The 61,290-nt window shown below is 41.2% G+C and overlaps 1 protein-coding gene across 2 annotated transcripts; it reads left to right on the top strand.

The window, feature by feature from the left end:
• The first annotated feature begins 575 nt into the window (after positions 1-575).
• Positions 576-46,222, top strand: NPR3 (natriuretic peptide receptor 3). Of its 2 annotated transcripts, none has more exons than XM_066181042.1 (8): positions 576-1,487; positions 6,088-6,210; positions 10,124-10,290; positions 27,052-27,187; positions 30,975-31,069; positions 34,763-34,898; positions 36,371-36,455; positions 39,291-46,222. In XM_066181042.1, the coding sequence occupies exons 1-8, from the start codon at positions 788-790 to the stop codon at positions 39,400-39,402; spliced, it is 1,554 nt and encodes a 517-aa protein (XP_066037139.1). In that variant the 5' UTR covers positions 576-787; the 3' UTR covers positions 39,403-46,222. The 2 variants fall into 2 exon arrangements, with proteins under 2 accessions (XP_066037139.1, XP_066037138.1); XM_066181041.1 differs by having other exon boundaries at positions 36,368-36,455.
• The last annotated feature ends 15,068 nt before the right edge of the window (positions 46,223-61,290 follow it).

Here is a 61,290-nt window from a genome sequence, read left to right as displayed (position 1 = left end):
GGAGCAGGGCTGCCCTGCTTGTGCCCTGTCCCAGTGCCCTTCAGGCTGCCGCCTGCATCCCCTGGTGCTGATGCTGCAACCCCTCCTTCCCCAAATCCCACAGCCCTTCCCCAAACCCCTGAGCCCTCGGGGCGCCTCAAAAGCCTTCCTTATGCAGTAAAGGACAGCTTAAGCGGGCCGGAGCAGCCCCCAAAAAACATTAGAGAAAAAAAATGAAAGTGCCATGGGATCCTTTACTCGCCAGGTCCGATTGCGGGGACTCGATTGGCAAGAGAGGGCAGCAGCCCAGCGGGAAGGTACGGGCAACACACACATCAATGTTAGATGTACGCGATAAGGACACCCCCCGCCTGCCTGGCCGCGGAGGTGTGCGGGACGGGGGGGGGCCGCAGGGAGGGGGCGGGCGGGAGGGAGCGCCCGAGCCGGCTCCTCCCTGCGCACAAACCCGGCCGCGTCGCGCCGGGCGTGCGGAGACACCACCGCCGCCGCTCCCGCGCTACTTAAGCGGGCAGGGCGCAGTCCGGCAGCCCTGCGGGGAAATCCGGCGTGGGGGGGGGGGGGGGGGGGGGGGAAGTGATCATAGTAATAGTCATCCATCTATAAGAGAACGAGAAAAACAGAGCCGAGATGCTCCGTCCGTGACCCGCAGGCGGGGTGGGGAAGGGCAGGTTGTGAATCCGCCAAACACCTGAGAAATAAAGCACGAGCGAACAATTTCGAGGCGGGCGGGGAAGGGGGGGCCGAAAAGTTTGCCGGAGCTCGGGCGTCTCCAGGGGGGGCGGGCGCGATGCCGCCCTGGCTGCTCGGCAGCCTCTGCTGCGTGCTGGCGGCGCGGGCGGCGCTGGGCGGCGGCCCCGCGGGCGCGGAGGAGGAGGATAAGCTGATCCGGGTGCTGGTGCTGCTGCCGCAGGATGACGCCTACCTCTTCTCGCTGGGGCGGGTGCGGCCGGCCATCGAGTACGCGGTGCGGAGCCTGCGGGAGAGCGGCGCGGGTCTGCCAGCCGGCTACGCCTTCCAGCTCACCTACGAGGACTCGGCGTGCGGCAACCGCGCCCTGTTCAGCCTGGTGGACATGGTGGCCCTGCAGCGCCTCCGCCCCGACCTGCTACTGGGGCCGGTGTGCGAGTACGCGGCGGCGCCGGTGGCGCGGCTGGCCGCGCACTGGGATGTGCCGATGTTGTCGGCGGGCGCGCTGGCCGCCGGCTTCGGCGCCAAGGGCGGCGAGTACTCGCACCTTACCCGCGTCGCGCCCGCCTACGCCAAGATGGGAGAGATGCTGCTGGCCCTCTTCCGCCACCACCAGTGGAACCGGGCTACACTGCTCTACAGCGATAGCAACCCCGAGCGCAGCTGCTACTTCGCCATGGAGGGCGTCCATGTGGTCTTCCAGGAGGAGGCCTTCCATATGGCCGTGCACAGCTTCGACGAGACCAGCCGGCACCTCGACATCGACGACGTCGTCCGCGCCCTCCAGACGGGCGAGAGGGGTGAGTGGCGGCGGAGTGCACGGCCGGGCTCCTCCATGGCGTTCGGTGTGGGCTGGGGCGGTGGGAATCCCGCGGAGGAAAGGACCTGCGGGAGGGGAAGAGTCATGGTTCGTCCCCGCCCGTGGGGAAACCCATTGCGGTACTGCGACGGCGGCCCTAGGCCAGGCATCCCCCGACGGATGGGAACAGCAGCCCGGAGTGAAAGCTCTGCTCACAGAGTTTTGCCTCCCGACGGCGTAGAGAGCAGTTTGCCTTCGGGGACTACCCGAGGAGGGCTTTGTGGCATGGTAAGAAATCAGCTTTCTGCTGACGGTCTGGTTTACCCAAAATTATCCACGTCTGCAGGGTAGCAAATCCGTTGCTAACTCTCTTAGATTTTTGCAGTGATTAAGTTCAGGGACTAAGCAAAGGTGTTTTCCTCTCACTCTGCTGTGCCTTACAGCGGGAGACCTTTTCTCTACTTCTGCCATTGGGAATCCCGTCTAGTACCTTGTAAATAACAAATGCATTTAAGGGAAATGGCAATTTTAGGGGATGTATGCATGCGAAGCTCCTGAGTGCATGCCGTGATATTGTCACCAACAGTTAGCAAGACACTGTGGAGGTAAATGGCTTGTAAAACACCTGTGACAGTCATGTCTGGGCTGGACGAGCTCACTTTGCATCATGAAGCAACAAAACAAAGTGCTTTGGAACGTGCAGTTTTATGGTTAGATGTGCTTTAAAGTGAAATCTTGCCTAGCAATGTGTGGATGGATATACGGGCTTATCAGAAACACGTTTTCTGTGAGAGGGTTTTACCAGCCACAGGCTTCCCCAGTAAGTAATGCAAAAAGAAAATATGTATTCCAGGAGTGAACTGCAGGGTGAAGTTAAAATCCTTAGATGTTTTCCAAGAAAGCCATGGATGTACAATGCCCTTCATGTAATTCTTACGTACCACGTTGTAGAGTGTTAAAACAGCATCAGAACTGGACAGATAAAGATTATACTGTGTATGGCAGGCAGAACTGGTATTATGGTGCTGTAGACTGTGAATGGAACAGCCTTGCACTGCTGATGTTATGCTGCTGTGAAATCATTGACATGCCTGAGAGTGTGAGATAACTGAGGTCTAACAGTGTAGGACTCTTTAATTCCGTATCCACTGAAGCAGGTGCTTAAAATAGAGCTTTCCTTTTAAGTACCATTTGGGGAAATATAATGAATGGCGAGAAATAAATGTGTCAGTGCTGGAGGAAACCACAGTGTGGGGAAAGATGCTTGTCAAGCGTATGTGTGTGTGTGTGGCTTTCCTGATGCTGAGAGCGTTTCAGCATGCTTTCAGCAGGAAAAGACAAGTGTTCACCCCAGCCCCACTCTTCACACCATGCTGACAGCAAAAAGAGCTTGCTTTCAGCCTGGTCTGAAATGCTTTGCTGAGCTGAGACATTTGATCTTTCACAATTATTGCAACTTGCAAATGACTGAACAGAAGCAGCCCTCTTCTTTCTCCCCATTGTGCCCTGTGGGGTGCCTCCTTCCATCTCAGCTCTTCATTTGTCCTCTGACTCCTGCTGCTCAAGTGGGGCCCTCCAGCTTCCACTTTTGCCTTTCTGACCTTAAAGTCTGACTGCAGGAATGACCTGGCAGGTTACTTTGGCTCTGCTGCTCATGGCATCTTTGAGGTTACCACAATATTTTAAGAGTTCTGCACCATGTGGAGGGTGCACCAGATGAGGTCTGAGGATCAGTCAAGGTCTCTATTTGTCTTGGGAACTCACTGGAGATTCCCCGAGCGGGACAGCAGGACTTGTGGACAGCAGCACACAGTCCAGTGCACTTTCTAGAAATGTTTTTGCCTGGTTGGTTTCCTGTTTTTAACAACCACTGACACTGTCCTTTGCTCTAAGCCCTCACCTTCTCTGATTTTCAAGAGCTGCTGGTGTTTGGGGTCCCACCTGAGTGGTCAGCCTTCACAGAACTCCCTGACTGGCAGTGGGCTTTCAAGCAGACACAGGATTCTTGCTTAAAACTCTCCCAGAGCTGGGACAGAAACTGCCCCACCAGCCGTCCTGTGGGAAGCAGTACAGAGGCTGACCCCAGGGGTTATGTTGCTGCTGGCTGGGGGTTTGCACCAAGCTTGCAGGTGCCTGGGAGCAAGAGGCTTACTCAGCCATTCACCCCTGTGTACCAGGCACTGTGTGCAGTCCTTGGAGCCATGGAGCCATGTGGAATGACTGAAGTCTTGGAGCCACACACCGGAAAAAAAAAAAAAAAAAAAAAAAGAGAGAGAAAAATATTATAATAAAAGCTAAGTGCTTGTCTGCAATTAGTTTGATTAGTAGTTCAAGCTTCCTTATACGCTCAGGTAAACCTGCTGCAGAGTTCATGTTGTAGGCTCAGGTTTACTGTAAGGTTCAGAAATGCAGGCCTGTCCTTAAATGTATAAGCATGTAGTCCAAGGGATGCATGTAGCAAAGGGAATGCTTATTCCTTTAAACTGGAATTAAACTCTAAAGTATTTTCAGGCTGAGTCAATAATCCTAGTCAATAAATTCAGCATATTAGTATTACTGTGGTATGTGTGTATTATGGTGCAGGGAGAACATTTTGTATGGGTTTGCACGTTCACGTTTGTACATCCACAATGGTAAGGTACAGATGCAGCTTAAATACATAATTTACATTTTTGGAAGATTGTAAGAAACATATCCATAGCTTATTTGCTTCAGAATCTTGAAATATATAATCTTTTCTTTCCTGCTGGGTTAGAAACCCCTTCCAAACAGTTAATATTACTTCCCTTACATTCCTTTAGAGGCTTACAAAATACGATTTAATGTATGTTAAAGTGGTTCCCCACGCACCCTCTTTCTTTTGTTCCTTTTGCTCAATGTCTTTTATTGATTTTATGGGAATCCCTTTGATTCAATCTACAGATTACAGTTTTATGATAGAAGTAAATTACAAAGGCAAAGTCAAGGAAGAATTGGGAGGGCAGCAAGGAAACATTTCAAAAGGAAATCACTCACCTATACCGAAATTAAGAACAGTGAGACAAATTCATCCCTGATGTGCATCTGGAAAATATTTGGTCCAAATTTTATTGTAAGAAAGTGTTTTTCTTGTTCATTTTCCTTCATGCTAATATACTTCACAATGGTCGTGAAATGTGTCTTGCTCTGTTGCTCTGGAAAGCATTATATTACTCTGCCATAATCAGTATGACAGAGCTATGCATGGTATAATTCTCCTGAAGCGTGGGGTTGTACTAGAACATGAGTCACCCCCGCGGCGCATCTGGAGGTTTATGCCTGTGATGGCATCTAACCAGAAAGGCGATGGGAGAGGATTCATTGTGTGCGAAAAGATTTGGCCTCTTTGGCATTTTCATTTCTTATAATAGAAAACACTTCCACCCAGAAGAGCCGAATGCGGTTTTGATTCATTTTTATTGTTGTGTTGAAAATATTTGCATACATTATTGTAGCTTTTGAGTCCTGCCATGTGTGACAGCGTTCTTGGAAACATGCATGCAGTTGGTTTTGAATCACTGTCCTGACTGGATCTCTTATGCCTCTGCTGTAGGATACAGTCCTGAAGCACACACTGACAAAATACTTTGGTCCTCCCTCTGATACCAGGATCTTCATACGTGCAGTCTTGTGACCTGTGTAAAAGCTTGTAGTTTAACTTGCTCTGTGTGACAGTTCTCTCCCTATTGCTGAAGATCTCACCTGTTGGGATTCTCCTTTCCTTTTGCAGAAGGAAGGAGTAGCAAAGGGCAGTAGTCCCCCTGCCCAGCAGATCTGGGAAGGGATCTGCCAAGCACAGTCATCACAGTGGGGGTCACAGTGCCCACACAGGGCACACCTGTGGCCTTGTAGGTCTCATGGTAGCAGCAGAGCGTCTGCCTAGCTATTGGCCCATGATAAATGGGGCTCTGTGGTGTTTGTACCCACCTTTAATCTTCATGCTTATAAAATGGTGCTTGGTTTTTCCATTTAATAACATTAAGCATGCCATCACAGGTTGTTGCCTAGGCTTATTGTATGGTCTCTGGAGAGGAAGTCACGTTCTGGAAGGATTCATACCACTGTCCCTATTGTGCAGGTGCTGCTCTCCCTTAACTGCAGAGAGATGGTAAAATCTAGGTCAGAGACCTAAATATTAGGTAGTTGAGGTGTAGGCAAGTTCAGTCTAATCAAACTGTTCAGTGGAATGGAAATTGAAATGGTAAGGTCGTGGTATTTCCATCTTCATCTTATGTCCCCTTAGAAGTAACAACAGAAACTTGTGGTTGTGGTCTAGTCTACAAATATATACAGCTAAAGAAATTTGGAGCCAGAACTTACCACCTTTTGCAGAGGTGAAAAAACAGATCACACAGAGGCTCTATTTAATTATATTCAGAGGAGACAAGGAAAGAGGAACTGTGTTCACTACCTGTCTTGTCAGCTCTTTGGGAAATCGGCTTTGTTTGCAATCTGTGCTTTCATGTTTGTTGCAAAACTGGGAGGACAACTGGTGTCACTGTCTCTGGCAGCATTCTTGCTTCAGAGGCTGTTCTTTGAAGTTCTTGAGCTGCTTCTTATGTATGTTTCTCATTTTCTTCCAGTTGTAATCATGTGTGCCAGCGGTGACACTATCAGGAACATCATGTTGGCTGCTCATCGGCAAGGAATGACCAACGGGGACTATGCTTTCTTCAATATTGAACTCTTCAACAGCTCATCATATGGTAATGTTTTTTCTTGCCCAAGTATGTTGCAAAGTCTTTTGTAAACTTGGTAGTATTTTTAGATTTGTTAGCCTCAAAACATACAGCACTGAGTCCCAGAAGACACCACTGTCTCTCCTTGTTGTTGCAGTTATCTTCCACTTGGGCTATGGTGTTGCAGGAAATAAAAGACCTTGTGGCTATAGTTGCTGCTGGGTGGGTCACAAGATGCCAAATATGCTACAGCAATTACTTATTTAATTACTATTTGGGGAAGTAGCACCAGAGACATTGGTTGTGGTGTGGGTACTGCATTCTTCAGTGTGTGTGCTCAGGTCTAGGTAGGTGACTTACACCACCCCCAGCCTTGTGACTGCCAGGTCTCAGGGCAGGGGCATTCCTGGCAGCCTGGTGACTTGTGGACTGAGCAGATGGCTGGAAGGAGTTAGCAACATCCAGCATTGCAGCTGCAAGGTTTGGGTCTTCAGAAATACTTTCTGTGCTGGGACATCTACACATCTAATTTATTTATCTTTTGATCACAGACTCTGTCTGCAAAAATATTCAGCCATGCTGTGTTAAAGGCAAAGCTCTGGATGGGACACAGGCAGTCCAAAGTTTCTTGAGCAAAGTGATTAAAAGTGGCTGTTTACACCCATAAGTAAAAGGGGTAATTTTGATCAAACTAAAACATGACTTCAAAATGTAAATTAAATGTATATTCTTTTTTAAATATACCTAATATACCTGTATGCCAGAATATAATTGTAACTGCATGTTACATCAGTGTGTGACAGGCACTATACCTGCTCTCAGCTGGTGCAGCTGTCTCATTTAAATTCTAAGTAATGTTGGAGCAATATGTTTGCTGAGATCAAACATCAGATGGCTGAAGCTGGGGCAGATTTTGTTGAAGTGTAATATGGCTCTTGGAAGGAGCAGATTCTTTTGCAAGTGTAGAGAGAATAATTTCTTCCATGAAGACTGCTTTAACTAATCCACTAGAATTACAAATTCATTTCAAGTGAAAAACCAACTAGAAGCTGAGAAAAAAAGGCAAAGTGTGGGGGTTTACTTTCTTTAAGCTGCAAAGGCTGACCAACAAAAACAACTGAATTAAAAAAAAAAAAAGATATTTTTTTAAAATTAATCTGTTAATTGGAAGTTCTCTTTACATAAACTTTCTATTACTCATCTGCTACCTCTGAGATTATTCCACCCTAAACAGTGCTGTGTGGCACACTTTATAATGAAGGTATGCAGCTATGAATTCAGAGATCTAGATATGTACAGAAGTACAGATGCTGCTACATACATCAAGATTGGCTAAAGGATGCCAAATTTTGCCAGGTAAGAAGGAAATCACTCAAATTTCTGAAACGTGAAGCTGTAGATCAAGATCAAAGCCAATGTGGGAGCCTCGTTACCACCCTCTTTGCATCACAGATAGTCGAGTTTTCTTGTAACTTTTCTGAGGGATTGATGAGAACTGTTGGACTTCTGATGTAGTGTAGTTAGTGTGGCATTTCCTGACATTTGTTTTAAACCAATTTTTCTGCTTGTGGATGTGTTTTCCATGTAGAATGAAATGACTGTGCATCAGAAGTTGTCTTTTGAGCAGATGGTCATTGCATGTGAAAAGCAAACACAAGAGCAGTGTAGAGAAATTCCCCAAAAAATCCTTGTTCACAGTGCTTTAGGTTTTGTATTTCGTAAAACCGAAGAATGGGTGAGATTGGGTAATTGGCACTGTCTTTGTGTTTGGATGACTTTATTGCAGTTTGTTGTTGCCCTCTGTTCTGAATATTTCTTAACTTTTCAGAAGAGCAGTCTTATTAAATGCCAAAATTGCAATAATTGTACACAAGTATTGTAACAAGATGATGTCTCACAAAATAATCCATGAAGGAATTTAAGTATGTAAATTATTCTAGGAACACTGTTATGCAAGTGAACCTTTCCCAGTCCCAGCATTGGGATTTAAAGAAGGAACATGTACAGTGTCCATGACAGAAGATTACTTTCTATTAGCACTACCTTATTTTTTTTTAAATTTCTTTTTTATGTTTATAGTCTCATGCTTTTTAGCTATTTGTTTGCAAATGCAAAGCTATAGCAAAGTCCTCCGTGCTGTAGTCGCTGCTGTAGTCTTTGAATCCAGCACCTCCAAAGTTCAGGTGCCCAGCTAGGGCACAAGCTGTTCAGCTTTGAGGCTTCTGCAAGGCTTGTGCTCTCTTTTGGGGAAGGTAGCAAGATGTGCTTGCTTACAACTGCCAGATGTGCATTTCTTTCTCTTTGAAAACAGTAGAGGACAGGTGCAGGCACTGTGAAGGGAAGAGTGGGAAAACCAGACAGTGGGATGTTAGTTGCTATCCAGTGTCTCCACTGGGGGTGATGAATAGGGTCCTGTGTAAGTGATTTTGGCCTTTTATTGGGAAACAAATCCCTCAACCAAGGCATATGTATTTAGAGCTCCTTCCTAAAAAAGTTAAATCATTAAATGAAAAATAGCAAAGCTCATGGTATGTCTAAAGATTACAGTCCTAGGTAGTGCTGGGCTGTGGTAGATAAGGCTTTCCTGGGGTGGACAGGAGAGGTGAAGAAGCTTTGGTGCTCCTTTGTATCCTGCCCTGTGTGGGGACTGACAGAACTGCCCTGGACCCAAAAGCTGCATTAGAAAGGGCTTATCCCCCAGAGGGGTGCAGGGCCTTTACTCCTTCCTTGGTGCTCTCTGAGGAAAGAGGGCAAATCTCCAGTTAGGTCCCAGCAGCAGTCCTCGGAGGACAAAAAGCAAGCCCTGTTTACCTGCTTCAGGTCCAAGAGTCTGTTCTTGCAGCTGCATGATGCAGCTGGGAAGCACAGTGCAAGGAGCACCATGGGTTTTTCACCTGTACTCCATCTCCTGTAACATCTCTACAACTTGCTTCTCTTGGTCCAGATGACACTGTGGTCCTCAACCCAAGCAAAATAACCTCATCCTCTCTGATTTCAGGTTCCTGTGTGCCTCCAGGTCACCTTGGGAATTTAGCATTGGTTTTGTCTTGGCTCATTTAGCCATAATGGGGTTTGTTGCTGTTGTTCAAAAAATAAAGACTGTCTAGCTTTTAATTACTTGTAAGCCTTTAAAGGCTCACTGCTTGGGGCTACCACTGTTCCCTCTAGCCTTTTAAAGTTATCATTTACATCAAATAGCACAAAACCTGCTCCAGAACAACCTTTCCACTGACCTCCTAAAGCTTTGGATCAGGATCTCAGGGCCTGCATAGGTCAGGGTCTGTTTGTCAGAAGGACTTCTTTGCTAATAAACAACCAGTCAGCTATCCTGCTTTTAAAAAATGTGGTTTCTTTACTGGTGGTCTGAGTTAAATTGTTCCCTTGCTGCAACACAAAACACATGTAAACACAGGATTCAATTTTATTTCTATGGTATTCCTTTCCCATTAAAAGCAGGGCTGGTCTGGCAGCCATGGCACACATAGTTTTGTCCTTGACCACAGTGGGAGAGCTCACCATCTGCCTCCCATTCAGGGTGATGATCATGCTTTTGACTTTACTGGTGCCTTTCTGACTGTCCAAGAGGAGTCATGTGTAACAAAAACTTTCTGCTTGAATCCTCCCTCACTTCCTCTAACTTAAATATCTCAGCATTTGAGATCTGGCATATGTGTTTGGCTCCGAGATGCCATCTCACACTTAGGATTTATTCCACCCTTTTAAAATAAGCAAACACAGTGTGGGATTAAGGTTGTCCTTTGGTTTGCACATTTACTTTTTAGCTATTCCTCACTGCCTGATTTTCTGCACATCTTGAAGAAGGGTCTGTTTTCCTTTGTACTTTACCCTCTCCCCAGTGATCAGAAAAGGGGACTTTTGGGTGGGAAAAGGAATCCCATAATGGTATGTAGTTTGGAAATATGCTTGTTTCCCTCTTTAGGAAATGGGTCTTGGAGAAGAGGAGACAAATATGACCTTGAAGCCAAGAAAGCATACACATACCTCCAAACTGTCACTCTACTGAGGACTGTGAAGCCTGAGTTTGAGAAGTTTTCCCTGGAGGTGAAAAGTTCTGTTCAGAAGCAAGGTCTTCATGGAGATGACTATGTAAGTACTTGATGACAGTCTTCAGATCATAGCATCTTCAAAAACATGCTCCTAATTAAAGCAGAAGTGGCAGTGAGACATTATCAGGACAGAACCACCTGGGCTCAGTTGTAAAATTGTTCTGTTGCAGGGGGTTTTCTTGTTGGGGTTTTTTTGGGGGGGGAGTTTTGGGGGTTTCTTTTGTTTTGTGGGGTTTTTGTGGGTTTGGGGGGGGGGCGTTGGGAGGGTTTTTTTGGTTTTTTTGTAGATAATGCAAATTGCAATGTTAGACTTGGTCTAGGTGCACTATATCTGTGCACCAGCATCCATGATAAATTGTTCTGTGCTCATCTCCTGGTTCATCAGCAGAAAGGTTGGGTAAAGGCAGGTCTCACTCTAACACCACTAAGTCTTCTTAACAGGCAAAGAAATTCTGCCTTTGTTTTTTTTTTTCCCCAAGAATTAATATATTTTTTAGAATCTAATCTCAGAAAGTTACACTATCTGCATTGCATGCGAGAATGAGATAAGTGGTCTTATTTCTCAACAAAGCATATTTAGGTAGTTGCTGGTTTTTATTTTAAACTGTCTAAAATATCAACAGAGTCCTTGCAAGTTGCTTTAAGCCTTGGGGAACACCACTGTCTTCCAGAGGTGGACATGGGAGACCATGCCTTTTTTTTAACATCTCAAAATATAGGAAGAAAATGCCTTTGAAAATTGCTTTTGAGCTAGTGCTAGGCTAATTCATTAGATATTTTCATAGAAAAATCGTCTGTGGAAGCAAGAATGTACAGATATAGCTGCAGGGATTTCTGCATGCTGATACAAGTACTTCCCAGACAGTCAGCCTTCTCCGTGGCACAGTGTAAACTTTCCAAATACGCTTATAAAGAAAAGAGGATGGAAGAGAGTTGGGTCTGTCCTCAGCTGTAGGAAATGAGAACCTGAAACTCAAGAAAGCAACCCAAATCCTTAATTTTCCACCTTTGACTTAGGCTTCCATCTCATCCCTTTGCTTTAAGCCTTGTGTCCATCTTTAGTTCATCAGCTTGTGCTTGAATGTTATGTTAAAGAATGAATCACCTTTCCTGAGGTTTATTGTATAACTTTGGCTACCTTTAGAAAATCTGTGCTTCTTAGAACATGAATGTACTTTATTTAAATATTTTATCTAAAATGTTAAATTTGAATCACAACAGTAGTTTATATTATTCCTGTGCTACTTTCAAAATCTAGTCATAGTCTTTTGTTGGCATGTTTTGTTTGGGTTAGTGGCGAAATGCCGCCTCACAATTTCAAGGTGCGTGCTCTCTGAGCAGCAAATTTAGCAAACCTGCTAAATGAGTTCTGAAGAAGACCATGGGCCTTTAATTTGTGCTGTTCCTCCCATTTCTCTCTGTGTCCTTTTGCAGATGTCACTTAGCAAGCTATGTCCTTTGAAAATCTGCTATGTGCCTTTGGTTGTGGTTGGTGAGAAATGTGATTTTAAGTACTTAAGATATATTCATCTACAGTATCATGGCTTTTTTTTTAGTATGGGCAGTGTGAAATCTCCCCAGATTAAGAAAAGCCTTTTACTGCTGAGAGTCAGGGTGCTGTCTTGTGGGCAGTTTGAAGGCAGACAAGAGGGTGCTTTTCTCTTTAGGGTGGTGACCCACTGCAAGCCCTGTGCAGCGTTCATAGGGGCTGCATAGATACAAGCCCTGTTCTGGTCAACCAGAATTGGATCTAGGGGAGAGAAAATTCCACTGTGCCAGCATGGGGGAGATTTTGCAGGCTAATGTGTTTGCTGGGAAGACTCCTTCACAGCTGCACACCTACTGGCAGAAGTCCTCTGTTGTCATTTTTCATCCTATGGCTGCTGTGTGTGCTGTCAGTGCTCCTGGCTGTCCTGGTGCAGCAATGGGGGCTGGCTCCCTACCATCTCATCCTTCATCTTCTGCCTGACTCTGAGGGCTGCCTCTTCCTGTGTCCCATTTCCACCTGTGATCCAGAGTCCTTCACCTTGTTCCAAGCACTCCTTCACACAAAACCTTGAGCTTTTGCTAGGCCCAGGCTATTTGCATAGGCCCTCTCCTGCTGCTGCGTCTCCTGCTCCTCTCCCTGTTCTTCCTTTCCCACCTGACTTTCTTCTTGCTTCCTGATCTGTTCTTGCTGGGACACAGAGTACATCCTGTGATCGGTGCGTGTTCACCTACCACAGATTCCTGCCATCTGAAACGTCAGCCCTTGGCTCACAGGCAGCCTCCATGATGGAGGCCACTGGGATCTGGAGCTCTCTGCAGAGAAGGTGCAGGTCATTGCTGTGGGGAAAGGAGGTTTGGTTTCAAATGCAGAGTATCCTGGTATTAGATGGATGCTTAACTAAAATAGACTTCAGCAGAGCCTCCCCTACCTGCTTTTTCACTTTTTATGGTAAAATAGAATGTCTAAGAAAATTAGTTTCTGGTGAGTATAGCTGAAAAAACCCATAGCTGTGTTTCTTCATTAACAGCGTATGAACTTTAACTTTCTGGTTTGCTTTTCATTGTTTATGGTGAATAATGCATTTCCCCACTTCGGACAGTGCGGAAGAGATGGATCATATTCCCTTAACTGATTGTCCTGGTGCCCTCTTCAGTGGAGAAATGCTTTGGGGCAGCCTTTGGGATTAAGAAAAAAAAACATTCTGAAAACTAATGGGTAAAAATAAAAAGCCAGACTGAAGGCCAATTCCTTCCCCTCTGAAAAATTTCTGGATTGTGGGCACCCATTAAGTGTGCTTTCTTTGCAACATGGGAAAAAAGTGGCCAGGGTATGCATTAGAGAAAGCTGTGTCCTCCAAGGGAAGACAGAGAAGGAAAAGTCCTTGAGCTGAGTGGGTGGGAAGTGACAGAGATGGATTTTGCTCTGCTGGATTCTGCTCCTGAAAACAAAAACTATGTAGAATGATAATCAATAGTACAGCCCATCTCAAGTCACATCCACGGGTGTTGAAATATAGTCCTCATTCTTTTCTGCAAGCTGTGTCCCAAGAGGAGATGCTTAGAGGTTTGTATTTGAAGCATTCAGTGTGTCTGCTTTCTGTGTGGATTTTTCCAATGTCATGGGAAAATGGGGCCCCAGGCCCATGGTCTAAATTATCTCATAGTGACGGTAACTCAAACAAAAGTCATTAGTGCTGCCATTTTGTCCTGGCCTCTTGCCAGCACTAATCCTAAAGGCATTATTATCTACCAAAAATGAATATCATAAAAATGGAAAATAAGCAGATGACAGAAGGAAAGATAAGGGAGACAGAAAGGGCAAAGTCCTGAAGCAGCAGCTGTCCCACTGCCAGATGCAGAACACTTACAGCCCTTGGAGGAGTAACAGGTCAAAGAGTGTTAGCTGTCTTCATTTCCAGCTATGAAATCACACAGAAAAGAGAAAAAATGTGTTTTGGGTGCATCTTTCCCAGCTCAGAAGTTTCTGTTGTTTCTGCATCGCTGTTATGCTTTGGAAATGGGAAAGGTGGAAGAACCTGTGCATTATGAGGGAGCAGGAAAGCGTGGAAAAGAATTTCTCCAGGAATCTCTCTTGTGAAGTAAAAAGCTTCCTTAAGAACCTTCAAACTAGACAGCTTTGAAAGTAAGAGTGGCGGAATGATTCTGAAAAAGCATCTTAGAAGTATTTAGGTTGCACAGCATGGCCAATGGTGATGTTCCCTGTCTGCAGTATCCCATTGCAGCAGCAGCTGCCTGAGTCTATTAGCAAATACTGTTAGTTTGCCTGTTCACCAGTCTGAGTGTGAAAGCAGTAACTGTCATGTTAATGTAACCCAAAGAAGTTGGGTTAACTTTATTGCTTTAGCCCACATTAACAAGTGGGCTGAAGCAATAAATCTGCTTAGCCATTATTTCAGCATTCAGCAGTGTCTCATGTTTTTTCAAGAAACATCCTGTAGTTTTGTAGAAAGCCTGACCATTTTATTCTGTGCCTACCTGAAGATCAACTACTTGGATAAAATAAGTAAAAAGGGAGAATTTATTTCAAAAATCTAATCAAAATTTGGTTTCAGGAGTGCAGTAGAATTGCTTTAATGCTTTTATACAAATTGTGGCAGTTTTCTTACTTTTGTAATGTTAATGCATTAACAAGACATTAACAGCAGGGAGTCCTGTTCTCTATAAACCAGCTAACCTTGGTTTAATTGCAAAATACAGAGCAAGCCCTGCTTGCAGACCTATAGCCTAGTTGAGGCAGACAGCAATGGGAATTGCATGCAATTACTTGAAGGAAGAATTTAAAACTGCCTCTAAATGGGTGTGTGAATAATTCCCAACACATACTGTAGTTAAAAATGTTTATGAATAAACAGTGTTTCAGTTAAAGTATATGCATAAGCCGTTTTTATTAAATAATGCTGAACGCTTAATGAATTGGTGGTAGGGTGCAGTTTGAAAGTTCTTAATGCACCTTCTGTTCCTGACTCAGGTCTAGGATTCAATAAATGCTTTTTTTATGTCCAACCCAGTATTCTGAGTTCAGATGATTTTACAGCCAGGAATATTTGCTCTTCTGAGGTTACAGACCACCCATGGCTTGTTTTTTCTTCTCATTTAAAAGCTGCAAATGTAACTAATTGAACAAATATTTCTGCTGTGTTAACTACACGACAGCATTGTTCACAAGGTGGATGCATGGGGCTTTTTTCTACCCACAGCCTTTTTCACCCTGAAAATGAGCACTGGGAGAAGGGAGCTGGAGCCTGATTTGCCAGTAAAGTTATCTCAGTGAAGGAATGAGCTATGTAGATTAATTAGATCAGCAAGATGCCACTCCCTACTAGAAAGGGGAACTCTGTTTTATTTAACATTTTCAGCCCTCTGAAAGGAAAACCAGTGCACTCAAGAGCAACCTTTCTAGCTCCAACAGTTGCCTACAAAAGCTTCATGGGAGGTAGCTGTGCTCCTAAAGTTTATCCTCTCATCCATAACATCTGTGCCGGACTCTTCCCTGTGTGTATTCCTTACGTCAGCCTTTTAATTAGGATTGCACACCAGCTAAGATAAGGCTGAGAGAAGTGAGCAATTCAGTCTTCTGGCTCTGATGCTGAAAATGTAACTTATTCAGCAATGTTCTTCTCACTTGTCTTTATTCAGGCACAGGCAGGCGAGATTAATGTCAGGCAGTCTTTTGTGTCTTCTCACTGCGTAAGGACAGGACGGGAGAGAATTTTGAGGAGATTTAAGGAGGGAAAAGAAAAAAAAGAAAGAACCCCCAAACCCTGCCAGGGGATAATTTGTTCAAATGAATGGGTCTATTCAGCTGCTGGAGTGCTTTGCTAATTGTGTTTGAAAGAATAAAAGCAAACCACAAGCTGCTTTCAGCAGCCGGAAAAAATAGTTTCACATGCCAGCTTATTAACAAGATGAATTCTATTAGTAAAACATTTTTAGGATTTTCACGACCAACCCTTCACCCCTTGGAATTAATGAGAATGCCTTTATTTTCTGTAAGAGGAGTGTTGACCTGTGGACCGCTAAATTTGGTCAATACAGCAGACGCTGGTTTTTCCCCCCTGAAGTTAATGCTTTCTCAGTGGTATAAAAGACCAGTGTGATCCATGTCAGGGTCTTAGGCAAAACTACAGTGTAATATTAAGTTATTTTCCTGTAACAGTTGTCATAAAATACAGTAAAAGAAATGATTCTTCTCTCTTCCAGTGATTTTGTTTAGGTGTTCTAGGCTGTCTAAGCATATTTTTGAAGTTGTCTTAAACCATGGAGGAGATAGTGTAAAACTATACGTATATCTGGAAATAGTAACATCTGAACTTTTTTTGGAATGTAAAAGTTTAGAGTTGATCTTCATGGGTATGTTGTATATTTTCCGTAGCCCCATGTTTTTACTTGGATTTCACAGGTATTCATATTCCACTTAACTAAACAGGCACTCGAAAATTTATGGGTAAGGCCCTCTTTGAAATACTTGCTAGAAGTATACCTTATTTTCCACTAAAAAAGTGTGAAAAATCTGTCCTCCTGCAAAATTCATAGCCTGTTTCTGGTTTTAGTGCTTCTCCATGCTCTTTGCATTGCAAGTAAACAAAAATCTAATTTGTCCCACTGAGGTGTTGTTTTAATGTAAATTCATAGGATTTTTGACACTGATATAGAATGGTCCTCAGGTTGGGCTCTGAGATGTTTGAATGAAGGAAAAGGTAGACTCTCTATCTCATTTTACAAAACATGTCACTTGAAAAATGAAATATCTTTGCTTAACAGACTTTGTAGCAGCCACTGCCTTTTTCTGTGATTCTAGCCCTCTGGGTATCTCATGAAAATAACACTGAGTTGGAAGTTTCCTTACTTACCAAAAGAGTATTCAGCTCAGCAAGGCATGAAGAGGAGGTTTGGGTGAGTCTGTCCCATGTCAGGATGGTGTTGTAGTCAGCAGCAGGGTCCTGGGCAGGCAGTTGGAAACTGTTCTGCACTTGCTAGATGGCTGATGGGATGCTCCAGTCTCACCACCTTGGGTGCTGCAGAGGGTTCACCTCACCTGTGCTGGTACCTTCACACTGTGGTCACACAGACTGGGTTAAGAGTCCAGTGTTTGAATTCTGTCTGAGCCAAGCAGTTTAATCAGAGAGTTTGATTGTGAGGGTGGCTGGAGGTGTGGGGAAGGAGCCATGCTTTGTTTTCTTTAGGGATGTAAAGGAAGGACAATTCTTCAAGGCCAGAAATGTGATTTCCTTGTTTGAGAGTACCAGAGTAGAAGAGTTGTTGTCTCCACACTGAGATAGTCCAGTAAAGCTTTCTTGCACTCTTTTGGGATATTGGCTTGGTGTAAGTGATTCTGAATGACAGCAGGGCAGGGTCTAACTTTGTGATACTCACAAGTGACAAGTCTTTAAAAAAAAAAACCAGTGTAAGTGGCAGTCAGTAATACCTCATGTCTGAGATCTCCTGCTGTGTCAGCACTTTCATTTCTTATGGCTAAGTGCTTGGAGGTGCATTAAGGTGAATGTAGCTCTGGGAAAGTCTCATTCTCCAGAGGGAAAAAATCTTTTAATAGAAGGGCAGGCCTGTGCTGTGGGTGAGTCAGGTCACCCTAGTGTATGAGTGTTGGCAGAGGCAAGACAGGCAGCAGTGCTTGGGTGTGCTCCACTCTGTTGGGCTGAAAGAAAAGGTCAGTGTACAGTGTGCCAGCTGATTTTTTTATTCTTTCTTCAGGGGATATTTAGCAATTTTGCTAATGCAGAGAGGGTAATGTAGTCATCCTGTGAGAATGGGCTGTGTGAATAAAGGCTGTGGTGTTCTTGTGTATGCAAGGAGGCATAGGAACCCGCAGGAGGAAACTCAAAACTTTCCTTCTCTCTTTAGTAGATACTTTTTTCATTAGGAAGAGAAGTCTGGGACAAAAATGAGAAGGTCTAGCCCATTCTAAAAAGAACTAATATATCAAAGTGTATTGAAAAGACAAGGAGTGTCTCTGTCTCAGAGCAAATGAATAAGAAGGGCATGAGAAAGGGGCGCGAGACAATGGGAGGAGGGTAGGTGAGGACGCCCTTTGCTCTGTGGCTGGGAACAAGGTGACATTCACTGAGCAGGACATTTACATTTGATGGGAAATGTGTGTGTACAATGCATCCAGTTAACCCATCAGCCTGCAGACTACAAACTACCCTAAAGAGCAAAACCAAGGAAGATCTCAGGGATCAGACAGTCAATACAGATGCAAGTAGCTATGAGAGGGAGTTTTTCGTTTCTTGGAGTGGCAGCAAATCCTCAGATTTAGAGGTATTAACTACCATACTGCTGCTGAAGAGTGGGAGGATGTGTTTCAGGTGTGCAGCTGGAACCTTACTGGCTGCTGACAGGTACGCACAAATATCTGCTGAGATAGCTGCTGAACCTCTCCTGTGCGAATGGGTTTCTTGTAGGGATGCCAGCAAAGGGGTGGTTAATCAGCCAGCTGAACACCTTTCATCACATATCCACTATCTGGAAGAAAAAAACAAAACCAAATAGTTAAATTTTAAGTTATTTGGAATGGAAGCATGACTAATAGCAGCCTGAGGGTTTGCATTAGTTCCATGCCATTAAAGTTTACAAGTTCATATGCCCATTGACCCTGGTATTTTATAAAAGGATCATTTGTCATGGCAACCACAGCCTCAGGTGGGCTCTCCTAGCAAATTATTTAATCCCACCCCAGAGGTCCCCCAGGTCTTGGCAGGTCATTACTCTCCTCCAGCACCTGGATTTCAGTTCCAGGAGTGCCTCCACCTCAGGATGCCCTGCAGACAGGGCAGGCAAAAGGTGGAATTCAGATTCTCTGAAAGCAGAGATTGGACCCTGAAGTTCTATTATGCAAACTTAGTAATAGGGGGCCCAGGGCTTTTAGATGAAAATGGCAGGGAATTTAAAAGGATTGGTGCCCTGTGGGGTTTTGTAAAGGCTTTACTGCAAGTTCCTGCAGTGGGGAGTTGTTACCTGCCTGTATGAAAATAAGAGGGTCATGTCATCCCTCATTCTCTACCTCCTCTGCGGGCAAGGGTGAGGCGGGATACTGTTCTTATGAATTCTGGTTTTGTGTACCTAATTTTTGCCTGGTACTGAATAAGGATCTTAGATGACTAATCCCAGTTCCAAGCATACTTTTAAGCTAAGCACCACTTTTTTCTGTGTCTAAATAATTCATGTTTATCCAGTCCTTAAAACCGTAAAGCAAATGCTCTGCTGGGTAATCTCTGCTAATCTGCTGCAAAGCAGAAATCAAATGGTCTTTTTCATCAGATGTTTTTTTTACCCCATGCAAGATTTTACCAGGTCACCAGCTATTGTAGCACAGGTAAATTCAGTTTGAAAACATGAGTTGTCTCCAAAGTGATACAGTGATTTTTCTGAATTTTGCATGAGAACTGATGTGATTTTGAGAGTTTTTAATACAAAAAATAAAATATGTGATTTTTGTGGTTCAGTGATAATGTTAGTAATCCAGAACCCAAAACAATTGCACATTGTACAAGGCTAAACATTTAACAAAAAATGTCCTTCCTGTTTGTCCTAGCTCTGCATTAATTTAAACCACTTTTAACTTATTTTAGCAAGTGGAACTGATTTTTTCAGATGAGTGACTGTCATCCTGAAAACTGAGATGTTCCTGCTTGTAAAACATTCTTGCCTGCTGACATCAAAAACTTAGTATCTAATGAAAGGATGGGCGTGGTGGTTTTTTTGCTGCTAAGTGTTTATCTGCAATTAAAATGTCCCAATTTAAATGCCAACTTAAAATGTAAGCGTTCATTACAAGTGTGTAACAGATTTTGAGACTACCTGTGGGGTTTCTTGGAAAAACCTGTTTAAAACAAGCATATTTTATTTTCTCCAAATCTGTGTGTTTTCTGCTGAAAAGAATAATTCCTTTGATATCTCTTGTGTTTCACCACTATGACTAGATGTATAATTTCTGGACATAGTTTTGTAACTCATCATGTGACTGGCCACATAGTTTGTTAGAAGGGAGGAAATCCTAAAAAAGTTGGAAGCTTAATTTTATAAATGATATTTGTAACTTCTGTGGTTAAGATCCATTCAGTATTTAGGCAGTCAAAGTATAGCAATATGTGCTAGAGATCCTTTGCATTAGGTGTTTATCTATGTTAAAAGTGTGTTATAAACATGAGAAATTTCACCTTAACTGCAGGATCAAAACAATTCTCAGATTCTATCCTTTTCCTTCATGGGTGACCTGGAGCCCTTTAGAGCTAAATTATAAAGGTGAATAGTATATGTGTAAATCATACATAAAGGAGAAATTCCTTTAAATTATTCTATAGGTAGTTGAGTTCTGGTACAAAATGGTTCTGGTCCTTAGATACATCAATTGCACCCCTTTGAGGGTAACGTTAAAAGGTAATGCAGGAACCAAAACCACAGAGGGATAAAGTGGCTGGTAGCAGCTTGCAAAAGGAAGCAGTGATCACAATGGATAGAGCCAGAAATAAATCCCACACAGGTTTTCAGGGGGCAGATCTGGTCTAGAAGAGGATCCTGTTCCTGGAGCAAGGCGGTTCTCAGCTCAGCCTGCCCCTGCTTTGGCCATGCCAGTGGAAGTCTGGGGAGAGTCTGAGAGCCCAGTGATGTCAGACCATGGGTGAGGGCAGCACTCAGAGCCCTTTGATGTGAACTTACTGTGGGTAAGTTTCTAACTGCTGAGGTGACGGTTCCTCTTTCTGTGTTTAATGGAAGGAGCTCATTTTGGCTGTAGCTGGAAATTTCTGCCCATCCTGTTAGAAGCAGGCACTGGGGGTTTACAGCTATTTTTTAGATAACCATAGAAGAGTGTTGCAAGCAATAAACAAAGAATGGGCAGCTTTTGCAGGCAGTGGGGCGGAAGGTTTTCTCCACACCTTTGTATCTCAGTTGTCACTGTAGTCTGATGTGTTTTAGCTGACATTTCACAGCATAGCTGCCCTGTAGTCTGGGGCTGAATAGCTTTTTGCTTCAGTTCACCATTGAGACAGTAGAGCAATTCGTGGCTGCCCCAGCCAGATAATTGTGAGTAAATCTACTAGTTGTTCAGGAATGGAGTATTAAGAAAAACAAGAAAGAAGACTTGAGAATGAGATGAGATACAAGAGCAAAGGAGCTGGCTTTGTGGTTAGTTTTCTTTCCACAGCAAGAAAATAACCTTGACTGACAAATAGCCTTAACTCCTTGAATTTGGCTGCCTTTTTAAAGTAAATCACAGTTACTGCTGTAATTTGTTAATTTACTTTTATTTTCTTTTTGTGAATTTATTTTATTTCAGTAGACCTTTTCTTGGAACAAAGGGATGGCATCTGGTCCACAATTGGCTTTAAAGTGGATGGGAGTTTGTCACTAGTGGTACTTTAGTACTGCTGGAGTAGGACTTCTCTTGTCTGAGTGGAGCAAAGGCAGCAGTGATTTGGCATGCCTGGAGTGCACATCAGCTCATGTACCAGCTGAACAGTACAGGCAGGCAGAGGCATGATCTCACCCTCGAAGAAATGGGCTTAAGTGCAGTGCAGCATCTTTGTGTCCAAATCAAACAGAAGGTGCAGAAAAAAGCAGGGATCTCTCTGTACATTTTGTCTCTCAAATGGTGCATGCAGGCTCTTTCATGGTGGAGACGGGTGGCTGATGAGTGGCTAGCAGTGCTTGTGCCCGAGACTCTCTAAACATGGGCTTCAGTTGCAAATTCTTTATGCCAGGGACCCTGCCTGGTGTGCAGAGTGCTTGGGTGGAGCACACAGCTCATCTCCTCTGCTCTCAGCATCCCTGCTGCTCCACTGAATACCGGCAAGATGAACACATGCAGGCAGCCTTGTTGGAAGAAACCTCCTTAAAGGGAAGTGATGTCTCATTCGAACTGCGGTGCTGAATTTTTAGACTATAAATTTTAGAGTGGAGTATAAGCTTCAGTCTGCAGAATCCCACTAATAAAGTCACGTGCTTCCCTATAAGAAACATGTCTTAGGGGTTTCTGTATAAACACTGTCTTCCTGTGAAACATGAAATTGATGCAACAGTACTTGAATAGATCTCTCTTAGATATGCACAAGGTTTTGCCATTATGCTCTTCCTCTTTTCCTAGTGAGAGATGGGAGTTCCAGCCCCAAATAATAAAGGGGGTTTGGATATATCCTTTAGAAAACCAAGTCCTGAGCCCTGCCTCATGTGTTCTTGAGCAGGTGCCCATTTACATATTTATAGAGACTGGATGTCAGTGAATACAGCGTGAGGCCATCCTTGGCTACAGCTGTGTTGCCCAGAATTTTTACAGTTTTGAATAAAGTATTGTGGGAATAACCTTCTCTAAAGAAAGCATGTGTTTGTTTTATCTTTTCCTTTTTCTTACTGTTTGTTTGAAGCAACATGGTCCAGTAGGGGAGCAGTATGATTGCTCAAGCAAACAGTCTGTATTTTTAGTCTTAGGCACCTAAACATACAGATTTGATTAACAGTCTTACAGCTTTATTCTCCTTTCCAGTTCCTGCTTTGGTTCCACAGTGATACATCCCTGTCTGGGAGAAACCCAACACATGTTGTTTATGACAGCTAACTAGGGGTGTATCCCGTGGCTTTGCATTTGTTGTGCTTGGGAGTCCTTGAAATCCCAGTCCCAAAGCATGTTAGCATTACCCAGCTGTTATCCATAGGTGATATTCAGGAGCTCTATGAGTCTCTGTTGTATAATGGAACGGAGAAATCCTGTGAGGATCTGAAGAGATGGATGGTGGGTTAGTGAAAACTTTGATCATCCTGTTAGGGTGGTAGCATGCAGGATGGCATGTGGTAGTGTTATGGCAGTTGGACTAATACATTACTGCAGAGCTGGAACTGCACGTGACATTGCTGGTTTGAAATGCACTTCACCTTTTCTCAGGTAGGTGTAAGAATATTCTTCCTTCAGCTTCATGTTCTCAATCTACCTGTCAGTTCCACCCAGAGTTTCTCACTGGGATTATGGAAACTAGAAGTTTAACACAAAATCAGTTTGTAATAATGATATTTTATCTTAAACAAACAAACAAACAAAACCCCACAAAAACCATGAATCATTTCTATATGTTGATCATCTACTGTGTGGGAATCATGACCACCTTCTTCTAGATTTGTGCAGCTCAGAGCAAGGTCATAGCAACTCATTGAAGAGCTGCTGAAGGCTGCTGACCCTCTGAGGACCATAAATAAGTACTTAGAACATCATGGGTTGTGGCAATGTCCTGAAGGGGAATATGCAACTTCAACAAATGATATTAAAGAAAGGAATCCTTGCTGTAGAGTGAGGTGAATAATGCTGGATAGTGAGTCAACAGAAGACAGAGATATGTGTCAAGAATGCATGTATGAGAATTTAGTAATGTCAGGACTTCTTAGAAAAGCTCATAAAGATGGGACCATAATTATAATTGTCTTGGTGAAGGAGGATTAAAAGGGGAGAACTGACAGTTAAATTCCAACTGCTTAGAAAAATGTGTTGGGATACATTGCAACAGTGTGAGATAGCAGGAGCATCATGTTGAAAACATAAACGGATAAGATTTTTTGCAAAATATCTGGGTATAGCCCTCTGCAGTTCCCTAGGGTCCTCACTGATTTGGGTTGAAACTATAGTTTGACAACTTGAATATCACTAGGATGTACTGGAAAGTAGATGTAGAGACCAAGTACGGGAGATGTTGTTTGTCTTTTCGATAGAAAAAAAGTCATGATGATGCTCCCCACTAAGCATGGAAGTGGTATGAATTGCTGTAATTGCCATGATTCAGAGCTGGGCAGTTTCAGATGGAGGAGAATAATCTTATTTTACAGTCAGTAGGCAGGATATGGAAAATTCTGGGTCCTGCATAGCTGTATCTTGGCTGTCTTCCCCATCAGTAGTATTCTGCATTGCTGTGTATGCTGTTAACACCTTGGTATATATGAACAGTGTGGTCACAATATAGCTGCTTGGGGAACTATAACTTTGAACTGGTAAAATTTATGTGTGTGTTTTCCACTGAGAGGAGTTGTTGGGTTTTGGTTGTTTTCTTTTCTCAGATAGAAGATGATTTATTACAGTCAAAAGGCAGGAAGTTAAAAGGGGTATACATCTTATTCTCCTATGCAGTTAGCGTACTTGTTTTTTAGGTGTATGGTATTAGAATAGGATGTGAAAGTAATACAGAGGATAGCTTAGAAAGAGATTTCCATGTATTTGTACTGCAGCCTCCAAAGATGTTCAGCAAACCTGGCAGCTTCTCTGCTCCCAGTGGCATTGCTGTCATGCTGGGGGGGGGGGGGGGGGGGGGCTGCAGTATGGGCCAGGGACAGCAACATTTCAATAGTTCTGACATGCAAATTGTGATCAGAGCTTTTGGAGCTCTGCTCACACCTTAAATTAAGAGACAGCATAAATGAAAATAGAAAACACTACAGTAAAAAGACTCGGCTTTGTATTAGAGCTCAACTAAAAGAACTTTTAATTACCTAAAAGATTAGTGGGCCTTTAATAGATTTTATACTCTGTTCAGTTTTTATCCTGAGGGGGTCTGAGGTTGAACGAACACACTATTAATTGCTATGGACACCTTCAAGCAGCCAAAGAATCTTCACAGATGAAGACATCTTCACAGTTACTCTCATTCATATTTGAAGCATTCCTGGAATATAAACTTTATAGTCTAGCCCTTTTTAATGTTTTTCCTGCAGCAAAGAGCAAACCCTTCAAAAATTTTTTGCAGCCGTACTTCACATTTTAATATTCCTCTGTCCTACATATCATGCAACCCATGATCTGTGTGGAATTGTGACAGCTTACAAATAACTGAATGAGATGATATGCAGGAAAATTTTATTCCCTTCACGGGATCCTGTATCACCTTTCAAGAACTGCTGCTGAAACCAGTTCCTGGATTGATGTGAAAAGTCTCAGGTGTGCCCAGCATCTGTTTGGCAGGGGAGTGTAAGTGCAGTCCCATCTGCAAACAGAAATTACAACTCTCAGAAGATTTTAAATGGCATAAATTATCCATTCAGCTTCCTTGACAACATGAGATAAAACACTGGGGTTTGTGTGTGAGCAGTTGAGCAGTGGCATAAATGACTTCTGACGATTTTCTAATGTGATTTTTCACGTGCAGTGTAAGGAGTTTTGGCCAAGTGGAAGCTTTGGTGAGAGGCTGTGGTAGTAACCTCCCAAACTGCCGAGTGAGCTTTGACAGGGCTTATCTGGCAAATCTGCAGTGTCTACAGTAGGGTTTTCAGGCCAGTGGCATTTCAGGTTGAGCAAATTAGCTGACCCAATTGGATTTTGAAGGTTGCTGTGTTACACTGAGAGGTCTTTGCCGTGCACAAAAGAAGTGACAAATAGCTTTACTTGAAACAAATGCCAGCCACAAACTGTAAATCAGCCAGCAGGGAGGTATAGCTACTGGACAGTCTAATTTCGCTCCTGAGAGAAAGAATGTCATGTTAAGAAAGCTGAAGTTTGGTCATCCACAGGCCACTTGGACTCTAACATTGGCACATGAAGCAGTTGTCGAGCTTTGTGGTTTCTTGGTTTGGTTGGGTTTTTTTCAATTCTGAAAAGTTAAAGCTTAAAGTTAAAGTATGCACTCTGACCATCAGCTCTTTTTATTCCACCAAAAGCCTGACTTTCACCTCCTTTCAGGCTTTCTCTTTACTTCAGAATAACTGCAACTGCCCTTTAGTCTGTGGCTGTCAGTGAGCTGAGCTGAGCTCTTCTGCACCTTCTGTAGCACTAATGGCTCTTCCCCCTGATGAATGTGATGCATTCAACTGCAGCATAGGCTGGAGTTACTGAAAGTCCAGTTTTAAATGTCAGAGCAATGTAAACTTTTAAATTATGAGTAAATAGTTCCAAAAATCTCCTTACTGTTGGCAATTGCTTTAAGAGTGAAGGAATGTTTTGGATCTAATTACATTATCAGGGTTTGATTAGTCCAGCTTAGCCAATCAACTATGTAATACTTTTTATCTGTGGAGCAGTTATTTAGTTAACTGGCCACCGGTTTTGTCTTGTAACATTTTTAATATTCAGCTAAACCTGTGAGAGTTAGAGTAGCACTTAATTTCCTGGCATTTTAAATTGTTTAGATACACTGAAGTGGAAGTTAAGCTAAATGTTACTTCTGTCCAGAAGAATATTTGTAGAGGTGAGTTGTTCACTGGAAGTGGCAGTAAGAGACCCCCTAATGTGGTTACACTTTTTCTAGGATGTCAGGAGTTTTTTATTGTAGTGAAACTCTGAGTGGATGGGAATGTCTTTCTTGCAGCTCAAAAGATAATTCATTCTGAACTACTGAGTATTGAGAGAGTACATTGCACTGCTGAAATGTGAGTTGCTCCCTACAGAGGAGGAACACCTATGCTGCTCAGGTCATTCTGCATCAGCTTCTGCTGATGGGTCTCCATCTGTACTCCACTCCTGAAATAATTATTGCTTCACCACTGAAGCGCATCAGACTCCTGAGAGCAAACTTGTAATGTTTCTGCAGCACTCAGCTGTTAACTGTTTTTCTAACCCACAGACCAAAACTGTAGGTTGCCTACGGAGGTTCACTGGAAGCACCCTTCTTTTGTGTTAGGGTTATAAAGTAGGGTTAGGGCTATTAGGGTTTTTTCCTTCATTTCATGTAACTTACTGAGAAAACTGTAAAGGACAGGAAAAGATTCTCCTGGCAGTTCCAGAGAACACATTACTGGAGATGGTAAGTAGTTTTCTCTATTGCGCATTTGCTAGTGGAGAGATGCTTGGCCTGAACAAGGGCCAGAAATGGAAGTAGTAATCATTAAGCAAGCAAATCCACCAGTTGTGCTCTCCAAAAAAAATCATGACAGGACATACTTCCCAGTCCTGAGAGGTGCTAAGTCCCCTGTGCAGAGGGGTGGGGTTATACTTGCTGCTGTGGAATGGGGCTGCTCAGCACCTGACAAAATCTCACATTGTCAAGTGCAGTATTTGTGCCTCTGGGCATGGGAACTGGGATCTGCAAATTTCCCCCCTATCTGTAGAGCTATTCAGACACAACATTATGAATATTCAGAGTAGCAGATAGAGGTTAACTGTTTTTAGAAATGGGCCAGAAGTAGTTGTTGTCCCGCTGAGGGTTTTTTGAGATATATTCCTTTCTGTTCCAGCAGCTGATAAAGTAACTCTCCAAGTCAGTCAGTTTGCTTAATTTGTAGATGCTCTCTATTCAATCAATTACCTAGCAAAGAAAAATTTTGTAACGTGTTTGTTATTGCAATTGTTTTTTTTTTTTTCTTCTTTCTTTTCTAGGTGAACATGTTTGTGGAAGGATTCCATGATGCTATTCTTCTTTATGCTCTAGCTTTACAGGAAGTCCTGAAGATTGGTTTCAGTAAGAAAGATGGGGAAAAAATAGTTCAACAAACCCGGAACAGAACATATGAAGGTAAGAGTTAATATGGAATTCCAGCTTTCAGAGTCAAAAATCTTCAGGTCTTTGTTCTGGGCAAAGTAAGGACTCATGCCTATTCCACTCTTAAGAGAGAGGAAAGCAACCATATGAAACCATGTGCATCTTTAAGGCTGGCTCACATATCTCACCAGTCTGACTTTTTTTTTTTTTGCACCAACTGTTGAGGTCTTGACTCAGTTCAAAAAACTCTTAAAAATTTAATGACCCTCACTGATGTTGTAAAGAAATGCTTATAATTTTCTCAGGCTCCTTATTTGTTTTTTGAAAGATTACAGCTGCTCGCTTTGCTCACGTTCATCTATTAGCTCTGAGACTGCCTCATTTTTTCCATTTAGCTTTTTTATCTTGAAAGCCTGGGAATGGATATAAGCAAGCAGGTGCCAGAGTTGGGGTCATTTTGTGTTTCTCAATGGGATTCCTTTGGGCCCTAGAAGGATTTCCCCCCGCCTCCCTCCAGGAGCCTTATGTGTTGTCTCAGAGGCAGCAGCTGAGCAGTGCTGTGCCTTTCTGTGCCTAATCCTTGAGGACGCAATTCTGCAGTGCAACTGGCACTTGTATGCCACCTTGCTTGCAATGCAAGGGCTTTTGCCAGGTAAGAATTATAATAAAGAAACTGAAGATTATTGGTTTCATCTGTAATCTATTAAAATATTTCCATCCGTCTCAGAGAATAGTCCAATCATTTGATGTAGGACTGGCAAGATTTCCTGTGGAAATGCCTGAGAGAAGGAAACATTTCCCCTAGATAAAAAGCAAATGATTCATCTGAGTTTGTAAGAAAAACCTCAGTGGCCAGGTTCTCAGCTCTAAGAACACATTGGACATAGTGTGGGAAGGCAAGAAGGGCAGCAGCTCCAAACCAGTTTTCTGTTCTCAAATTGTGGTGTGAACACAAGACAAAAGAATGCTCAGGGCAGCTTAAGGGAACACTTACGCACTTTAAAGCAGGGGATTGCTTTAAATTATGCTGGTTGTAATCACGCCATAAGCAGCCCTGCACTGTCTGTAGGTTGTGCTTGGCGTCTCATTATATCTCTTCATATCTGTGGCTCCCCAAAGCACTGTTTTAAAAGGGAAGGAATCTAATGTGTAAGGATTTGCCTCTCTGTTTGTGCTGTGTATGAGCAGATGTCCCAGCACAGCCTATGTCTTCTCTGCTCCTGCTCCTGTGCTCCAGGAAGCCACCAACTGGTGTGCCCATCTGTCCTTTGTAATACCATGTGTTCCACATGGGCTACATGGTTGATTCTCACAGCTTGCTTGTAAAACCTGACAGGAGGAAAAAAATGTTCTCTTTCCCCACTTGTGAAAACCAGATTGTTGCTAGTGGCTGACCTGTTCCACCTATTCTGAAAATGTAGCTGACTTGGGCTATGAGGCAGCAGTTGATCAAAATTCTTGTAGGTTATATGCTTTTTCCTTCCTGTGGCAGTACTTTGCTGGACATAAAATAGATTTTGAAAGAGATCTTTAACTCAATGTCTTGCAATCCAGTCCCGTAAGGAAGATCTTGTCCCTTTATTCTGCCTGTGAGCCCCTCTTTATAGTGGGTGCAGCATCACAGAGTATGGTTCATGCACACCCATCAGGTTCTGCTGCAGGACTGAAGCTTTGTAGTTCCCTTTGACTTTTGCGGATCTTCATGATGAGAACTCCAGTTTCACTAATGACATTAATTTAACTTCTTACATGTAGATACCTGATTGTCTTGGCACCTCATTTTACAGCCTGCTCTGACTTACCAGGACTCCCAACAGAATGTAGATGCTGCTTCCTGCAGAATTCCATCTGCCTGCAACAGTTGCACGGACATTATGGGCTTAGGAAAGGATAAGGCTGAGGTGATCAAAGGATTTCTTAGTGATTGGGTTGTTAAAGACATCATGGTATAACTGCAGGGCACATCTGCTGGAGAATATTTGCTATTCATTGGCATTTCCTCTGAAAAAGTAGCAAAATTTTTTATACATAGGTATCTCACATAAAAAAAACCGAAAGAAAGTTAAGATAAAATCATTCCACCTTCATGTAAATGCAATTGTTCATTAAGGTTGTTTCAAAATTTCCTATCTCTGTTTCTTAAGGAAATTGCAGGAAATGTCAACTTTTCAAACTCACATTTTTTATTCAGATGAAAAATTGAAAACTTAGTCTTTACTACTGAAAAAAAAATCCCATAGGAACTTCAATTTCAGTACCTATTCACAAAACCTGAGTTTTGGTTTTCTTACATCACAAAAGTGTCTATTCCAATTAGCATCTCCTATCAGATCCAGAATCCAAATTGATGTGTAAGCAGGGACATCAAAGTTCTTCAGAGTGGCCTCTTCTTTCAGTGTCTCATAGCCAAGTGGTTATCACACACATTTGATTTCCCTGCAGTAATTGAATTGACAACTGCTTGACTACTGTGTTGTTATAATGAAATAAATGCTTGACAATAATCTTTGATTACCATGACATATTTTGAAAACCACAGCAAGCCGAAAGATTCCTGACAGCACTAAATCTGAACAAATACACAATAAATGGAGGTGTGTTAGGTCTGTTGTACACTCACTATCACTAGGAATGTCGAGGGAAATTTATGCTCTGAATATCTGACCTCTCTTTTCTGGGTCACTGTCACTGAGAGCCTGAATCTCCATGGCTTTGTGCCTGCTCTAGGCATGTAGTTGGTGTAACATGGATGTACAATGATGCCTGTTTGCCTTGCACAGGTGTAAATGGCTGTGTTTGGTGTCAGGCAGTGGAGAATCACATATGAGGATATCTGAGGTGAAAAAGTGTATCGGCAGTCTTAAGATGTCTTCACTATAGTTAATTAATACTGTTGGATGGATTTTAAGAACCTGTTTGACTTACACTTTGAGAATTTGAAGCCAAGCTTTTTGTACCCAAGGACATACATTTAAAGGAGAGGTTTAGATTGATTCCAAGGATGTGTTCATTTCCCATGACAGATGAAACAAGTTGCCCCAGTGAGGCTGTGCAGTTTCCATCCTTAGAGATTTTGGAGAGCAGATTAAACCTTGAGCATCCTCCTGGCTGATACTGCTCTGAGCTGGAGGTTAGGTTCAGGGTCTCCAAAGCCCCTTCAAACTTGAGATATCCCATGAATCAATGAGTCCCATTTTCCCAAAAATTTTCTAGAAACTGTAAAACAAGGAAGTGGAATGGGGCTCTAAGAATGTAAACCAAACTGCATGTATTACATAGTTAATCTTATGTAGTTGAATGCAGGGCTTAATGCATATGTAGTGCACATGGTGCCCCTTGCCCGTGCCATCTCCAGTATCCCATTAGGTGGAAATAACATTGGACTGGTTGTATGGGTGCAGCAGCCCCTTCAGCCTGTGGGATCTAGGTCTGTGCCCCTGTGTCCTCTACAGCACATGAGCTGGACTCTCGTTATTGAGGCATCATCAGATATTTCAGGATTAGACTCTCTGTAAATAATTCACATTAAATATATTTGTGTTTTAGTCTTACATTCTGGTTTTTGAATTAGATTTTTCTCACGTATTCTTCAGTATCACACGTTTAATATTTATAAAGGAGAAATGTTAAGAATTCAGGAATGCAGACACCAAGATGAAATTACAATTTCTTCTGGAATGCCAACAAAAATGCAGGGAGACTGATGAGATTTCCTCTCATATCAGTCTGTAAAAACCTGTCCACTGTTTTCATGTATTGCTTGGAAGGGCTCAGTATTTTAACTAATTAATCTTCTGATTCCTCACATGCCATTCTTTAGGCATTGCAGGGCAGGTGTCCATTGATGCCAATGGAGACAGATATGGGGATTTCTCTGTGATTGGAATGACAGACCCGGAGGCAGGCACACAGGAGGTAAGGAAACAAACACCATTGCAATTGGCCACTGATGAATTAGTAATTCAGTGCAAAGCTACATGATATCGTCTCTTTACTTGGTGGCTTAACCTTATCAACCTAAAGACCTAAAAACCCTTTCTGTAAAATAGCTATCTTGAAGTAGTTATGATAAGTTTTTTAAGCTTTCTTATTCAACTTCACATGATGCTAACCTTTAACTAAAGTGTGAATTCTTACCAGTAAGCTGGCTAAGCACTGCTAATTTGGAATATAGGAAATAGTTGTTTAGAAATGAGCATGGCCTTTTATTTATTGGTGGGAAGAAAGATTAATCTTACAGCAACAGTGATCCACAAGTTGTCCTGATGTATTAACACAGCAAGTACAGGTATTTAAATCTTACCCGGTGGTCAGCCACAAGCAGGAGTGCAGACCTTGCCTGGCCTTGTTTGTCAGGCTGCCATTCCTGAGTGCCTTCTTTTCAGTGTTTAAGAAACATTTTAATCAGATGACTCCATATACACCAGATAGATTATTCCACTGGATGCAGAAGGAGTGGAAGAGATGGACTCTGAAAAAGTCTGTGAGAAACATCACCAGTTGCACACAGAGCATGTCTGGGCTGAGTTTATTAGTACATGCAGTGCCCTAAGTCCAGCTGCAGTGTAATGCTTTTGTTAGTTACAAAATCAGCATCAGCTTGGGCTTTGGTGGTCTCCCTGATTTCACCAAGCTCAAACAAAAACTAGCAGTATCTGTGATGGATATTTCAGGGTGTGGTTTTGAATCCAGTAAAGTTATGTTGTTGGTACTGCAGCAGAAAAAAATTCAAAGAGCCCTCTTAAAAGTGTGAGGATGTCTCATGTGTTTTAGTGTGTAAAAGGGATCGAAAAACTACACCAGTAAGCTGCAGTCTCTCCCAGGGGCAGTAGGAGTACAAAATGGTTGGGGTAACCACGCGCTAAACAACCTGTGTTTCTTCTGTTTGTTCAGCCTAGTAGTTTTTTATCTCGTTTATCAATTTAATTTCCCTCTCTTTCCCTTCCTTCCATTGCTTTTTCACTCGCAATTTAAACTACTTTTTTTTTTCAATGCTACATTTATTCTTTTAACTCATTGTGGAATTTCCTTCCATATTATTAGGTACATAAATATACATGTAATTAACATTTTACACATGATCACTTACTACTTTTGTCTGCCACATAATTTGTACTCTCATGCCTCTCTCTAAAAACATTTTTTTCTTTGATAATTTGTTCTGTTCATCCTGACAATTTTTTCTGTGTACGAGAACGTTTCTCAGCAGAACTGTGCCAGATGGATGTGTGTTTGTGGAGAGCTGTTTTCCCAGGTCTATTCACAGAGTTTAAAGCTAGTAGAAAACCTAGATTTCCTAGTTTGACCTCTGCTGTATTAGACACAGGCAGGTTTCTGAACCTTTATGGAACCCTGCAGTTTACAAGTGACTAAAGCTCATGCTGTAACAGGCATCTATTTTTGCTTTGGAGACATTGAAAGAACAGGGACTGCCTTGCTGGTGCCCTCGACCTTTGTTCCACAGATGAACCACTCATGTTCTTCAAAAATCTATCTCCTTCTTCTGGTCTGAATCCATGTAGTTCCTGCTTTTAGCTTTTTGTTCTCAAGCCGTTCTGCGTGTTTTCCTATTTAGTAAATCCTGGGTAGAGGACTCACCACTCTTGCTTGATAAATTAAACAATCTTTTAATAAATAATCTGATCCCTGTGAGTGGTCTCTATTTTTTCCAGATTACTGTATTTGCTTTAATTTTTGGACAAATGTTGAACACATTCATTCTTCAAAGGATTTACATCCCAGTTGCAGCTGCAAGAGAATAAGAGCCTTTATTTAGTGTAAAATATACCTTTGTGTTTTTAACCAGAGCAAAAGTTCTTTGAAGTCATTGGCTTCAAAATGAAATTCAGGTGAAAGATTTGAAGAGGCTATCCATGCCTTGAATTCTAAACCTAGAATACCTGGGTTTTATCTGTTGTAGGACAAATAGATCTATTGATGTGCTTCTGACATTGCTTCTGACCACTTCAGTGGCACAGTATATGGTCTTGCTGCTGTACATAGATGTTTTAGACATATTGCTCCAGTAGATTCAACATAGGTTATCTTGAATAAAGCCTGAAAATGGTGAAGACAGGACTGAAATTCTGAAGTGCCTTTATGAACTAGTATGAAAAAACACTACCAGAATACCAGAATAATGCATATGTAAATATCAGCAACTGCAGAAATACAAGATTTGAAGGTTATAACTTTGCACAATGAGGTACCTCTGAATTCTGCCAAAACAGACAAGGCCAGCCTGGAGTGTGTAGTTGAGAGTCTCAGCACTCAAAGTGCTTGAGTTCCTGGAGCCACAGAAGGGGTTAAATTGGGAGAGGCCTTAAAGATCATCTAGTTCCGACTCCCCTGCCATAGACAAGGACTCCTTCCACTGGACCTCTCAGAGCTCAGACTGCTCTGAGCTTCATCCAGCCTGGCCTAAACATTTCCAGGGTTGTTGAAGCTATACTCACAGCTTCTTTCTGCAACCTGTGCCAGTGTCTCACCACCCTCAGTGGAAAGATTTTCTGCCTACCATCTAATCTAACTCTCTCCTCTTTTAGTTTAAATCTGTTGCCCTTGTCCTGTCACTACCTGCCTGTGATAAAGTTGTTCTGCCTCTATGTTGTAAATTCTCTTGAAGTACTGAAAGGCTGCAGTGACTTTTCTCCAGAACTTTCTGTTTTCGAGGTTGAACAATTCAAACTCTCTCAGCCTTTCCTCACAGCAGAGGTGCTCCATCCCTCTGATCATCTTGATGGCCTCCTCTGAACTTGCTCCAACAGGTCCCTGTCCCTCCTGTGCTGGGACCCCAGAGCTGGATGCAGAGCTCCAGCTGGGTCTCACCAGAGCAGAGCAGAGGGGCAGAATCCCTTCCCTCCCCTGCTGCCCACGGGGCTCTGGATGCAGCCGGGGACACGTTTGGCTCTCTGGGCTGTGAGTGCCATGGCCGAGGCATGTCCAGCCTCTCACCCACCAGCACCCCCAAGTCCTTCTGGGCAGGGCTGCTCTGGGTCTGTTCATGCCCAGACTGGACTCATGTCTAGCTACTGATGCTTTCACTTAGCTGGGTGACAATCCTGAGCACCCAACTCACTATGGAACAATTGAATAAAAGCTCAGGGAGAGTAGGAAGAATATTCAGAAGGTTAAAAAGCTTTTGTAAACTGGATTTATATAGAAGAGAAGCCTGAGGGCAGAATCAGATAAAAGCATGTGAATATGTAAAGTAGTGTTTCAGAAAGGAAGAGTTTCTATGACCACTGACAATTTGGTGACAAGTGGTGGATAATTACAAAAGTAGAATTTTATGTTACATGCTAGGGAAAACAACGGGCAGTAAGGCTAGCTAAATTCCAGAATAATTGGTGCAGAAATTGTTAAGTCTTCATCTTTGAAGGCTTTCATGAGCAGATTAGATAAGCATCTGTCAGGAAAGCTTTTGTTCAGTTGACTCTGCACTAGGGCAGGGCATGCACTACATAGCCTCCCACAGACCCCTTCAGCCCTCTTCTCAGAGGTTCAACATCATACCACAGGAGTTGAATGAGTGATTCTTCCCTCCTGTTTGTTTCGCTTCCCTGAGTTGATAGGAAAATCTTTTCATCCCTTTCTTTTTTTACCTAGGTGATTGGGGACTACTATGGAAAGCAGGGGCGATTTGAAATTCGATCGAATGTGAAATTCCCATGGAACCATGGCAGACTGAGACTAGATGAAAGCCGAGTTTCAGAGCACACAAACAATACACCATGTAAATCATGTAAGTTTAGCGACTTAATGCTTCTGCACCAGCTCTAAGGAGAAGAATCCATGAGTTGCTGCAACGTAATAGGCCATATTAAATTGCTTAGCACAGTTGTCCAACTGAGACATGGTGACGGTCTCTCTCTCGACTGCTTTGGAGGTTAAGGTCTGGCAGCCCTGGGTAGAACATGGTCTGAATCACTTCCCTGAACTTAAACCTGACAGTAATCATGCACAGGTCAGAGCCCTGGAGGCTTTAGGTCTTTACAGGGGCCTTGTAGCCAGGATGAGGGATGTAACTGAAACCCCAGCAGAGAATAATCACACTGATAATTAGCAGCTGTGCTGGTGGGAGCAGCGTTCTCCCAGTGTAGAATGATTTTCAGTGTTATGAGAAGGCACTGTGAGGGGCTCGGTAGGCTGAGGAGAAGTGAAGACAGTTGAATGGGGTAACATCTGTGAATTCAGAAGGCTGGGACCACCCTCCAAAGGACAGGTGTCCATTCTTTCCAGCACACTGACATCTCAGACCATGTTGTAGTGAGTAGGATATTGCAAGGAGATTGGGGTAGGAGATTACTGGTGCCTCAGTGACAAGGGGTGGTCTTAACTTTTCACAGGAGACAAATTGCTAGTCCTGCTGTGAAAAGCTAATTCCAGCCCAATAATTCTTGAATCCTTGAAAAGCTGATGTGAACACAGACCATCTGTGGTCAGTGTAGTTTATCTATGCACCTTCTTCCTCCTGTACAGACAGAATCCCCTTGAAGGGTTGAGGATAAAGGAAGAGAACAGTTTAATTTCCTTCTCTGTTCCTTTCCACAAACCCAGGTGGGAACGGAAATGGGAGTAGACTAGATGCACGGGAAAATTCCATTGTTCTTCAGGAGCCCTGCACTTCCCAGAACCAGTCCCTGTTTGGGTTCCCCTTCAGTTACTGTCCCTGTTCTACCTCTGTTGAGATTTGAAGCAAGTTGAAAGTCATATGGCTTTAAGTTGAAACAACATATCTTCAGGAAATAAGAAAAAAATCAAGGAACTGTTGGATAATCATGGTCATTTTATTAAACCTGGGTGATAGAGGGTTATGATTCTAATCCAGGTAAGGCAAGTTTGCTTTGTTACAGTGACTCAAGGCATATTCAGTGCTGATTCCCATTATGTGCGTCGCTGTAACCCTAGTCAATGTTATGATTCAGACCAAGCTGCCCAGGCCAGTTTCCTAACAACATTCCCTTGTGTCACATCTCCAGAACTGTGCCTTCATTTGACACTGATTTGGGAGCTTTTTCAACCCCAAGGAAACAAGGACAAAAAGTAAACATGCAGACACTTGAGCAGGTTCCCATGGAGTCCCAAGCTCTGAAAGGCTTTAGTTATTATCTAATGTTGATCACTAATTTCCTAATTGTGCGTATTTTCCTGTATGTGAATGAAGATAGTTCTCAATATGAACTCTGATTGTAATTTTTTCCCCTTTTCAAGCAGGTGGTCTAGGAGAATCAGCAGTTACAGGAATAGTTGTGGGCGCCTTGCTTGGAGCAGGATTGCTAATGGCTTTTTACTTCTTCAGGTTAGTCTAATTCCTTGAAAGGTCTGTAAACTTTTTACTTGTCATCCAAACTTCTCAGCTCCTGGCAGAACATCCTTGATGGGAGACAGAGAGGCACCATAATAATGTGTGTTAACATTTTCACCAGAGACAGTGAACAAACTGGATTGTCCTTTCGTGTTTATCCAAATAATTTTATTGACTTGGGTATTCATCCTTGTAACTACTTACATCTCTAAGTAATGTTACTCATGGAAGTAATTCCAGGGAGTTCCAGACATTCACAGTTGCTTCAGTAAAATGCCCTGGTCTTGAAAGCTGCCTTTGTTTGGTGCTCCTTGCCAGAACAGTTGTGCAGGCTGTGATCTGCAAGAGATTTGTATCATTTGCCTGGTATTGAATGGAATTGTACTGCAGAACAGAAAGAGATTTCTGTTTTGGTGTAAGAGAGCATTTGGATTCCAAAGCTGTGCGTTTAACTTAATAAGCTGAGGTCAGTGCAGGGGATCAGTGTTTTATTCGTGCTTAAGTAAAGTAATTCTTAAACAGCTAGTCAGCAAATATAAGTCTTGATCATTGATCCTATACTGATGGAATGAATTAATTATACATGTTCAGCACCTTATGTATACAGTAATTTATCTAATTTATCCTCCTGCTATGGAAAAGCCATAGAAAAAATATGAATGGAATTAACCTCTGCATACAAGAATCAAATAATTCTATTCAATAAAAATAACTGTTTATAAAAAATGTTAACAAAATAAAACAAGGAAACCCTGCTTCAATTCACCAGAACACTTTCAAGGTTTCAAAGAAGCAAGCTTATTCATCAGGTACTTAAGCTGAAATTTTGCAGGTTGGTTTTATTCTTGCATGTATTCAGTGCTTATATAGTATGTTGTTCGGGTTTGAGATAACATTAAGTTAGCTTGGACTGAGTAAAGATGATCTTTAAAAGAAAAAGAGAATAAAAATCCATCTTTGTATTTTATGTCATCAGAGATTCTTACACCTCACATAGATTCTTAACTAGAGATGACAGTTGTTAGGTGTGGATTGCTGTCCCATTGCTGATATTGGTATGTTAGGACAAGAAATAACAAATATCCTGGGCTGGTATAAAACTATGCAAAGTATCATTGTAAGAGCAGAACTTAAACTCTTAGTCATCTGACACAAAGATTTGAACTGGAAATCCATGTGAGCAAAGGTGGGTGTCTGTAAAAGTAGATGTAATACACCTGAGCTCAACATTCAGTCTTTTTATGTATGGTCAGAGGGCAGAAATGAGCACTTTTCTGTGCAGTTCCTGTCATCTTCATGTAAAAGGTCTCTTATAATTGCCTGTTTCTCAGTTTACTGAAGAAAATTGCGGGTGCTGTCACATAGATCTATGTGTTGGAGATGACTAGAAACCTGTGGGTGGATTTTACTCTGGAGACCTGATTGCAACTGCTCAAAGCAGGAACAGGGACAACCTCCTTACACCACCATTAGACAAAGTATCTGAAACCCAACAAATCAGGGTGCGTGGGTCAGATTTTCAGAAACTGTAGGTTTAGCAATTGTGTGCCTTTTAAACTGTAAAGATACCCTTCTGATTACCTTTCATTTGGATCTGTAATAGTCCCAAACAAGTATGCAAATACAGTTTTGTTTGTGCATGCGAACTGTTAAACTGTTTTGGGGTAGTTCTGATGGGTAACTTTGACCAGATTTTAGCTTAAACTCCTGTATATGTAAAATCTGGACCTGTACTTGTGCCTTAGCTACTACTGTGTGTGCTCTGACCCATGAAAGGGTCTGACTTGAAAATACATAAAGAAGGTGAACAACACAGGCTTTTCAAGTTATTTTGGGGCTTACTGATACAGACAAAAGTATTGAGGGAATATTTTCAGAACGTTTAGTTTACCACTTTCTATTCAGCTGTGCTGCTTGAATCAAAACCTTGGTGTTATGAAAATCTTTCTTCCACTGCTTCATAACTAGCTTTGACTTCTGCTACCTGTGCTGGTGGAACAGGGCTTTCCTTGGCATACAAGGTTTTTGCCATGCATCTCCACCAGCAGTACAAGCACATGGAGCTGGACTAATGCCCTTCTGAAAAATTTGTCCTGAAACTGAGCAGAAGCATAAATGTATAAAACGTAAACATGAATCATCTGATGATTTTTGGGGGAAGATTTGGGTATCAAAGGGGAAGCTAAAAGGCAGTCAGAGGGTTTGTTTGACGTACAAAGTAACATAGCAGAATTTTTCAAAAGGCTCTAGAGGAAGATACACAGGAAGAACTGCAATACATGAGCATTTGTGTTTATTTCTTATCTGTCTTCTACATCCCTCTTCTTACTTCATCATGTTACCTCCTCTGACATTACAAACATAGTAAGTTTCTCAGAGGGAAATGAGAAGATTAGTTCGTTAATACATAGTTTCAGTGAGAAACACAGCTGAATAGTCAGATCTGTTGTTTGAACTCTCCAGAAAGTTTCTCCCCACCCAACACACTGGAAAGAAATTTGGCTTTGATCGATATAAAGCAGTGATGTGACACAGTTCACATGACACTTCACAAAAACTCCTAATCACTTAGATCAGAAATTTTCAAAGAAGCAAATGTCCATGCCCTAGTGCTTTGAGACTGCCTTGTAGAAATTAACCGGCATTCTTGAGCCTGTGTAAAATGTTCTGAGGCAAACTACTTTAATCTTTGACCGGGGTTTCACATTCTGCCACGTTTCATTTTTCAAATGGCACCCAGCTGTCCCCTACAGGCATTCTTCATAAGGGAAGTCTGTTAGCCTGTAGCTGGAGAAGGATTTCTCATTCTGTTCTTATCCTTTCATGCAGAAAGAAATACAGAATAACTATTGAGAGACGAACTCGACAGGAGGACTGTAACATGGGGAAACATCGGCAGTTACGTGAAGACTCCATTAGATCTCATTTTTCTGCTGCATAAAGAAGAAGATGAAAAAGAATCCCATTCTTCCTAGGGAGAAGAAAGAATTAGAGAAAAGGACACAACCAAAGACATCAGTGTAGAAAGAAGAGGCTGTTGAAGAACCCACTTTTTTAAAGCAGTAATTTTGTCTTAATTTCTTTCAGAAGCTCAGGAATGATTTACTAATCACATTATGCCACATGGCCTTTCATCTCATGAGAAAAGAAAATAATGCAGTTTGATGTTATAGGATGTACTTGATATGTAAAGACAGTATTTCCTAAGGCATATATTAAGGCTGCCAGATCTTGGTTTAGTTGATGGGGAATGCCTCATTTTGTTCCTTTTTATTTTTTAGCTTCTACCACCTCCTTCCATATTTGCATCTCACCCAGAGGTATCAAATATGGTTTCAGAGTCACAGGTGCTGGTTGCTGTCAAATGGAACAAAAGGGATTTTTTTGGGCTATGATCCTGCATCTCTGAATCACTGACATTGATAACAGGGGATATGAAATTTGGTGTACAGGCCTTAGTTCTGGGAGGGAACTGGCACTTGGTTGTAATTAATTACACTGAGAAAGTCAGGCAGGTGTAAACACACAAACCGTTTTCCTTATTTGTGTGGTGTCACAGTCAAAAGCACTGTTTCTCCCTCTTAGCTGGTGGGACTTAGGAAAAACTCCGGTGAAGGATGAGGAGTTTCACACTCACGAAACAGTGACAGAGAAGACAATCAGGTCTCTAGAGAGGACTGATTAATTCCTCAGTCTTACGTGTGCTTTGTCAGACTCTTTTTAGTCTACTGCCTTGACTTTTCAGAGGGGCAGATGTAGTCCATGTCAAGCCTGCTCCTGTCCCCAGTGAAGTCAATGGCAAAATCCCATTAACTTCAGTGAGCACAGGACTGCATCTGTAACTGTAAATATGAAAGTGTTTGTATAGCTGATGCAATTCAAAAGGGGATTTTTTTTGTGTGTGTAAAAATGACATTCCATGCTACCATTTTATTTTTTAGTATATTTTCAATGTTGTATTTTTCTATTAAAGTATCTATTTTTGCTTTGGTAGGATTAAAGAGTAAGGAAGAGGATGTTTTGAAGACATATTTTTTATGATAGGAGCAATATGCAGGGAAAATCAACAGCTGTAAATACGTTTTAGAACCAGTATTTAGGGGAGGAGAAATGACTTTGTGGATGGTAATAGACTTTTTGCCCCACTTTTTTCTCCAGGTGTGTGCAACATTCAGATACGTAAACAACATAAATGCAGTTATTGAATTGTCTATGTGATAATCACCCTGATGCTGTAAATAATGCATTTTTTTGCATGTTAAAGAGTCCTATAGAAGTCAGTGAGATTTAACTATCCGTGTGTATACAATTAAACACCCAAGGAACTACCTTTAGGAATTCTATGTTAAAACACTATTTGAGGCTGACTTTAATCCTGCTGTCATCAGTATCCCTGGAAATTTTGCCATTTATTTTACCAGGAGCAAAACTGAGTCTGTGTTGAATTAGCAAAAGAGGTTATTTTATACTAGACAAAGGAGAGCTTTCCACTTTCTAGTCAACAAATGGAAATGAACAGTACTTACTGTAAATGTGGTGAAGAGGGCCCATAAAAGTATTGTCAGGGGCGATACAAAACTGTGACTATGGTTCTAAGAGTCCATGAAATATTTTGGTTTTTTCTATTCTGATTTCATAAGCAAAGCTTTCTGGTCTCAGTTCTAGTCAGACGTGAAAGTTAATCTGAAAACTGGCTCTGAAGCCTGATTTCTACAAAACCTCTAAGCCCTGAAAAGCCAGACTACAAATTCTGAGAAACTTCTTTAGGATACCTGGGAGTGAAGAGCAAAAACTTGATGTGTCTGCTTTCTTCCACCTTTTATTTTTCATTGGACATGGTTTTTTTTCTTATATTTCACTTTATTCTTAGCAAATGGAGGGTTCATCACCTGCCCTTGTGATATACTGTCCTATGTCCCAGGCAGCCAGAGGGCAAATCTTTCTGACTGTCAGGGCAGCTCCAGTACAGGAAGTTCATTTCCAGCATCCCATTTCCCAGTCTGGGCCTGTGTCACTTCTACAAAGGTGCTTTGGCCAAAGCAGCACTGATCAGTGAACAGTTTTCTGAAGTATTCTTCTTATTTCATGGGCACCAAAGAAGAATGATATTCTCTTTATATCATGGGCACCAGTAGTAGGCTAGAGCAGTGTTCATACTGATATGGGCTTGGGGGTGAGAAGACACGCTGATTAGTTTTCCCCCCTAAGCAATTGAGTTTGTCTAGCCCCAGGGCATGCTTAAGGTTTGGGATATTTTTTAGATACTTTCCAAAGCAGTTTTGATCTACTTCTGGTTTTGCAAATATGCCGTTCAGTATTTTGGCTTTCTTTTACCCATTTGACTACTCTGCCACATAATAAAAGGCAAGGAAAATTTTTAGATGTCTAGAGAAAAGAGGGTATGATTTGAAGCATAAGCTTTTTTTGAAATCATTTTTGTTGTGCCTTGCTTTGCAGTATGAACTAGTACTCAAACAGTGGCTAGTTTGGAATCAAGACAATTGTGTAGATGTGGATTTTTCTTGTGCCATGCATAGTTGAGTCACACCAGAAGACGGGAGATCTGGCTGGGAGAATAAATTCTCATGACAATTTATTTATTATGTCATTTTTTGATACCTATTAAAAAAAAAAAGAATAGTGAAAGGTCACTTTTTAATTAAAAAAGTATTGATTCTGATCCTTTAAAACCATTATGGAGGGTTTTAAATCATGACCTTGGGAAGTGTTTCTATGAGGTGTCTGTTGGTGGGATGCTGACCTAGGCTTAGCCGGAACTGTCCATCCCAGCTCTTCCCAAGAAAAGTGAACCTTCTTTGCACCTTGGAGCATTTCAGATCAATGGGCTTTACTGTTTGCAAATTGATGCACACAAATGTATGCGTTTTTCCCATGGAAGTGTGGAGATCATTTAAGACATTTCACATAAGTAGATTCCTCCATAGCATAAATAAACTTGCTCTTCTTAGTTGCCTTTCATGGGCCTCTTGCTAATAGTTCCCAAGTCTTCCATGAACCATAGATCAGAAGCTGCCTTGAGTTTAGATTATTCCGCAGAGAGATTCTTTACTGGCTAATGCACTTTTCCTTTCTGGTTCATCTGCATTAGCTCAATGCCACAATGTTTAGGCTCTGAACTCTGTAAGGGAATGTCTAACCAAAATAATAATAATTGATTATCAAAAGAGGTTTCAAAACCTACATTTTTGGCTTCAAAAAATTGTCCATATTACAAGCATGCGTCTGCATTACAGACAAGCACAAGGATACCCTTGACTCAGCTCAGCACTTCAGAACACACTTCAAGTATGCTCAACTTCAGGTTCTAAGTGCTTTGCTCACTTGGGATCAAAGGGTATAATCCTGGCTGTGGCTGAACCAAAGGGAGATTTGCTATGTGCTTGAATTTAAGAAAAGCTGGCTGTGTAGGCCATATTTATTACTAAATCTTACAGTTGTGCCTGTTAAATTGAAATTGAACTAGTGGCTTCCTACTCTGTTTGTCAAAGCTTGACAAATTCTGCTAATTCAATATTTATTAAAATTACTAATCAGTGGTCAGCTTAATATCTGATTCACCTCAGAATCCTCTTCCTGAGGGTTCTATGGACAGTTTTCCTGTCTTTTTGCCCTCATAACGCCAATACCCAGGCTTCTGCAAGTGATGATGAAGATAAAGCAGAACTTTCAAAAGTATCTGTCATTTAGTTTCCTAAACCCACAGCTTCAGAGTCAGATGTCTAGGTGCTTTGTCCTGGGCCACTGGTAGTTCTGAGACCTTTTTTTCAGATGGACAGTTTGTGTGTTTTGAATTGTCTGTGACTACCACCATCACCGGTTAATTTCCAATTCCTGCTCTAGTGTGCTTCACTGAAGACCACACCCATCTGAGCTCTGAAAACACTGTCTTTGCTAATACTTGTGATTGAGTGTGATTGGGAGCACCTTGGAAGATTGTAGCCAGAATTCAGTTTATTAAAAGGTTGTATTAATTAATTTCTGAAAATAAACCATGTTAATCTGTTTTCAATTTGTTCTTAAGAAATGCACCATTTCATTATTGGAAGTATTTTGTTGGGGTTTTTCAGCTGAGAGTTATTAAGGTGTAGCTAATGCTTTGAAAACATTTGTGCTGGACAAAATAAAGTGTTCTCCCTGACAACATATTTTACTGGGAGGTTGATTCTGATTCATTTTTTTGGCTTAGAAATGCAATCACAGAAAAAGCTGACAAAAAACTCCTCTTACTGATTCAGCGGAAGTAATTTCAGGCCCTCAATGAGTGTCTTCAGGCTTGAAGCAGTTCAGAGTGAGTTTCTCAGCTTTGCAGTAGAACAGGCTGCATCAGCCTTAGCTGACCTTGGCTCCAGTGTTGTTTTCACCTCATGAATGCCATAATGCTCCTGGAAAGCCAAGAATAGACATCAAAGACAGGAAGCTAATAGTCCTGGTCATAAATTTCTTTGGCAATTCAGTCCACCTTTTCTGGAGCTCAAGACAGTTCCACATTCTTCACTGCCCTCCTCTGTGCTTCAGAGTGTAGCCTTGTGGGCATTCTGGTTCTTTGTAAAACAGTTAAGGTTATTTTTCCTCATTTTCTCCAAGAGTAGAATGAACAGTCTTTAATTACCCATTTCTTTTCAGTCTTTTGTCTAGGTTCAGAAAGACTTCGAAAAGAAGACAGCCATTTTCCATCATTTAGTCAGAAATGCTCTTTCATCACTGACTGTGTTGGCTTTTGTGTAATTTCAGACGTGGTTCATTGCTGAACACTGCTCACCTGTCAACACACCTCGTGTTGGCCCATGGCCACAGCAGCCACCATCAGAGTTCTAGACCTGGAACTACCTGTTGGGATTTTTTTAATTCTTCTTGTTGCTACAAAATGATGTGAAGTCTAGTGACCACCCTCCCTGCGGCAGGGCACATGGGAGCAGAAATACCAGTTTCTAATGGTACATTACTTTTTCTGTTGGTCAGCAACACACCCTAGTATCTCACCTCACAACAGTGAGCTGTAAAGGGACAAATTTTAAAGTGCATATTTTGTAGGAGTCAGCTTTAGCCCTTTTGAGAAACAAACACAGGCATTGCTCTTGGAATGTATTTTTAAGAACATGCTGGGAAAAGTTTTGCTTTCAGATATGTTGTGTGTGTGTCACTTCTCCTTTCCCCCCTTTCCTTCTCACTGTTAAAAGCACAAAAAGGTTTGTGTGTGTGTGAAACCTTCCAAGTGGAAGAATGGAAGAGTTTGCACTGTGAGTATCCCTGCTTAGAGGCAGAAATTAATTCAGATGGTTTGAGGGCTGAATTGTTTTCCATTCTCAGATACCTTTTAACATTTGAGCTCTGAGACTGATGAAAAATGGTTGTTGAAATTAAAACAAATAGCTGTTTGTGAGAGACCTCAGACCTGTCTGTCTGCAGGCTCAGCAAGCTGTGCAGCAGACATTCTTTCCTCTAAAGAATAACAGCAGAAAGCCTGAGCACTGTGGTTTGCTGCAGTGAAGCTAAAGTCGGTCATAAATGCAGCTCCCCCTTTATCTCACACATAGAGGAAGAAAGGAAAAAAGGTTAATGTTGGACTTTTTATGGAGTTACTGCTGGTTTTGATCAAGAAGATAAGGCTGGCAGAGTTTTGAGGCTTTCTTGGGTTAGTGTGTAATTTTGTCCAGTGTATCACTATATAGACTTTTACTATGCCATTACTTCTCCCAGAATTTACCTGTTAGAAGGTCCTAAATGTCATAAACAAATTTACAGCCAAGGAAGAACTAGCAAAAAGGAGAGTCTTAGAGTTCCCTCAAAATCTCTCAGTAACCACTAAATTAATATTCTGCATCAAAGACAAATTACTCTGAATAACCTGACACATACAGTTTGTATGTTAGGCTTTATTCAGAAATGTTAGGTGGATTCATTAGAGGAAAAATCTTTGAAAGGTTAAAATCCACTCTGTGCGAACTCTTCCTTGGTGTTTCTGTCGCATGAATGTTTCTAGAGGACACTCAAGCAAGCAACAAAAATGTATCAAAATTGGTATTAAGAAAACTCCAACTATTTTAGGGGTTTATTTTGTAATGTCAACTGGTATGCACAGGGAACACACAATTCTGCCCCCCATTCCCCAGCTAGGAACAGAGGTTGTGCATCAGCAGCAGGCACAAGGAGCTCTGCTGCACTGCCTCCTACTTGGTGATGGTCTGGACTTATCTTTCTCTCAGAAAAAGGAGACTTTACTGTGCAGGTCTGAAAGTGCTGAGAAAATTTGGACAGGCAGGATGAAGACAATGAGCAGCATTTGTTGTGTTTCTTGTGCATAGGGTGTAACAATCAAAAAGTAAGAAGGCTCAGGAGAGACACTGTGGACAGGAACGTCCCTTTTTTATGGTGATGGTGTTCCCTATTAATGGAAAAATACTAGACAACAGAGAAACCTAGTGCCAGTTGAGCAGAAAACAAATGGAAAGCTGCACAGTATATTGTACTGATGTAAGTAGAACTATCTGCATATAATGTGATTTTATTTGTTGTTGTTTTAGTGTAGAGGAGAGTACGTAGTCATGACTGTGGATATAACCTTTGTTTATTTGTGTAATGTATTTTATTTCTTCTATGACTTGGTCATTTAAAAAATCTAAATTCACTGGTGTCCTTTGATTTTTTATTCTGTGATTTTCTTTCACACTCTTTAAAAATGCAAGAATATCACATAACCTAAATTGTAACAAAATGTTTCCATTAAAGACAGGAATACGTTATCACCTGTTTCTGTGGTGTCTTTTGTAATCTATTTACTACATTTTGGTGTGTTCCACGTAAGAGGGTACTGTCAGACAGTACAGAGTTATTAACAGGAAATATATTGAAACCTTAACTAGCAAGTGTTAATTTTTATAGCCTGCAGAGGGGCAGAACATTTATTTCACTAAGCAACAAGTTAATTTCTTAGCAGCAATCTTATCAAATTTGGGGAATTTGATTCTGTTTCTTTCCTGTGTTATTAAAAACAGTCTTCATATCATCCTGTTTTGTCTAGCCTTCTGCTTTATGTATGCATTTGTCTGTTGGAGCAATGTTGCCAGATTTAAGATCTGTGCCTGAGAGTATGCCAGGCCATTATAATATGAAATAACTGGAAATGAGTGTGAGGAAGAAATATCTGATCACACTTGCATCAAAACTTCAAGTATTAAGAATTCACTGGAGAGTTGATGGAGAGATAAAAAAATAAAAACATCCTCTGGGTTAACTATGGACCTTTCTACAGCCCAGGAAAGAAAAAACAAAACAAAACAAAAAAACCAGATTAAAAATACAGATTTGAAGAGGCCCATTCAGTTAGGGGAGGGTTGAACTAATATCCTAGCAGCAGTGCCTTTCACTGGTAAATCTCTAAATATGTCACTACATTTAGTTAACTCAATACTGGAAAAAAAATTGCAGTTTGTACAGCTGATTAAAAGTCCAGAGATATTAATCTTCTGAAATTGTAGAAGATATTCCCAATATTTGTTACAATCAAGCTTATTTTAGATCTTCTTCCTTATAAATACACTTATATACATAATTTACAAATAAAAATTTCTATTTCTCCTACTTTTGCTTGATGGTTATGCTTTTATGTCTTCATCCCATTACAGACAGGAATCCTCTGGATGTACCTAGAAATTTTCCAGTATTTCTTTGTAAAGCATCATAGAAAAACTGTACAAATAGCCTTTTGTGTTCTAGGTAACTGCAGTAACCATTAGAGGTGTTTTGGGAACAAAAATTGATATTTTACATGACTCTAGCAGTCTCTTCTAGCAATTTAAGATTCAGCTCAGGATAAGATAAAGATTAGTTTACTAATACTTGCTAATTTTCTACATTTTCCAGAACTGAGAGTAGTGATGGTTAATGCTTTAACCCTGTTATAGTGCAGGGACACAACTTCAGGGAAGATAACAGGAAGACACACTTTCGACATCTTGCCTTCATTGGCAGCAATTGAAAAAATCTCATCAGCTTTTCTAAAATGAAGTTTTCACTCAGGCCTGGGAATATTTTCCCTCAGGCATGAGAGATCAATGGCTGAATTTATGTTCACTATATGACCCTCAGGCCAACTGCTTTCACAGAGACAGGACTGTTTCAACTGTCACTAGATTGATAATTTTTTTAATATCTTATCCTTCAAAATAAGTGCTTGAAATGGGTGTGATGAATCGTGTACAGATACATATACATCAAAGTTTATGAAACTGTTCATCCAAATGTGTCAGGGATCCCTTTGACAGAGAGCATCAACCAGTCTGACAGGTAAAAATGTCATTTGGTGAAATTACTTAAAGCAATTGATCTTCATTGGTAGCAACTTATGGATATCATTTTAGATATCCTGAAACCCAGCTGGACACATTTTTGTGGCTTCCTTAGGAAACTATTTCTTGAGGAACATTCATCACATTTCTGAAAAATTGTGGTGGCATTTGAGCCAGATCTTGGTCTTGAACCTCAGCCAATGTTTTCTTGAGTTGAAAGAGCACTGCCAATAAAAAGTAATTGTACAACTGACAGAACCTCTTTTCTTTCCTCCTAGGAATAACCATAATTTACAGTCTGTAAAGTCTGTTTGAGCCAAAAAGGATCTCCCTGTGTACATATGCTACTCTTGGTAAGTCTTTCTGTGTCCTTTTAGGGTTGGTTTGATGGTCTTTAGTCCTCTGCCTCAGAAAAAAATAATCGTATTCCCCTTTCTGTAAGTAAGGACTCTGCCCTGTTAATTGTTCTGGCAGCATGGCAGTTTATTATCAGCCTCAGTTACTTCTTGACATTGCCATTTAATTTAGACAATAAATCCCTGCCTTCAGGGTTTTGATACCTGTGTATATAGTTCAAAAATAAGCAGATGGCAAAAATTGTAACCTCTGGAGAGGGGACATAGGAAGCTCATGTCTATGTAAGCTCTGTTTTTCTCCCACCTGTATTTCTGTGGTATGAAAACAGACCAGGCCCCCAGCTGCTCATTACAGGAGCACCTCCAAAGGCCAGCAGCAGCAACTGTGCTGCCTGTAAGCCAGCAAGCTTCCCCTTTTGGGGTCTAGCAGGCTAGAGGCACACTTAAACCATATAAAGCACATAGGAGAAGTGGTGCTTGTGCCTCTTCCTCCTGTCTTGCCTGGTGTTAGAGCAGTAGTGGTGTGACTGGAGGAAAATCAGCATCCTGTATTAGGATGAAGAGTAGGACTGCAGTCTTCCTGCCTCCTAAGAGAAAAAACATGCTATTTGTAGAACACTGTGTATTCAATTTACTGTGGCATAAAAAATGAGAATGCCTCAGGTAAAGACATTTAAAAATAATTTTCCCATAATCTGAATGCCTAGACTACCAGACTACAGCAGACATTTCTCACTTTTTATTTCTCTTGCTACAGCAGAACAATTTTTTATTGTTATTTAACCTTCAAAGGGGAAGAGAGAGAAGACAAACTTCACTGTAGCACAGGGGTCTTTTTGACAGTAACGTGGATTTAAATCCCTCTTCAACCCTTACAGAAGAAAGGTATGATCTGGCACTTACTACAGCCCTGTAACTATTATTTGTTAAAATGTCAGTATTAGGAGCAGTCCCTCTGACTGTAACTTAATGTGTCCTGGCCAAGTTAGATGCCTGAATCAAGGACTGGGATAATGTCTCTGACATCTGAAGAGGGAGGAGCCTGCTCCCATAATGAAGAATTTCAGGTAGTGAGAAAGTCCTGGCAGCACTGCCTGTCACTGGCCTTGCACAGATGTATAATATACCCCTGCTAAACAGGATTGCCAGCAACCATTAAGTTGGATTTTTGCTTGGGCATCCTTAGAGTGTGGAGTACCCTGAGACTCCTCTGCAGTATTTGGCTCCATGTGCAGAATGGAGGGTGCAGAGGAAGAATTTACTGCCCCTAACTAAATCCAGCTGTGCAAGCTTTCTTCAGAACAAATGAAGGGATCCCGCTTATTCCCGTTTGATTACTGCAGAGTTTCATGGGATATCAATTGAAATAACAGCTTAAGAAATACCTTTCTTTCTTAAGAAAAAATACTTTAAGAAGTATTTCTTTTTCTCAGACATCAAAGGAAGCAGTGCAATAAAAACAGATTGATAAACCCCTCAGTTAGGTAAGTGAGTACAAAAAGCACAGCAACATCCTCGTGAATTCTGGAAATTAAACTGGAGGACTTAGGCTACTGGGTAATGACAAGAAAAAGGCATTTTGTAGATTGAGGAGATGAGGGCATCAGTCTCTGTTCTCAGGATAGATTTCCCAGAGCAGAGGACTCGCCAGTATCCAACCTTCTACCCGTCTGGGGTAGACAGAAATGGGGCTTTCTACTAGGTCCTGGGCAGTTTCAGGGAAGAAATAACAGAGCCTGTCAGGAAGACACCAAAAGGTTTAAAGAATGTGGAGTAGTCTCTGGCTTTTTGCATGCCTTCTTAAACAGAAATAAACCTCAGAACCACCTGGGATTCACCCAGCACCAGTTATAAATATGAATAACGGAGTAAAGACATCAAACAAAGGAAAATGCAGGCTATATATCAGGAAAAATTGCATAAGAGTGTGGTGTTTTAGCCCTCATGCACTCCTCCCAAAGGCCGTGGAGGTAGAATTTCTGTTGCTCAAAGCATTAAAACCCCAGGCCCTGGGGAGTGTGCTGCAGGAACAATCCCACACTGACTGGAGGGATGAGGTGATTTAATGGGTGGTCATTTCCACCTTCGAATCTCTTTTATGTACATGCCAAGGTGCCTTTAGTGACAAGCTGCAGTTCAACGCCAGAGCTGAAAGCAGCCTGGACATAGCTCGAGAGAGTGATTCAGAAGAAGTAGACAGGAAAGGAGGTATAGAAAGAGGGGTGGGGGTGTTAATTTAACTGAGACAAGCCAAAGTGCATAAAAAGTTTTCCAGTTCAGTTTGGGATGGGAACTGAGGCTGAAATGAAGAGAGTGGTTTAGTGATCCCATTGTTCCTTAAATATTTATAGACACATGTCACATACCAGTGGCAAGTATGCTAAAGTGTCATTAATATTGCTTTCTTTAGTCAAGGCCTGACAAATAAATACAGATATTAAGGGTTTCTGCCTTAGACACAGATACCACTGTCTGTAACCCCTCACCTGGGTCTGACCAGGGGAAATTCTTTCTCTGCCTGAGCTGCAGCTGAAACAAAATTTTCCAGCACCAAACACTTCATTTCCTCTTCCCTACAACTCTGCCTTCTCTGCCAAAGAAATAAAAATGAAAGAGAAATAACCTTTCCTAATCGTGAATGTCTGCATAAGAGATTATATTCTATTTTGCCCCTTTACATTTTCAGTTGTTTCTATATTCACTTCTTTCATTACTTGTTTTCACTTTGTTATTTTTTCCCTTTGTTTCCTCCATCACCCTCTCCAATCCCTCTGCTCCACACCTAACCTATGCCCTTCCTTCTACCCGCCAGTTTTCCTGAGTGCTTTCTATCTCTTTCTTTGATGCCATTTAAATTCTTTTGTTGACTTACACTAAAGAGCCCCTCTGGATTGTATACTCTTGGAGAAAAAATGCCAGCCAAGCTGGAAGCCTGACACAGCAAATCTCAGTCCCAGGGGTCTTTTAATCATGTCCCTCAGGCTGTGCTGAGGGGTGCTGCATCCTGCTCCTTTGTCACTGGCCAGCTCTGAGTGTTGCTCTACACCCTTAACTGCAGCAGGGGCAGATACTGAGGGACTCTGCTTCTATGAGGCTCTGATTTTATTTCTGGCCCACAGCAGAAGTAAAATGAGCTACAAATGACTCCATTCCTCAGGGGACATTGTTTCTGTCGCCTGTCCATTCATGGTTATCAGACAGTGTCACAATTTTTTTCTTTCTCCTATAAAGAAACCAATACAACTTTCCTTAGGATATTTTGATTTTTAACTTATTTTTTACTATATATAAGTGGTTTTGCTCTAATTTCTCAGATTGTAAGAATGACCAAAATCCAATTGCAATATAGCAGCCTTCAGTCCCGTACAGACCACCTGTTGGAAATAAAGTTTGTTGTTTGTCGAACAAATATCATTAGGAGGCTGTGTCCTGCTAGAGCATGATGTACCTAACTTGGCAGACTAATGTTAACAGGATAGTGCCATCACAGAGGGAGGAGGCAAAGCCACACCCCTACAGAGCCCATGGTGCCAGTGCAATTCTTCCTATCAAGGCCTATAAAATTTGAAGCTGACTTTGTTATCTGTAGATGTACAGCCCTGTTTGGGCCGCAAGGAGAACTGCACTGCAGGAGAAGCTCTCCAGACCCTGCGAGTAACTGTGCCTTACACAAGGCTTCACAAGGTTAGGAAAGTCCTATGGAAACATGAACCAGCTCACACCACATGGCCTTGACAATCACCTTGATAATCTTCTGGCTGAATGCCAATGTGGTGTTCCTTGTGGAATAAGTTCTTCAGCTGAAACTCTGCATAAGTTGATCTGCCCTGCGACAGATCAGGCACCTGATGCAGCCCTTGATTTTCTGTTGTTGATTTGGCTAACAATTGAAAATTACTATGATGCAAATGCCACAATTTACTTGCACCAGAATAGGGTGGTTGGGTTAAAATGCTTCCAAATGTAGCAGTCAAGGCTTTGAAAAAGGACTGGTAATTTTAAATCTCTCAGTTCAGAGGATGCCTAATTTGGGATACTTTGATGTAGCTTGACTTCGTCAAAGCCTGAGAAAATCACATTTACTTTAGATGACTCATAGAGGCCCATGTATGAACAATGTATCCAAAATCACCCAATCATTTGGAAAACAGCAGTATTTAATTTTTAAAAAAAAAAAGTCAGTTGTCATATCTTCTTAAACCCCCAAATCTTTAGTTACTACATAAAAAAATATTATGGCCTTTTTTTGTAACATGTTTTTTTTCAGTAGTAGTTTCACAAATGCACATATGGGAGAAAACACTGAAATAGCAAGAAAAATTTTTAGGAAAATTCAAAACATTGGAAAATTAAGAAAAAGCAGCAGCCCTATGGATGTAGCAAACCCTGAGTCATTGCTTGACTAACACCTGCCTTAGAAATGCAATCTGAAGCAGGGCTTTCAGTCAAAACCATTACCTTTCGGGTCTGCAGCTCTAGTTACTTTAAATGCCCACATATTTACATTTCATTTACACTGCTCCAGTGCTCTGTGTTTTGTGTGTTGCTTAGGCTCCCTTGTGGCTGCAAGGGTAACTGGTTGACTTCATGATTTTCAAGGAGGTTAGTATCCTAGGTGGGAGGCAGGAATCTGGGCAGTGTTGCAAAAATGTTGTTTCCTATTGTAGTTCCAGTTTAAAAATCAAGGTGGTACTACGCTGTTAGTTAAAAACTAATGTTTTTAACTGCAATTTATTAAATGTAGGGAAATTCAATTGATGCATTCTCATGCACAACACATTGTCTTCTGTCTGACCGTGCCACATAAATATTGGAAACACAACAAGCATACATTAAGTAGATAGTGAAAACAGAGCTAGGTTGTGTGTAGCTATGTATTTTTTTCAAAAATTAAGCCTATATGCTTCATGTGCCATAAAAATCATTCCTTCTCCATATATACATAGATTTCTCTCCAGTAGTTGGGGAGAAAACTAATAGTTGGTAAACAGCAGTATTTAATGGAAATAAGGGCTCTTTTCTCTTCCTGGAACATCCTTGTTTGCACAACTGTCTTCAGAGTTTGAAGTGTTCAGAAAAGAAAAATACAGCTTTTCAGAATAAAAGACAAGCTTTAGAAATTTTTCAAGGCATGATCTAACAAAATACATAAATTCTGGTACAATTATTTCCATTGTCCCACCCTTAAGATATGTGTGCAAGATTTCTCACAAATACTTGTATGTAATTCTATCAAAGCAAAATACATTCAAGGATGAAAAACTTTTCAATGTGTGTTTCAATTTATGAAACTTCTTGTTTTATTTTCTATTTGTTGCCATTCTTACTCAGGATTTGGTGATCACATCTAAAATTTTTACATGTGAGCTTTCCTGAAAAGTGTGCATGTTGGAAAGGCTGTTACTTCTTGAACTAAAAAAAAAAAAAAGAAAATCTGTCAGCCTCCCCCAAAAAACCCAGTATTTTCTGCAAGAGAAAGAGTCCTTTTTACTTTTTTCTTTGGACAGTTCTGTTTTCAAGCATGGAACACATAGGAGGTAAGGTAAGGTAAATAAGTAATGTTACCTTTAACACTGTTTGGTGAAAAAGAATCAAAGGTTCAAGCAGGAGTTTTGTAGCAAAGGTTTTCTGTAGTTTAAGAGCATTAGGCTTTCATTATGCTTTCCCATGTGCCTACCTGGTTTACTGAAGGAATGGAATTATGCACTCCAGTAGTTTGTCCATCAGTGGGAAGTTTTGAAACAGTGGTTTAGATTCAACTATGTTTAACAGAGGGGTGGAGGAGTCTTAAAGATACTTGGGGTTCAGAGATTTCATGCAAATGCTAAGTACAGGGAGATGATAATGAGTGAGAGGCAGAGAGAAGCAGCTAAAATACTCTGTTAATGGAAGGAATCAAAGCTGGGTTCAGCATTTATTATCTCTGTTGGCCTGGTGCTAACCAGGCCAAATCCAAGCACTGAGGATGGTCAAGCAGCCATCCCAGGCTCATTTCACAATAACAGTTTTGAATGGTAGTGTAAGTTGGAGTCATTAGTTTTTATTTGGCATTGAAATAAACAGAGGAAAAAGACAAGGAAGGGGAAGGATAAACATTTTTGCAAAACACATCTAAAATGCTAAGGAACATTAAATCATTTCTACAGGAGCTTGCAAATCAAAGGAAACAAGGGAGAAACCCTCCTAAGTTTGTTAGATTGGGGACAACTACTATTATTTTTGTTATTCTACTATTATTTGGAATTTTCCTTCTTCCTAACTTTATCACTTTTACCTCATGTTTAAGCCTATGCAAAGTGTGATTTAACACAGGAGATATGTGGAAAGTTGTCAGCTCCCAGACGTTGCCTACATTGCATAGATCTGTGTACTTTGGCAGGTTTATAGCTCAGGATCTAGCTCCCTGGAGACTTGCTGCAACTTGTAAACCCATAAGGAATTTTTCAGGCCAGTTCTAAACCTAATTAATTCACTTATGAGAACAGTTTCATTATAAGATTTTTAACAGGGATTTTCAAATAATTGTTTTTCTTTGTCATTCTTGCAGTTTGAAACATGGAAAAATATATCAGATTAGATTTATGAACCAGTTCTGGATATCAAGGTGGAATTCCTTAAACTTGGGGTTGTTATCTTGGATGCAGAAAAACAGACACAACAAAAAATATTGCAGCATTTGTTCTTGGCTTTTTACTTGGATTTATTTCTAGTGCACTTCTTGCCCTCTAGGTCAAATGCCTGTATCAGCTGTGCAGCTGGACAAAGGACTTCTAGCTTAAAGGGCAAAAAAGTGAACCAAGTAATCATCAGAAGAAACACTTTATTTTAAGTTTAGCAGTAGACTTCAAATAACCTGAAATATTTTGGTGCTTTTATTTGTTCTCTGCTGGGAAAACAACCTGGTTTCATTTAATTTTGGTCTGAATCTGTTTTCACAGATATTTTCAGATCACTTCATTAATCACTAACAAAGAAAAAGGATGAAATGGGCTGTATATTACAAGATCATTTAATCCTACTCTTTCATTAAACATTAAAATAATACAAATTTTTCAGAGGAAAAAGAATCAGCTTCTTTTTTGCCTACAGATTGTGTATGGAGCCTCAGTAGTATGACAACATAGCTCAGTAAATTACTTTACGCTTTGTCCCAGGATTATAACTTCTTTGTATGCTTGGGTTGCTTGGCGGGATCTTTTATCTGTTTTTCACATCAGTGGCTTCCAGTCTTCCTCTCTCACTCTTTCATGTTTTTTCACTCTCCTCACCCTGTGGGACCTTTTCTTTGTACTATTAAAGGCACAGATACAAATTGTTTTTCTGAAAGACTCATCAAGTCTCGGTTGATTCCTGAATACCAGGAGTAAATTGCAGATGATCTCTGCTACCATTCCAGCAGATTCCTTCATCACAGAGATTGGGCTTGCCTTCAGGGTAAGATGTATTTCATGGCAGAAAGAGGACCCTGGAAAAGTTTAGGGACATGTTTTTTGTATGAGTTTGCTATACTCTAACAATCCCTTGGGCTATTGCAACGAGAAAGCAAAACCCTGAAGTGCACCTCTGTCCCTGCCCAAGGTGAGAGGAGATGTTAATTTACTGATGCAGCTGATCCTTTTGCTGCCCTGCAGAACTCCAGCACACCTGGAACCCTGTCTCACTGGGACCACAAGCAACTGTGGAATCAGCCTCTGGAGGACTGGCTGCCAAATGGGTCAAACAGCATTGTACAAAGCACTTTTCTGATAAAGTATTTACATGCCAGTTAGAAGTGTTTTCATGTAACCCATACTTCCTCCTATTCAGTTCTGGTTAATTTACCATGTCCACATCCACAGTGAGTAAGAGTGTCCAGAGAAAATGTGATTACACCTGTTTTATCAATATGCACCATTCTGTGGAAATGGGAGCAGCAATTAAAATTAAATTATGCTGCTTTTCCCCGTTGAAATCATTGATGAAAAAATAATCTACAAATATTATCTTAACCTTTTGCTAATATCATTGTGAACCCTTGGTTTAAGGTCTCTTTATTTAACTGTTTAAAAGAGGAAATGATAACAAATGTTTCAAGGAACATTGTTCCCAAAGACGTAGGAACTCTGTCTCCAAGCAAAATACTTCACCACTTCTTGTTTACAAGAGATATTTTCTGATCTTCTTTTCTGGAAAGTTTCAAAACCTGTGTTAAAGTAGAGGAGAAGCAGAGAAGCACTTCTATGGAACTCGCAAATAAAATCCTTCATTTGCATTGTAGCTGGGCTGATGGAGCAATGCAAGAGAAGATTTGAAAAATACTCAAGAGGGAATTTTCTCACAGGACTACACTCTGGAGTACATAAGCACAAGGGAAGTTAGTAACACCTAGCCAAGTTAAACCGCAGTTAAGTTAGAGCCTTCTCTTCTTGAGAAATACTAGCTGATGTTTCTAATAGAGATTTTTGAAACTGAATTGAAATAAGTAATTTAATGGTGCAAAATGTTCGAGATATTGTTAACTAAATTAACTTCTTTAATTAGGGGGAAAAACCCCTACACATATTATGAACTGATTTTTGCACAGTGCTGGACAGTATTTTTATCCACATTCTCTCCATGAAATTGATGGAGCTGAGTGGGAGTAGCATGGCATGTGACAGAAATCATAATTTTAATTTGATTTAGTTATCAAGATACATCTAGGAACCTGCAGATTTGAGAGATTTTGATCACCAATCTTTAGTTTCAGAAATACTACTACTGCAGTCACAGGAGAAGCAAGTGTCCCGTGGGCTTTTCTGTTCTAAGGAGTGCATGCTAAAAGAACTCAGCACTTCTAGAAGGCATAGAGATTTTGAAACCTCTAAGTATTCCAGCTGAAACAATTTTTAGGATTTATGTTGCTGATGTGGAGAATGTAACCTGGCCTGCACAATTCAGTTGCTTCCTCAGTTTTCTGCAGCTGTCCTGGACAGCTGCTGAATGTGGTCTCTTACGGGATTTTTCTTATGAATGCTTTCTGACCATTGGACACAAAGGCCCTTGTTTTGTTGTTTTCTTCTTTTCAATGGTAAGAGAATTCGCTCTATCAGCTAGTTCGAGAGGAAATGGAGGCAGGAGGAAAAGTTTTAAAGAGTGATATTTAGCATTTTTAATGGTAAAGAAAACAAGCCAGCCAAACTTCTGACCACTTATAGTCAGCATTAAAGACAAAACTACGGAACATAAATTCATTTGGGGTTTTGATTATTCCCTTTTAAAACACTGTAGAATAATTAGGTGAAGCTGATAAGGTCACTCAATTGACTTGAAGCAAGGTTTCTTTTTTAAGCCTGTATGTGGATATTGGATTAATATAGAAGAATTCTATTGCTGTAGCTGGAAAAAGAAACCAGGGAGCCTGATTCTTACTAATGAGGGACATTATGACTTCTTTGATAGTGAGAAATGTATGCATTACTCAGGAGAATAATAATATTGAGAAAGAACTCAGATTTTTTTGAGGGATCTTTAATTTCATTGCATTTACCCTGTGTTCTGCAATGGCGAGATGGTTTAAAGGAAGCTGAGAAAAATCTCATCATGTAAAGCCTTCCCAAAGGAGGAATTTCTCACAGTCTGTATAAGTTAGTGATTATTTTTTGTTCTGAAGCAAAGGATTCATACATAAACATAAGCTACAATTCCTATTTGAATTATTGTAGTTATCTGTCTATGAAAAGGCAGCTTTTTTTTTTTCTTTTAAATGGGCTTCCAGAATGTTTTTGTCAGATATTCCTGTGCCTTGGGTATTTTTGAAAAGCAAATTAAACCCCATTATATACTGAAACGGGGAAAATGGGGCGTGACACAATTTAAAAATGGGCACTCTGGACATTTTTTCTATGCTAAAACACCACAGTGGATCTAGGTAGAAGTTGTATGGTACAGTGCCCACCTAAGATGAACAGTAACTAAAGGAAAGTTGCAGACTTTACAAACCTTTTACAGCTTTCCTGAGAGAGGCACTTGAACACTGCAACAACCACAGCAAGAAGCCACAACAGTAAGTCTGTCCTAGGACAGGTCTTCAGCCAGATTTGAGCTTTCACAATACATGGACATGAGGAAATGGATCTTGATTTTTGCCAGTGCCTTGTGTTGTAAAAAAAATCTGTCTAGCCATTCCAGGAGGAATTTTGGAGGTGATTATTTCTCACATAATTTTACAGCTTTTAAATATTTCTTACTTTCACTCAAATAGAAGGAAAATGATAGTCAAGACAGCAAGCCATACAACAGAAAGCTGACCCCGATGGTGCTGCCCTTAATCAAGCTGAAGTGCAAATCATTTCTCATAGAAATTATTTCCTGCCTGCTGGTTGTATTCCCACAGCACGAATAGAGAGTTTATGTATTGCTGTAATTGAAAAAGCTTATGTTGTCTAGAAGGCTGCCTTTGTATAAATGCAACACAGAACATTTTCTATCAGATAGCACAAAATACAGAAGTTAATCCAAACGTCTTGTGTTGCTTTCAGCTAAAAAAAAAAAAAAAATTCATAAATGGAAAAACCAACACATGCTGATTGTCCTGTGCATTATGCTATGCTACCCTTATAATAACCCTGACTCCCTGACCCTTTCACAAAATCACTCTTTGCTGTCTCGCATTTACCTTAAAGCATTTTGTCATTCATTCTAATCTCACCTCGTTTATTTTCCTCAATATTTCCCCTCTTTCTCATCTTCTCCAATTCCTACTTATGCAGAGTCTAATGCTAGTTTAATTCCGCATATAAATACCCAAGTGTATTTCATATACATGGAGTACATATGAGTTGCTTTCATATTTAGTGGAACTATACACATATCATCCAGGCACCAGTTATGGTTCAGAGACTTCAATGTATAGTTGTTTATCAGACCGTGTAATCATCCATGAATACTTAAAATGCAATCTATAGCAATTAAGCAGACTGGTCTGTCTGTAGGTGTACTGATCTAAATCAAGACTAAACCACTTTATTAAAAAAATCCTACCTCCTTCTTATGGAGGGATTTACAGAGTACTGATCAAAAGTTATTACTCTGCTGTGAACCCAAAAACTCCCTATCTCAGTTAATGCAAACCTGACAATACATTTGCATATTTGCAAGCATCCTTTTTTGTTAAAAAATCTGAAGAGAAAAATTGAAGGGTTTTATGCTGTGTCAAAAGGGAATTTCTGCAAAGTGTCTGTACTCAAGAAAATCATCAAGCCACCACTTTTGCACATTCCTGAGGTTGCTGAGAATGCTTATTCTGTTCTTCCCTCTGATTTTGGTGCTTAATAACCCATTTCTGAGAGCTGGAAGGCCGTGGTCCCTGAGTTTAGAAACTGTGATTAGTACAGCAGCCACAGGCTCCCCTGTGCCTGAGCATAACCTTTCACTGAGTTCCATTTCATGGGCAATCTGACTTAGAGTTCATGTATTCACAAATGCACAATGGTGGAAGCAGACAGACACAGACCTTGAAAAAGATCCAAATCTATTAGTCTTTACTTCTGGTAGTACAAGTGATCTCCAAACCCAGATGCAATAAGCCACCTGTATATATTTGCCTTTTTCAGTTTCCTCATGCTTAAGCATTCTTTTGAGTTGTTACTCTTCTAAGGAGTCCAGCATTTTCTTCTTCCTACTGTACTTTGACTTTTCCTTCAAAGCACAGAGTTGTGTTCACTGGTGAAAAAGAGAGGGTTTTAAAGAAAAACAAAACAAAATAAATCTTACTTTACCATGACAAGATAACTAACTTTATTTAATTGCTCTGTCTTGAGGCTCTCAGACATGAAGAAGTAGTTTGTCCTGAGCAACAGTTCTCTGCAATGCTATTTGAATGCACAATCATCAAAAACTTTAACACATTATCATTCTCTTCTATTATAATCCCTGTAATGAGTGCAAAATTCTTTCTTGGCATTACTGCTGAGGTTTAACCTAGTAGGAAGGCAAAGGACAGCAGCAAAAGAAGTCAAGCTCCACCTCTAAAATAGATGTTGCAAGCTGACCGAGTCATGTGCATATGAAAATCTCATTTCACATGAACATGTTCACTGACCTTTCTTGCTACCTTATTGCAGAAGTTATATTCTGCAATAAATGTGTCCACATGGCCAGCTGTTTCCTACTTATTCTCTGTAACAATGGCATAAAGACAGCAGGAGCCTGTTCTGGGCAGGACTCCTGTGCTGTTTTTTCCAGATGGTGTGCAAGCTGCTTGTGTTCTGGGTCCTCCCTTGCGACCTGTTGTGACTGCACTGCAGAGCCAGCTGGAATCAGCCCGAACTGCAGGACTTGTGGTCAAACTACACATTTGCACTGATTCATCTTCTTTTGGTGAACCAGAGCATTTTCATGTTGCCATCAGGGAACTCTTCTTTTTGCCATGGCACTAGGAGCCTCTCAAACAAATTAGTTGAGATCTCCATACTGAATGGATTTGTATGTGGAGAACACACAGGATTCTGACACATCATTTAGCAGCTCAAATAAGGTGGTGGCACCAGGAATGGGATGGGAATACTAAGCAGGAATAAACAGTTTCTGAAATAAATTCATTTTCTGAGCGCAGGTGAAAGATTGAACATGCAGAGGAACTACACTGTAGTGCAGATCTGTATTGCTTAATGGGGACAATAACAATACAAGAACTGTGATGATTACTGTTCTTGGGATCTCTGCCATGCCAATCTTACAGAAATGGCAACAGCACAGCAGCACGGACCATAAAACATAAAAGGCATGGGAGATTCCTGGTGGTATTACTGCTTGTTTCCATGTGATTTTAAAGTCCTAATAGCACCCATGTGCCTGTACTTTGCCTACTGTGCCAAGATGGAACATTCAAAAGAAATGTGGTTAAACAGAAGTTTCTCCATAGGTTTTGATGCCCTGCTTGCTCAGTACGGTGTCTTCTCCAACACCACAGTCACAACCCCATCTATTCATTGTACAGAAAAGAGACAGTGCTCCAAAATCCACAGGGGATACTCATAGTGTTTAAATTGTTGTTACTGTTTTGAAAATTAGACCTGCATTCCCTTTGCTCTTAAGCAAGAGTTGTACACAGAAAGATGTGTTAGTTTTTCCTGGGAAACTACAGATTGACAGTGGAGGCAGTGTGTTTAAGAGTTGGAACAAAAAAAGAAAGTGCTTAAGTGGCTG

This window comes from Chamaea fasciata, unplaced genomic scaffold (assembly GCF_029207755.1).
Source record: "Chamaea fasciata isolate MVZ Bird 193981 ecotype frontalis unplaced genomic scaffold, bChaFas1.0.hap1 SCAF_4, whole genome shotgun sequence".
Classification (NCBI taxonomy): domain Eukaryota; kingdom Metazoa; phylum Chordata; class Aves; order Passeriformes; family Sylviidae; genus Chamaea; species Chamaea fasciata.
This window is presented reverse-complemented; position numbering and strand designations above follow the sequence as displayed.

Coding starts and splice junctions, on each gene's coding strand:
- NPR3 (XM_066181041.1), top strand. CDS start 788: ATGCCGCCCTGGCTGCTCGGCAGCCTCTGCTGCGTGCTGGCGGCGCGG. Junction 6,211..10,123: donor CTTCAACAGCTCATCATATG/GTAATGTTTTTT, acceptor TTCCCTCTTTAG/GAAATGGGTCTTGGAGAAGA. Junction 10,291..27,051: donor GTCTTCATGGAGATGACTAT/GTAAGTACTTGA, acceptor TTTCTTTTCTAG/GTGAACATGTTTGTGGAAGG.